Source organism: Coregonus clupeaformis, chromosome 7, assembly GCF_020615455.1.
Source record: "Coregonus clupeaformis isolate EN_2021a chromosome 7, ASM2061545v1, whole genome shotgun sequence".
Classification (NCBI taxonomy): Eukaryota; Metazoa; Chordata; class Actinopteri; order Salmoniformes; family Salmonidae; genus Coregonus; species Coregonus clupeaformis.
In genome coordinates, this window is record NC_059198.1 from 10,316,884 (window position 1) to 10,377,831 (window position 60,948).

Below are 60,948 nucleotides of genomic sequence, written 5' to 3' on the forward strand. Positions count from 1 at the left end.
TTTACAAAATAGCTTCCAACACTCAACTCAGCAAATTGGATGTAGTCTATCACAGTGCCATCCATTTTGTCACCAAAGCCCCATTTACTACCCACTATTGTGACCTGTAAGCTCTCGTTGGCTGGCCTCACTACATATTCGTCGCCAAACCCACTGGCTCCAGGTCATCTATAAATCACTTCTAGGCAAATCCCCGCCTTATCTTAGCTTATTGGTCACCATAGCAACACCCACCCGTAGTATGTGCTCCAGCAGGTATATCTCACTGGTCATCCCCAAAGCCAACACCTCCTTTGGCCGCCATTCCTTCCAGTTCTCTGCTGCAAATGATTGGAACAAACTGCAAAAATCTCTGAAGCTGGAGACACTTATCTCCTTCATTAACTTTAAGCATCAGTTGTCAGAGCAGCTTACCGATCATTGCACCTGTACACAGCCCATCTGAAATTAGCCCACCCAACTACCTCATCCCCATATTGTTACTTACATTGTTATTTATTTTGCTCATTTGTACCCCAGTATCTCTATTTGCACATCATCTTCTGCACATCTATCACTCCAGTGTTAATACTAAATTTTAATTATTTTGCACTATGGCCTATTTATTGCCTTACCTCCATAACTTACTACATTTGCACACACTGTATATACATGTTCTATTTTCTATTGTGTTATTGACTGTACGTTTTTGTTTATTCCATATGTAACTGTGTTGTTGTTGTTTTTAATCGCACTGCTTTGCTTTATCTTGGCCAGGTCGCAGTTGTAAATGAGAACTTGTTCTCAACTGGCTTACCTGGTTAAATAACGGTCAAATTTAAAAAATAAAATTAAAAAAGACGACCCCGACATCATCTGGGATGCCTTTAAGGTGTACATTAGGGGAATGAAAATCTCATACTTGGCAAAAGCTAAATCTGATTTTAGAAATTAAAATTTAAGAAAAATACATCACTATTTTAGAAAAATAACTTAAGCAGGAATACAATATTTTACATTTGAAGCGAGCCAACAATTACAGGTTAAACTTAAATAAAGCATATTACTTCATGGCAAATAAATTACCTAATGGCAAATCAAACTGGTAAATATCTCGTAGCTCTCACAAAACGAATACATGCTAAACCAGTTATAATTTGAAAAGATAAAGATACAAATGCAGTAATTACAAATAACAACGTGATTAATTACAATTTTAAGCTTCTATGAAAATGTGTGTATATAGAGTGGGGAGAACAAGTATTTGATACACTGCCGATTTTGCAGGTTTTCCTACTTACAAAGCATGTAGAGGTCTGTAATTTTTATCATAGGTACCACTTCAACTGTGAGAGACGGAATCTAAAACAAAAATCCAGAAAATCACATTGTATGATTTTTAAGTAATTAATTTGCATTTTATTGCATGACATAAGTATTTGATACATCAGAAAAGCAGAACTTAATATTTGGTACAGAAACCTTTGTTTGCAATTACAGAGATCATACGTTTCCTGTAGGTCTTGACCAGGTTTGCACACACTGCAGCAGGGATTTTGGCCCACTCCTCCATACAGACCTTCTCCAGATCCTTCAGGTTTCGGGGCTGTCGCTGGGCAATACGGACTTTCAGCTCCATCCAAAGATTTTCTATTGGGTTCAGGTCTGGAGACTGGCTAGGCCACTCCAGGACCTTAATGTGCTTCTTCTTGAGCCAATCCTTTGTTGCCTTGGCCGTGTGTTTTGGGTCATTGTCATGCTGGAATACCCATCCACGACCCATTTTCAATGCCCTGGCTGAGGGAAGGAGGTTCTCACCCAAGATTTGACGGTACATGGCCCCGTCCATCGTCCCTTTGAGGCGGTGAAGTTGTCCTGTCCCCTTAGCAGAAAAACACCCCCAAAGCATAATGTTTCCACCTCCATGTTTGATGGTGGGGATGTTGTTCTTGGGGTCATAGGCAGCATTCCTCCTCCTCCAAACACGGCGAGTTGAGTTGATGCCAAAGAGCTCGATTTTGGTCTCATCTGACCACAACACTTTCACCCAGTTCTCCTCTGAATTCAGATGTTCATTGGCAAACTTCAGACGGGCATGTATATGTGCTTTCTTGAGCAGGGGGACCTTGCGGGCGCTGCGGGATTTCAGTCCTTCACGGCGTAGTGTGTTACCAATTGTTTTCTTGGTGACTATGGTCCCAGCTGCCTTGAGATCATTGACAAGATCCTCCCGTGTAGTTCTGGGCTGATTCCTCACCGTTCTCATGATCATTGCAACTCCACGAGGTGAGTTCTTGCATGGAGCCCCAGGCCGAGGGAGATTGACAGTTCTTTTGTGTTTCTTCCATTTGCGAATAATCGCACCAACTGTTGTCACCTTCTCACCAAGCTGCTTGGCGATGGTCTTGTAGCCCATTCCAGCCTTGTGTAGGTCTACAATCTTGTCCCTGACATCCTTGGAGAGCTCTTTGGTCTTGGCCATGGTGGAGAGTTTGGAATCTGATTGATTGATTGCTTCTGTGGACAGGTGTCTTTTATACAGGTAACAATCTGAGATTAGGAGCACTCCCTTTAAGAGTGTGCTCCTAATCTCAGCTCGTTACCTGTATAAAAGACACCTGGAAGCCAGAAATCTTTCTGATTGAGAGGGGGTCAAATACTTATTTCCCTCATTAAAATGCAAATCAATTTATAACATTTTTGACATGCGTTTTTCTGTATTCTTTTGTTGTTATTCTGTCTCTCACTGTTCAAATAAACCTACCATTAAAATTATAGACTGATAATTTCTTTGTCAGTGGGCAAACGTACAAAATCAGCAGGGGATCAAATACTTTTTTCCCCTCACTGTATATGTATGTTTGTATCTGGTGTGGGATTTTTTTGTATTTGTTTTAATTAAAATGTAAATATATGTTCTGCGTTTTTGATACAATACAACTGTACTAGTTGTTCAGGCTCTGGTCTTGTCCCATCTTGATTACTGTCCGGTAATAGGGTCAAGTGCAGCAAAAAAAGATCTAGCAAAGCTGTAGCTGGCTCAAAACAGAGCAGCACACCTTGCCCTTAACTGCACATACAGAACTAACATCAACAACATGCATGCCAGTCTTTCCTGGTTGAGGGTTGACGAGAGGGTTAACTGCTTCTCTTCTAGTTACAGTTCCTTCAGAAAGTATTCACACCCCTTTACTTTTTCCTCATTTTGTTATGTTACAGCCTGAATTTAAATTGGATTCAATTGAGATTTGTTGTCACTAGCCTACACACAATACCCCATGATGTAAAGTGGAATTATGTTTTTCGAAAGTTTTACAAATTAATAAAAAATGAAGAGCTGAAATGTCTTGAGTCAATAAGTATTCAACTCCTTTGTTATTGCAAGCCTAAATAAGTTCAGGAGTAAAAATGTGCTTAACAATTCACGTAATAAGTTGCATCGACTCACTCTGTGTGCAATAAGTGTTCAACATGATTTTTGAATTACTACCTCATCTCTGTACCCCACACATACAATTATATGTAAGGTCCCTCAGTCAAGCAGTGAATTTCAAACACAGATTCAACCACAAAGACCAGGGAGGTTTTCCAATGCCTCACAAAGAAGGGCATCTATTGGTAGAGTTTTTTTTTTTTTTTTTAAGCAGACAATGAATATCCCTTTGAGCACAGTGAAATTATTTATTTCACTTTGGATGGTGTATCAATACAACCAGTCACTACAAATATACAGGCATCCTTCCTAATTCAGTTGCCGGAGAGGAAGGAAACCGCTCAGGTATTTCACCATGAGGCCAATAGTGACTTTAAAACAGTTAGAGTTTAATAGCTGTGATAGGAAAAAACTGAGGATGAATCAATAACATTGTAGTTACTCCACAACACTAACCTAATTGACAGAGTGTAAAGAAGGAAGCCTGTACAAAATACAAAATAATTCCAAAACATGCATCCTGTTTGCAACAAGACATTAAAATAATACTGCAGAAAATTTGGCAAAGCAAATAACTTGAATGCAAAGTGTTATGTTTGGGGCAAATCCAACACAACACATTACTACTTACCACTCTCCATATTTCCAAGCATAGTGGTGGCTGTATCATGTTATGGGTATGCTAGTAATCCTTAAGGACTGGGGAGTTTTTTGGGATAAAACATTTACGGAATGGAGCTAAGCACAGGCAAAATCCTAGAGGAAATCCTGGTTCAGTCTGCTTTCCACCAGTTACTGGGAGATTAATTCACCTTTCAGCAGGACAATAACATAAAACACAAGACCAAATCTACACTGGAGTTGCTCACCAAGAAGACAGTGAATATTCCTGAGGGGCCGTGTTACAGTTTTTACTCAAATCTGCTTGAAAATCTATGGCCAGACTTGAAAATGGTTGTCTAGCAATAATCAACAACCAGTTTGACAGAGCTTTAATAATTTTTAAAAGAATTATGGGCAAATATTGTACAATCTAGGTGTGCAAAGCTCATCGAGACTTACCCAGAAAGACTCACAGCTGTAATCACTGCCATAGGTGATTAAAATCACTTAGTCATTATGGGGTATTGTGTGTAGATGGGTGAGCAGAAAAATCTATTTAATCCATTTTGAATTCAGGCTGTAACACAACTAAATGGAATAAGTCAAGGGGTTTCAATACTTTCTGAAGGTACAGTATTATGAGAAATATTACTGTGTGGTGGAAAAAACACTCAAGGCATAAGGCAGTCCAATCTCAATATACAAAAGCTTTATTTGAACATGCATGGGAAAATCTATTCAATTCCCTATTTGTTCTCACAGACAGACATCTTATATAGACTGAGGATGGATGGGGTGTTTCACATGCCCTTCAAATGAGTCCAGTACTTCTGTTTATCACCACAGATAGTAGAGAAAGAGAAATACAAATTATATCAAGGACACGTCCACTCTCCCACACATCCTGGGATAACTGTAACCATGAAACAGTTATAAAAAGGACTTCAAAAACTTAAAGGGCAAGTTGAAACCGTGCGATTTAGCAATCTTACAGAAACTAAGAGGAACAGGATGACCTGCACCTTCTTCAGGCCATATAAGATAACAAAATAAATGTTCCTCTTCCACAACCGTGATGAAAATTCCGTATTGTCTTCATAATCAAATAACATACAGCTCAGACACCCGTACATACCCCACAAGACATGCCACCAGGGGTCTCTCCACAGTCCCCAAGTCCAAAACTAATTCACGGCAATAGCTGCTGCTTTGGCAAAAGCTTAATGGGGATCCAAATAAACCAATAAGCACCATAAAAGGGGCCATTGATTACTAGGTATACCATCCCATTCACGAAAATGGTTTGCTCCTACAGACAGTGGCCGTGGCTTGCTTTACAAAGCAGGCAGATGGGCATCGAGGCATTCGGCGACTGTTCAATTAAATGTTAGAATGGGTTAAAACGACTGACCTAAGCGACTTTGAGTATGGTATGATCGTAGATGCAAGGCGCACTGGTTCCAGTATCTCTGAAACTGCCGGCCTCCTGAGCTTTTCACGCACAACAGTGTCTAGGGCAGTGGTCACCCACCGGTCGATCATGATCAACTGGTCGATCTCCAAGGCATTCCTAGTCGATCACCAAACTTTTCTGTAAAAAAAACAACGATAAAGCCTTGCTTTCCTATTTTTTCATTTTCATTTCGCGCTGTTGGAGGTAGCTGCACATGATTCAGCAGCCCTAGTGCCGGGAACGCAAAGTGTTACCATTTTGAACCATTTCTTGTGTCTGAAGATAGAACTCCGCCTACCCGGCATGATCAGAGAGCAAATCAAGTGCACCATATATATATATAGAGAGAGAGAGAAAGAGAGGAGGGACAGTGAGTCGGGTGAGAGGCAGCCATAGCCGCGGGAAGTAGGGGTGCTGAGCGTGCTGCAGCACCCCTGAAAAAAAGAGAAATACTTTTTTTCACAAAAGTAGTGCACTGGGCCTTTACTAGTATTAGCAGACCCGTCTTTAGCGCAGGCAAAAAAATAATAATTCAGCATCTCTGTTTGGCAGAAAAGGTAGTTGTTTAATTAAGAACAGTATCTTGCAGGATTCAATAGTTGGAATTGTAAGAGTTGTTGCCCTGTCCCTTTCTCTGCGATTGTCATGCTAATGGCATCCAGAAAGAACAAAACCCTGTCCTCAAACATGTACAGTGCCTTGCAAAAGTATTCATCCCCCTTGGCGTTTTTTCCTATTTTGTTGCATTACAACCTGTAATTTAAATGGATTTTAATTTGGATTTCATGTAATGGACATACACAAAATAGTCCAAATTGGTGAAGTGAAATGAAAAAAATTACTTATTTTTAAAAGAAAATACTAAAAAAAAGAACAGAAAAGTGATGTGTGCATATGTATTCACCCCCTTTGCTATGAAGCCCCTAAATAAGATCTGGTGCAACCAATTACCTTCAGAAGTCACATAATTAGTTAAATAAAGTCCACCTGTGTGCAATTTAACCTGCCAAGAGAGGGCCACCCACCAAAACTCACGGACCAGGCAAGGAGGGCATTAATCAGAGAGGCAACAAAGAGACCAAAGATAACCCTGAAGGAGCTGCAAAGCTCCACAGCAGAGATTGGAGTATCTGTCCATAGGACCACTTTAAGCCGTACACTCCACAAGCTGGGCTTTACAGAAGAGTGGCCAGAAAAAAGCCATTGCTTAAAGAAAAAAATAAGCAAACACGTTTGGTGTTCGCCAGAAGCCATGTGGGAGACTCCCCAAACACATGGAAGAAGGTACTCTGGTCAGATGAGACTAAAATTGAGCTTTTTGGCCATCAATGAAAATGCTATGTCTGGCGCAAACCCAACACCTCTCATCACCCCGAGAACACCATCCCCACAGTGAAGCATGGTGGTGGCAGCATCATGCTGTGGGGATGTTTTTCATCGGTAGGGACTGGGAAACTGGTCAGAATTGAAGGAATGATGGATGGCGCTAAATACAGGGAAAGTCTTGAGGGAAACTTGTTTCAGTCTTCCAGAGATTTGAGACTGGAACAGAGGTTCACCTTCCAGCAGGACAATGACCCTAAGCATACTGCTAAAGCAACACTTGAGTGGTTTAAGGGGAAACATTGAAATGTCTTGGAATGGCCTAGTCAAAGCCCAGACCTCAATCCAATTGAGAATCTGTGGTATGACTTAAAGATTGCTGTACACCAGCGGAACCCATCCAACTTGAAGGAGCTGGAGCAGTTTTGCCCGAAGAATGGGCAAAAATCCCAGTGGTTAGATGTGCCAAGCTTATAGAGACATACCCCAAGAGACTTGCAGCTGTAATTGCTGCAAAAGGTGGCTCTACAAAGTATTGACTTTGGGGGGGTGAATAGTTATGTACGCTCAAGTTGTATGTTTTTTTTGTCTTATTTCTTGTTTGTTTCACAATAAAAAATATTTTGCGTCTTCAAAGTGGTAGGCATGTTGTGTAAATCAATTGATACAAACCTATTTTAATTCCAGATTGTAAGGCAACAAAATAGGACAAATGCCAAGGGGGGTGAATACTTTCGCAAGCCACTGTACAGCAAACGTTATGGGCAAAGACTGAAAAAATCCACATCAAATGTAATATTTTTCTTGATAAAATAACATGAAAAACAACCACTTTTTGTGCAGTGTTAATTTACCATCCTTACAAACCACTTAATGTAAATGTACATTATTGTATTGTACATAGGCTGGTCATCTAGGTTTGGTACCTGTAGACTTTCCATCACCATGAAGAAAAACAATGTACAATACAGTAATTGAGTACATTGAGACATCAAGTGGTTTGTGATGATGTGGCTCAGTTGGTAGAGCATGGTGCTTGTGTAGTGTCCGAGACAACGATGCTGATTATGCTGTGAGAACAAGGAATCCGCTGACGCTGTACTTTGATTATAAAGGTTTATTATATCAAAAGATTTCAGCGTCAATTTACAGACTTCTGCAGACATCTGGAGAACAACGGCCCAATCTCTTAATAAATATGTTGTTCCTCCGTCCTTTGTTCAAACATGGTATTTATCCTATGTAACATAAGATGGGTGGTTTTAGATAGACCAATCCCTGGCCTCCACATATCTCCAAATGTCCTCTATTCCAAGAAGCCTATGTAGCAATGCTTTCCAGATGCTTCAGCAAAGCAGAGTAAAGTTCATCTATTACACCATTTGCAAACGTCAGCAAAATTATAGACATTCAGACACTACACTTGCAACACTAGAGTTGTGGGTTTGATTCCCACGGGGGACCAGTAGGAAAAGTAGGAAAATGTAAGTTGCTCTGGATTAGAGTGTCTAGTAAAAGGAATGAATAGACCATTTCAGTTACCACGTAGACATAAGTTGCATTTGTAAAGTATTTCAAGAAATTGGAAAACATACAGTATATCAAGCAAGCTTTTTATATTCAACAAGCAGACCCGTCGCCAGACCTCAGTCTTAAGGGGGGCATATGAAATGCATGGGAGGGCACAATTATTATTAGCCTACAGTAGGTATATTTATAATAATCATGTACTCTATTTGCGCAGCACGTAATCATCACATTAAACATAACCAACAGCAATATGACCAGGTAGCCTATAGCCTACACCACATTACATAGAAGCAATGTTATGAATATCCATAAAACACTTGACTATACAACATATTAGATGTAACACCAGAAGCATCTCTCAAACATTGCATTTTGAAGCAGTCAACAGGGGGATATGCATTGCCATGAGACACACACACACGCATATACACACACACACACAGAGACTTTGAACCTACCGGTACTTTGAGTGGAGGCAGCGCTGTCCTCTCTCCAGTCCCTCCTGCGGGAGGCGGTGTTTCTCCGAGCAGAACCTCCTCATCAAAGTATCCTTCCACTCGGACTTAAACTTGTGAGTGAGGTCCTTTTCAAAAGCAAGCTGAATCAGCTGGGCTTTGCGTCTGTGCAGCATACTGCGCCCATGCTCTGAGAAGACGCTTTTGAGCTTGGAAAATTAGTTTTCACACATTGCTGTGGAAGCTCCTAAAGTTAGGGTAAGTGTGTAGGCTGTGAGAACAGTCGGCATTGCCTGGAGTGCACCGTTGAATGTGCTGAGGATGTTGGCTATTGTCAATTTTCCATCTTCGGGGGGAACCGGGGTGTCAGTCATTTTCTTCACCAGGAACTCACGAGCCACAGTATATTCAGATTCAACCACATCAGTTCCAGCTAATACCAGGAGAGGGGTTACCTTTGATGGGTCCAGGAAATTATCCTCGGCCTCTGGGTTCAAAGCAGCCAGTGCGCCAATGAGCTCGCTACTGCGCTCTCCAAAACGCGCATTCATCTCTCCTTGCACAGCATCGATAACACTGTAAAACAATCTCATGAACTCAGTCTTTTCATCTATGTCACTTTGTGGCTGACCAACTGTTTCTTCAACTGCAAATCCGCGGAGGTTCTTATTAATTGTGCGTCTTCTCTTGCTTGGACCAGGGTTTGGCCACCGGCACAGCCTCGGTGGCCGATGCTGGAGGAGCGCAGAGATCCCACAGTGTAGAAAACTCGTTTTCTGTGCGCAGTGTCTTCACGCAGTCAGAAGGGCTGTTCACAAGTGTCACCGCAGTGAACAAGTCCATATCTTCGACCTGTAGTAGTCTGTTAGGCGGCTCGAAAAGTGACAACGGTTTCATAACAAGGTGCGCAATGAAAAGAAAACTGTGCTGCGTAATGGCACGAAGCAGCCCCGTAGCCTCGACGCGCACCTCCGCTCCAAGGCCTGGTGTGTTTTCCACCTCGGTCAGTAATGTGGATATGACTTTGACCGTTGCCAAGTGGCCAGTCCATCTCTGGTCCAAGATACGTTTCAGGGTATCGCCTTTGTACAGAATAGCCACGATTGGCTTCCCGATGAAGTTGTACAGCATGTTACATACTCCAAAAAAATCATCGACAGCTGCTTCACTGGACATGGCATTTTAATGCAAAAGACACACCAGAATGGCTTTCAAAAGTGGTTGATTGTTCCTGACGGGTACAGTCTCAGTCCTGACTTGTCTACGTTTTTTTTTTTTTTTTTAAGCAGATTGAAGATTTTAAATATTGCTGTCCATCAATGATTCACAACCAAATTTACTGAGCTTGAGAAATGTTGATTAAAAACGATGGATATACAGTATGTTGCCTTAAGAGTTGTGCAAAGTTGGTAGAATCTTAATGAAAATGATTCACAGCTGTAATGGTTGCCAAAGATGCTTCCACCAAGTATTAACTCTGGGGTGTGAAGACACGCAATCAAGACATCTTGTATTTGTTGATTAATTTGGAAAATGTTCTATAACTTTCTTTCACTTTGAAATTGTGCAGTACTGTAGGTTGTGTAATTGAATCCCTTTTAGATTTTATTTTAAGGCATCAAAATGTGAAGATCGTGCAAGGGGTGTTTAGACTTTCACTAGGCACTTCATATTTATTTAGTAAATGTATCATATCTATTTGCAAGTGTAATTTCTGTATAAATTAACCTTCAAGATGGCAACGTTAGTGTCATTGTTATGCATGCCTTATACATGCTTTTTATGTTAATTCTGCCCAACTACCTCTGTCTGCTCACCTCCACTCGGCAACACTTGGCTCTCTACGACATCTACCATGGGAAAGGGCAGCGTGACACAGAGGAGATGGCGGGAATTGTGGGGCTCAGGCTGCCCACCCAGCCTGGAGGGAAGGGCTGGGAGAAGTGAGAGAAGGGAAGGGAGAAGAGGCTCCTACCACACCAGAGGGTTGTAATCATCACGCTGGACCTAATGCTATTTTACAAAACAGAGGAAGAGATGAAGGCTGTGATGAACAAGGACTGTGAATTGTGATTATACAAGGGAGGATCAAAGCTATTAGAAACATGAGATTCCCAGCTCTCCCTACCACTCCTCACTTTCTATGTCTGTCTGGAGACAATGGCTGTAATTAAAATATTTGTAAATACAATGGGACAGATTTTGCCAATTAAAGTATTAATCACTGTTTTATCGGGTCACCATGACATCTCACTTTTCTTGCAATCCATATGCTGCTAGTGCCTGTTAATAATCTACTAATAAACCAGAACCAATTCAATATAACGCCATACAAAATTAAATAATGATATCCCTTTCGACCTCTAAATTCAGTAAGGTTTCCTTGGAGCAAGGTATGATGTTCAGTTAAAGCACTCATACTTGGCAGATACAACCGATGAGAACTATTTCAGTCATATGTATATTTTTGAGGATATCAGGTAATTAAAATTCCTGCTTAATTAAAATATCAAGCATTACAAAGAGGGTATGTTATGTCAGATGGATGTGAACTCATTGCGTGGCCTTTGATCTTTTACATTTTATGTTCTTCACTTCCTTTGGCCAGTGGATTAAACAGAATGCAAAGACCAGCCACCAGCGAAATAAAGGAAAGGTCTTAGATAATGCTAGGGCATGCAACATACATAAGGGAAGTATAACAAGATGCTTTATTTTGTCTCGTAGGTAGGCGTTTATAAGAGTAGAGTATTACCAGCACAATGGAAAACCGCAGATAGGAGTTTTGTTGCTTTGTACTAGCCGATTAATTTGTTTCATTATTGTGTCAATGGCAAACTGGCATTTCTACCAAAACCTCCACTAAATGTCTCTATATTTTTTTGATATGAGTAACATGTATTACCTTCTGGGAAATGTTTTTTCGTTCTTTGCCCTTTGCTGCTATGTTTTCATCCTTGATTATCGTACAAAAAGAAAGCCTCCGTCATCATTAACTGTGCCCCTATTGGACTATTTATTATCTTCTATTCATCCCCTTTTCTTAGTTAAATCTGTGTAGCTGCGTCACACTCCCCCATTCCATTTGTTACACGGTGACTAAGATTGTCTTCTGTGTGGGTTTAAATAGATTGACCATAAGGCAACGCAACACACTGTGACACATAGGGACAAGACATGCATGCACATCCGCGGCAGCACCCACAGTCCACACGCATACAGTGGAAATGTAATGCATAGTGGAACACCAACAGAAAGCGTCAAATTATATTGTTATAAAGTCGCAAAATAACACGCTTCTCTACACCCCACTCCTCCATGCATACCAAGACATCTCTACACCCCACTCCTCCATGCATACCAAGACATTTAATTACTTTAACACACAGCTGGAGATAGATAACATAATGTTGCACAAGCATGTCACTGCTATGTGAATGTTTTGAGATGGTATGTGAACATCGAATGACAGGTTCTCATTTCAATCACGATTCTGTATCACTACTTACAGTAGGCTACACCGCTACATTAAGTATTCAGTGTATGAATGTTTAATGCCAGTATAACCTTACGCAGTGGAGATCTAAACACAAATTAAATAAACTAGGCCATGCTACTGCCTGCAATAATGTGCACGACAATCGGTGGGAATCACTAACGTTAAGTGAATGAAAAGTAGGTTAGATATTAAGTGGAAAGGGTAGAAAACCAAGAGTCGAAGCGGGGAAGGGAGGGCGGAGACAGTTGTTTATATTCGTGTGGCTGTAATTCGTCAACTCATCTAGTGAGCTTGGAGGAAGATTCACTATTTCAACCTAGTTGGACGACTAGGTAACAACATCTATATAAATAGCGGAAAATAATGGATTTTTGAATAGATATAGGATTTGATTTGCCCAATAAGTCCATGGATCAAGGAAAGTAGTGTACAACATAGTTGAATAGAATCTCCTTATGTATGTGATTTTAAAAGGAGGCGAAAAATAAGAAGGTAGCCTAGATTATGAAATAAGAACGTTATTTCACAAAGGAAGCAAAAGCTACAGAAACACAGGCGGCAACATAAGATAGGATAAAGGGACAACAGGCGCAGCAGAGTGGTGACCTGGCCAGTGCGCGATGTTTGGAATGATAAAGAATACAATTTTCGGGAACACCGAAGAAACGGACTACAAATTGCTCAGCAGCGAGACCAAGGTAGGATACACCTTGACCTGTCAGTTTCAACTTGACATAAATTAAGTGTGTGTGTCTGTCAGTCAAGCATTGCATCACTTGATCTCGCGCACCACTGTACACCTCCGTCTTGTTTGGTGCATAAAACAACTGTCTGGTCATTACAGAGAGATCTCTTCAGTATCTCGCTCATATTTTTTTATTCTAAGAAATGTTTAATTTGTTAGTCACTGATTGCAGTGAAACTAGCCTACTGGCCCCAAACCTTCCATAGCCCCAGCCTACCATGATCTCAAGAAAAATCAATTTTGATTATCAGTAGGCCTATGTATTATGCATTTAAAGGGTTCTGTAATACCAATACCTTTAAAGTGTTTGATCTTTTGAAACCAACCATTATTAATTACACCTTATCTCCTGGCACCTGTGAGCTCATAGTAGGGGGTAGGGGCAGATCTCTGTGTGTGTGTGTGTGTTCCCCATTACCTCAGTAGTGGCACCACTGTGTATACTGCTACACTTGAAGGCAAGGTTGTGTTCTCTGAGAGAGACAGACAGATAGCGACAGATAATTTTTGAGGTTGGTTGGTTGGGAAAGGGTTTGGTGAAACTAGTGATGTACGAGCTTCCATATAATTTACTTGTGCACCCTGACAGAGTTCTTAATCAAATACTACCTTAGAGACAAGACAAAGCCAGACAGATGAAAGCAAAGAGGACTGCCAGATCAATTGACTGAGAGAGCGTGGAATCAAGTGACACTGACAGACACATTTACAGACATTGGCCTGACAAAGAAAATCCCAGTCATTCGCATGAGGAAGAGACGGAGATATCGTGGACGTAGGTCGGGGTGCCTTGTTAGGATCCGACGGCGAGCGAGTAAACTGCCGCTCCCATCAATCCTATTAGCCAATCTTCAATCATTGGAGAACAAATTGGATGACCTAAGATTACGGTTATCCTACCAACGGGACATTAAAAACGGTAATATCTTATGTTTTACCGAGTCGTGGCTGAACGACGACATGGATAACATACAGTGGGGGAAAAAAGTATTTAGTCAGCCACCAATTGTGCAAGTTCTCCCACTTAAAAAGATGAGAGAGGCCTGTAATTTTCATCATAGGTACACGTCAACTATGACAGACAAATTGAGATTTTTTTTTCCTGAAAATCACATTGTAGGATTTTTAATGGATTTATTTGCAAATTATGGTGGAAAATAAGTATTTGGTCACCTACAAACAAGCAAGATTTCTGGCTCTCACAGACCTGTAACTTCTTCTTTAAGAGGCTCCTCTGTCCTCCACTCGTTACCTGTATTAATGGCACCTGTTTGAACTTGTTATCAGTATAAAAGACACCTGTCCACAACCTCAAACAGTCACACTCCAAACTCCACTATGGCCAAGACCAAAGAGCTGTCAAAGGACACCAGAAACAAAATTGTAGACCTGCACCAGGCTGGGAAGACAATCTGCAATAGGTAAGCAGCTTGGTTTGAAGAAATCAACTGTGGGAGCAATTATTAGGAAATGGAAGACATACAAGACCACTGATAATCTCCCTCGATCTGGGGCTCCACGCAAGATCTCACCCCGTGGGGTCAAAATGATCACAAGAACGGTGAGCAAAAATCCCAGAACCACACGGGGGACCTAGTGAATGACCTGCAGAGAGCTGGGACCAAAGTAACAAAGCCTACCATCAGTAACACACTACGCCGCCAGGGACTCAAATCCTGCAGTGCAGACGTGTCCCCCCTGCTTAAGCCAGTACATGTCCAGGCCCGTCTGAAGTTTGCTAGAGTGCATTTGGATGATCCAGAAGAGGATTGGGAGAATGTCATATGGTCAGATGAAACCAAAATAGAACTTTTTGGTAAAAACTCAACTCGTCGTGTTTGGAGGACAAAGAATGCTGAGTTGCATCCAAAGAACACCATACCTACTGTGAAGCATGGGGGTGGAAATATCATGCTTTGGGGTTTTTCTGCAAAGGGACCAGGACGACTGATCCGTGTAAAGGAAAGAATGAATGGGGCCATGTATCGTGAGATTTTGAGTGAAAACCTTCCATCAGCAAGGGCATTGAAGATGAAACGTGGCTGGGTCTTTCAGCATGACAATGATCCCAAACACACCGCCCGGGCAACGAAGGAGTGGCTTCGTAAGAAGCATTTCAAGGTCCTAGAGTGGCCTAGCCAGTCTCCAGATCTCAACCCCATAGAAAATCTTTGGAGGGAGTTGAAAGTCTGTGTTGCCCAGCGACAGCCCCAAAACATCACTGCTCTAGAGGAGATCTGTATGAAGGAATGGGCCAAAATACCAGCAACAGTGTGTGAAAACCTTGTGAAGACTTACAGAAAACGTTTGACCTGTGTCATTGCCAACAAAGGGTATATAACAAAGTATTGAGAAACTTTTGTTATTGACCAAATACTTATTTTCCACCATAATTTGCAAATAAATTCATTAAAAATCCTACAATGTGATTTTCAGGATTTTTTTTCTCATTTTGTCTGTCATAGTTGACGTGTACCTATGATGAAAATTACAGGCCTCTCTCATCTTTTTAAGTGGGAGAACATGCACAATTGGTGGCTGACTAAATACTTTCTTTCCCCACTGTACAGCTAGCGGGCTATACGCTACATCGGCAGGATAGAACGGCTGAATCCGGTAAGACAAGGGGTGGCGGTCTGTGTATATTTGTAAACAACAGCTGGTGCACAAAATCAAATACTAAGGAAGTCTCGAGGTTTTGCTCGCCTGAGGTAGAGTATCTTATGATAAGCTGTAGACCACACTATTTACCAAGAGAGTTTTCATCTATATTTTTCATAGCTGTCTATTTACCACCACAAACCAATGCTGGCATTAAGATTGCACTGAATGAGCTGTATAAGGCCATAAATCAACAGGAAAACGCTCATCCAGATGCAGCGCTCCTAGTGGCCGGGGACTTTAATGCAGGGAAACTTAAATCCGTTCTACCTAATTTCTACCAGCATGTTAAATGTGCAACCAGAGGGAAAAAAACTCTAGACCACCTTTACTCCACACACAGAGACGCATACAAAGCTCTCCCTCGCCCTCCATTTGGCAAATCTGACCATAACTCTATCCTCCTGATTCCTGCTTATAAGCTAAAACTAAAGCAGGAAGCACCAGTGACTCGGTTAATAAAAAAGTGGTCAGATGACGCAGATGCTAAGCTACAGGACTGTTTTGCTAGCACAGACTGGAACATGTTCCGGGGATTCTTCAGATAGCATTGAGGAGTACACCACATCAGTCACTGGCTTCATCAATAAGTGCATCGATGATGTCGTCCCCACAGTGACCGTACGTACATACCCCAACCAGAAGCCATGGATTACAGGAAACATCCGCACTGAGCTAAAGGGTAGAGCTGCCGCTTTCAAGGAGCGGGACTCTAACCCGGACGCTTATAAGAAATCCCGCTATGCCCTCCGACGAACCATCAAACAGGCAAAGAGTCAATACAGGAGAAAGATTGAATCGTACTACACTGGCTCTGACGCTCGTCGGATGTGGCAGGGCTTGAAAACTATTACAAACTACAAAGGGAAGCACAGCCGCGAGCTGCCCAGTGACACAAGACTTACAGACGAGCTAAACCACTTCTATGCTCGCTTCGAGGCAAGCAACACTGAAGCATGCATGAGAGCACCAGCTGTTCCGGATGACTATGTGATCACGCTCTCCGTAGCCGATGTGAGTAAGACTTTTAAGCAGGTCAACATTCACAAGGCCGCAGGGCCAGACGGATTACCAGGACGTGTACCCCGAGCATGTGCTGACCAACTGGCAAGTGTCTTCACTGACATTTTCAACATGTCCCTGACTGAGTCTGTAATACCAACATGTTTCAAGCAGACCACCATAGTCCCCGTGCCCAAGGACTCTAAGATAACCTGCCTAAATGACTATCGACCCGTAGCACTGACGTCTGTAGCCATGAAGTGCTTTGAAAGGCTGGTCATGGCTCACATCAACAGCATTATCCCAGAAACCCTAGACCCTCTCCAATTTGCATACCACCCCAACAGATCCACAGATGATGCAATCTCTATTGCACTCCACACTGCCCTTTCCCACCTGGACAAGAGGAACACCTACGTGAGAATGCTATTCATTGACTACAGCTCAGCATTCAACACCATAGTGCCCTCAAAGCTCATCACTAAGCTAAGGATCCTGGGACTAAACACCTCCCTCTGCAACTGGATCCTGGACTTCCTGACGGGCCGCCCCCAGGTGGTAAGGGTAGGTAACAACACATCTGCCACACTGATCCTCAACACGGGGGCCCCTCAGGGGTGCGTGCTCAGTCCCCTCCTGTACTCCCTGTTCAGAGCCAAAACCATCAACACCATCATTAAGTTTGCCAACGACACAACAGTGGTAGGCCTGATCACCGACAACGATGAGACAGCCTATAGGGAGGAGGTCAGAGACCTGGCCGTGTGGTGCCAGGATAACAACCTCTCCCTCAACGTGACCAAGACAAAGGAGATGATTGTGGGAAAAAAAGAGGACTGAGCACGCCCCCATTCTCATCGACGGGGCTGTAGTGGAACAGGTTGAGAGCTTCAAGTTCCTTGGTGTCCACATCACCAACGAACTATCATGGTCCAAACACACCAAGACAGTCATGAAGAGGGCACGACAAAGCCTATTCCCCCTCAGGAGACTGAAAAGATTTGGCATGGGTCCTCAGATCCTAAAAAAATTATACAGCTGCACCATCGAGAGCATCCTGACTGGTTGCATCACCGCCTGGTATGGCAACTGCTTGGCCTCCGACCGCAAGGCACTACAGAGGGTAGTGCGTACGGCCCAGTACATCACTGGGGCCAAGCTTCCTGCCATCCAGGACCTCTATACCAGGCGGTGTCAGAGGAAGGCCCTCAAAATTGTCAAAGACTCCAGCCACCCTAGTCATAGACTGTTCTCTCTGCTACCGCACGGCAAGCGGTACCGGAGTGCCAAGTCTAGGTCCAAAAGACTTCTCAACAGCTTCTACCCCCAAGCCATAAGACTCCTGAACAGCTAATCATGGCTACCCGGACTATTTGCACTGCCCCCCCACCCCATCCTTTTACTCTACCCACATGTACATATTACTTCAACTACCTCAACTAGCCGGTGCCCCCGCACATTGACTCTGCACCGGTACCCCCCTGTATATATAGCCTCCCTACTGTTATTTTATTTTACTTCTGCTCTTTTTTTCTCAACACTTTTTTTGTTGTTGTTTTATTTTTACTTTTTTGTTAAAAATAAATGCACTGTTGGTTAAGGGCTGTAAGTAAGCATTTCACTGTAATGTCTGCACCTGTTGTATTCGGCGCATGTGGCCAATAAAATTTGATTTGATTTGATTTGATCATGAATCTGGAACTACTTCAATCGATAACAGGCAACCAGAAGACCAAAAACACTGTATGAAGAAAATGAAAAAGAGAGACTTTGTATCAATAGGCACATGAGTGGCCATTAAATAGGCGATAGACAGGCTATTGACAGTTTTGAAGTCAGTCAGTGCTAAATCTGTTAACTTCTCACACGGACACCCAATCAGAGTTGAACTTGAGTCTGACACCGTACCTGTTATATCTAGCCTAGTTGTAAAAGAACGGACATCTGCACAGTTTCACATTGAACATCACTCTGTCGTTTAATGACATGTGCCACGCATTCTGACAACCCATTCATCCGTAACGCAGCACACTGTCGTAAACCATAACAACGTACAGTACGACGTACAGCACGTCGTACCATACATAACATTTCCCCCCCCTTTCCAAAACCAGGGACTGGTACCATATATAAAATGTCCATAGGGCAAGAACCTAGAGTGATACCTGTAAGAAATAAACATTAACCCTTAAACGGATGGACTCTCCAAACTAGCCAGTTCAGTCCATTAACCTGGAGGTTGACTAAGACACCTAACGGAGCCTAAGAATGAAAAGAGGTTAAGTAGTCCCCCAGATAAGCAGGGCGAGTTCGTGCCCGCATAGGCCTTTCTTCCACCGTCACCGCTTGTGGCTCTGGCCCTTGGGGAACCCACAGAGGCTGGGGCTCAGGTGGTAGTGGTGGAGGAGGTCCATCCGGTGGCGTCTCTGGCCTGCATGTCTGTTTTGTGTGCCTTCGTGTTCCTTGAGGGGCAGGGACTTTCCTGAGGCGACTGGCGTGCCAGCGTGATCCATTGCTCATCATGAATGTGGCGGGCCCCAGTTGTCGACTGACCTGCAAGGGGTCCGACCAGAATGAGGCCATTTTGTTGCACCGCTGAGGCCGTCGGGCTCGGACCCAGTCTGACACTTGAATGATCGACTTCTTCACCCTGTGTGCCTTGTCAAAACGCTGTTTCATTGCTCTTTGGTGCCCGGTCACTGCCTGCTGTTCTTGGGTGCGCCTAGTCGCCGGTTCTGCTACTCTCTGTGTTCTGAGTCTGTCCAGTGGCAGTTCCATCTCACGACCTAGCATGAGGGATGCCGGGGAGACCTGTGTTGTTGTGTGTTTGCTTGCTCTGTAGTGCATTAGCGTTTGATTCAAAGCAGTTTGGAACGTGCACCCCTGGACCAGGTGCGCTCTGATGCCGTTCTTCAGCGTTTGGTTGAAGCGTTCCACCCCTCCGTTAGCTTGTGGGTTGTAGTAGGCCGTGCGGATGTGTTTGATTCCCTTGTTGCTGAGATATGAGGAGAACTCGGCAGAGGTTAGCTGGGGCCCATTGTCCGTGGTAAGGGTGAGGGGTAGGCCCCACCTTGTGAACAGGCTGTCTAGGATGTCCACGATGGCCTGTGCTGTGACAGTTCCGACAGGAACCACTTCTGGCCACTTAGAGTGGAGGTCATACACCACCACCAGGAAGCGCTGATGGTGAGGGACTGCGTGTCCATGGATCTCGCCACAGATGTCCAGTTGGATGTGCTCCCAGGGGTGGGACGGCCATGCGAGAGGCTGCAGGGGGGTGGGGCGGACTGTCCTGTTTTCCCACTGAGGAGGCATGCAGCACAATCCCTGACCAGGGCTTCAATGTCGTGGTCGATGCCTGGCCACCACACAAGGTCTCGACATCGCTGTTTGACCTTGACTATGCCCAAGTGACCCTCAGTGCGCCATGGATAGAACACGCGCACGCAGGCCACTCGGGACCACAGTGCAAAACCCTCGAGAGACACAGACTTCTTCCCAGCAAGAAAGTTCGTGCTTCACTCTGGCGAAAGTCGCCAGCTCTTCCGGCACATGTGCTGGCCATCCAGTGCGTATGTAGGTGCGCAGGGTAGACAGTGTGGGATCCTGTTCCGATGCTTGCTTCAGCTCCTCCAGTGAGACGACTGACTGAAGAGGAGCGTAGAGCATTTGTACAAGCTCTGTTTCGTTGTCGTCTGGCAAGACGGTTGGAGTAGGAGCGTCAAAGGAGCGTGAGAGGAGGTCTGCCACCACGTTATCCCTCCCCGGAGTGAACTTCAGCTGATAGTCATACTGTCTGAGGCGGTCGGCCCATCTGTGCAGCCGAAGTGGCTTGTGGCCAGTTCCTGATGCTGACAGTAGCGTTGTGAGGGACTGGTGGTCGGTTCGGAGTGTGAACAGACGGCCATATAGGTAGAGGTGCCACCTTTCGCACGCCCAGACACAGGCCAGTGCTTCTCGTTCGCCCACAGAGTACCGTTGTTCTGTGGGGCTCAGGGCCCCTTGAGGCGAAGGCGACGGGCCTCTCAATGCCATTCTGCAGCTGTGAGAGGACAGCTCCTAGTGCTCCAGCTGAGGCGTCACATGTGACAATGGTGTGGCAGACGGGGTCAAAGTGAGCCAAGACTGGGGCTGTGGTGAGCTGGCTCTTCAGTGAGCGGACCGCGTCTGAGCAGGCTGCCGTCCAGGCCCATGGCTCATCCTTCTTGAGGAGCTGGCGAAGGGCGCTGTGGTCTGAGAGTAGTGGGGCAGAAACCGGAGGTAGTAAGCTGTCATGCCCAAGAATGAGGCCACCTGAGAGGCTGAGGTCGGTTCGGGATCCGGTGGACGGCTTCAATGTTCGACATGAGTGGGGCAATGCCTTTGGCCGACAGGCGGAAGCCCACAAACTCGACGGCTGGAGCTGCAAAGGTGCACTTTCCACCGTTCAGGGTCAGGTTGTTCCGCAGTAGAGCACTGAATACTCTGTGGAGTCGATAATCATGGATGTGGAGGTCAGGGCCGTGGACCACGATGTCATCCAGATAGACCGCCACCCCAGGTATTCCAGCGAGGATGGTGCTCATCACCTTCTGGAAGCAGCTGGGGGGCGGAGCTAAGTCCAAAAGGCATGCGTGTATATCTGAACACGCCAGCGTGTGTGACAAAGGCCGTGAGGTCTCTGCTAGCTGCATGGAGGGGTACCTGAAGATAACCCTGACGAAGGTCAAGCTTCGTGAAGATCGTGGAGCCATGGAATTGTGCGGTCAGCTCCTCAGCTGTAGGCAAGGGGTACTTATCCGGGACAACGGCCTTGTTCACAGCACGGAGATCCACACAGGTCCGGATTCCACCGGACTTTTTGGTTGCAATGACCAAGTTTGAAATCCAGGGGGCAGCGTTGACTGGCTCAATGATGCCTGCATCCAACTGTGACTGGAGATCTTTTGTGACATCATCACGCAGTGCAAAGGGAATGCGCCGCAGGGGCTGCATGACTGGGGTCACTTCCGGATTCACTAGGGGCCTGTGAGTAAAGGCTGTGAGGCAGCCCAGTCCATCAAACAGAGTCGGCCAGTTCTGTTGCCATGTGCAGGTAACCTGGTAGATAGCTGACCCACTGTCATCTCTCAGTGTGAATCCCAAGCCTGTGAAGAGGTCGAGGCCCAGGAGGTTGGCACCCCGCTTTGCAACATGAAATGTGAATGATGGCAGATGTTTGGTGCCGTAGTGTACTGGGACCTGGAGGGTGCCTACAATGTCTATCTTAGATCTACCGTACCCACACAGGGCAGTGGAGGGCTGTTGGAGTGGTAGGTGACTGAAAAACTTGTAGTAAGTGGCAAGGTTGAGCAACGACACCGCAGCGCCAGTATCCAGCAGCAAAGGCAAACCCACCTCACCCAGCTGCACAGTGCATGTCCTGAATGACACATGGTTGGTGGAGACGGTTCGGATTTCCGTGTGTTCATGTTGAGAGTGAGATGAAACGAAGGGCCTGTTCTGGGTGGAGCTAGTAGCAGGGGCAGAACGACACACTTTCGCAAAGTGATTGTATTTTGAACAGTTCTTGCATATTTTCCCACGGGCTGGGCAGTTTGAAGCCCTTGAATTGTGAGAGCTAGCCCCACAGTTGCCACAGCTAGTTCTGTTTGTTTGTCTGTGTGCCTGCTGCACGGGCATGTCGGTGTCTGTGTCCATGCAGCTATCGACGCGGGAGGGCGTGCGCAGCGCGTGATCGTTGTAGTGCGCCTGCTCGGGCTGAAGCTGCTGTGTGAGAATGGCTGGGGGCCGAGTGTATGCTGCAGAGCTGTCTGTTAGCATAGAAGAGCATTCCAACGCCGCTTCAACCTGGAGTGCTATTTTAATAGCTCCATCTAGTTGTAAATTATCCGATTCCAAAAGCAGTTTCTCCCTTGTCTTTTCACATAACGTCCCCTCTATCAACTGATCCCTGATGATCTCGTCCTGAAGTGTCCCGTAGTTACAAGAGCTAGCCAAATCCCTCAGATTAGCCACGTAGCTTTGAATGGACTCACCCGGCCGTTGGTGTCTCTTCCGTAGCCGGTAGCGTCGGAGGAGCACTCGCTCTTTCCCGGCGAAGTGGTTCCGTAAGAGGCTGACTGCAGCAGTGAATGTAGGAGCCGATCCAAGCGCTCTGAAAATCCTCTGTCCCTCTGTACCAAGGCAGTGACGGAGCAGTGCTGTCCTCCGCTTGTCGGAGATTGTAGAAAAGTCCATAGCTTCTAAATAAGTGTTAAAACTATCAAGCCAGTTATTCCACGGGACTGGAGGTTCGCCAGGCACGGCGAGGAATGGTGCTGGCGGTGGTAAACTGAATTCAGCCATCTTCGTCGCCAATGTTATATCTAGCCTAGTTGTAAAAGAACGGACATCTGCACAGTTTCACATTGAACATCACTCTGTCGTTTAATGACATGTGCCACGCATTCTGACAACCCATTCATCCGTAACGCAGCACACTGTCGTAAACCATAACAACGTACAGTACGACGTACAGCACGTCGTACCATACATAACAGTACCCTCTTAATTAAAACTGACATTGAATACAGGAGAACTGTCTGTCTGCACATGCTCAGAAGCATGCACACACACACACACACACACCTTGTTGGGCCCTCATATTTCAGGGCTTACAAATGGAAGGAGATGGCTTTAAAGCTAGAATCCTTAGTTGCTATATCCATTTTTGGATATATACCCATTGATTCTTGAAGAATATAACATAAATGCCTCATGAGCTTAGTTCAACTGTCGTACCCTCAACTGTCCTAGCCCATCACCACAATGTTTGTAAACAACATAAATGTAAACAAACACTGTATAGCCTAAAAACATGGTTAAAACTATCATTTTGATATCATGGATGGTCAGTCCTTGCATCCATATCTCTGTCTATGACTTTGAGAGAGGTTACATTTCTCCAGGCCCATCCCTTAGCTTTTTACCAAAACAGAGGCGGGTGACCTCTATGTTATTGTTTCAACTAAGGATTCTAACTTTAAACGCTATTCTTTTTAATTTCATGTTTTTTGTTCTCCACACAGTATTGATATTACGCAATGTTTTAATTCCTCTGAAATTATCTTACTTGGCACGATGCATTGTTTAGTAATGACAGACATTTGATTAGATGGACAAGTTGACATCACAGTATGCTTATTATATAATGACAGCACATTATCCATTTCTTGATACACAAGACAGGCTCACACTCCAAGCCAACTGAATGGTTTTAGAGGATATAGTTGTCATGTAAGATTCAAATGTCAACTTCTCTCTGTAAGAGGTTTACAAACTTCACATGACATTGAGTGGTGACATTCAAACTAATTAAAACCATTTGTTTAAAAGTTAGAGAAAGAAAGAGAGTGGGTTGAATATGAAATGAATCGCTAATATTCGCACATCCACAATAATTATGGCCCACGTCTACCCAGCTGAGACACAGAGTAATTATATACAGAGGTTGCAGGATTCCAGCTAAGCACACACACTAATTGCACCTTTAGACTGAACTCAGGAACAAAGTGTTCAATTATTGCTGTTGGAACATGTCATCTACATGTATTGTTAATGTTGGTCACAGTGACATACACAGTGAGCTCCAAAAGTATTGGGACAGTGAATGTTGTTGTAGTTTTGGCTCTGTACTCCAGCACTTTGGATTTGAAATGATAGAATGACTATTAGGGTAAAGTGCAGACTGTGAGCTTTAATTTGAGGGTATTTTCATCCATATCGGGTGAACCGTTTAGAAATTACAGCACTTATTGTACATAGTCCCCCCATTTTAGGAGACTTTTATTGTAAATAAGAATAGAATGTTTCTAAACACTTTTATATTTTCTCGCTCATCATTATTCACGATTCATTCAGGATTATCCGTAATCATGGTAGCATCCACATTAATGTAGAAGTGTAGAAACATTTTCTATGCTTATTTACAATAAAAGTGACTCCAAAATGACACAATACATTATTTACCATTCATTTCTATTGGGCACAAAATAATCTAAAACACAACCAAAACAAGCAACAAATGCATCTAACAAATTTGTAGTCACAAGCTTGATGTAGTCATTGCGTGCTATGAATATGGGACCAAATACTTAACTTTTTACTACTTTAATACACATATAAGTGAATTTGTCCAAATACTTTTGGTCCCCTAAAATCGGCCTACTATGTACAAAAAGTGCTGTATCTAAATGGTTCACCCAATAAGGATGAAAATACCCTCAAGCTGACAGTCTGCACTTTAACCTCATAGTCATTGTATCATTTCAAATCCAAAGTGCTGGAGTACGGTACAGAGCCAAAACAAAACAAAATGTGTCACTGTCCCAATACTTTTGGAGCTCACTGTCAGAAGCACTATGAACAAGTTCTTGACATCGCAATTAGACCAGCTGGAGTAAAATAAACCTTTTAGCTACAAACCTTTTAGTTAATCAGCAATACAGTTCAATCCCTGTATCAGTTAATACAATTAATCCCATATCAATATTGTTGCTAGGGCCAAGACGATACCAGAGATGCCTGTTCAGTGATACTTGTTAGTGACGCGGCAAGGCAAGGCAACAAAACACGAAGCAGATATAACTTCTTTATGAAAACAGCCCTAATGTTGGAAACAAACATCATTATGTTGTCATCCAGTCACATTTATTTATTTTCCAAACTATAGCACACAATATGTTAAATACAGCAGGTTTTTAAAGAACCAAAGAGTTTAGTCTGCTTTGTGTTTATATTTTTGCCATGGAAAAAATATTGCTATACTGGTATCATCACAGCCCTAATTGTTGCCTTCTATGTATGTACAGCCCTAGTTTTAAATAGAGTTTAATGCATAATCTAGTATTTCCATTGCATTATACAGTGGGGAAAAAAAGTATTTAGTCAGCCACCAATTGTGCAAGTTCTCCCACTTAAAAAGATGAGAGAGGCCTGTAATTTTCATCATAGGTACATGTCAACTATGACAGACAAATTGAGAAAAACAAATCCAGAAAATCACATTGTAGGATTTTTAATGAATTTATTTGCAAATTATGGTGGAAAGTAAGTATTTGGTCAATAACAAAAGTTTCTCAATACTTTGTTATATACCCTTTGTTGGCAATGACACAGGTCAAACGTTTTCTGTAAGTCTTCACAAGGTTTTCACACACTGTTGCTGGTATTTTGGCCCATTCCTCCATGCAGATCTCCTCTAGAGCAGTGATGTTTTGGGGCTGTCGCTGGGCAACACGGACTTTCAACTCCCTCCAAAGATTTTCTATGGGGTTGAGATCTGGAGACTGGCTAGGCCACTCCAGGACCTTGAAATGTTTCTTACGAAGCCACTCCTTCGTTGCCCGGGCGGTGTGTTTGGGATCATTGTCATGCTGAAAGACCCAGCCACGTTTCATCTTCAATGCCCTTGCTGATGGAAGGAGGTTTTCACTCAAAATCTCACGATACATGGCCCCATTCATTCTTTCCTTTACACGGATCAGTCGTCCTGGTCCCTTTGCAGAAAAGCAGCCCCAAAGCATGATGTTTCCTCCCCCATGCTTCACAGTAGGTATGGTGTTCTTTGGATGCAACTCAGCATTCTTTGTCCTCCAAACACGACGAGTTGAGTTTTTACCAAAAAGTTCTATTTTGGTTTCATCTGACCATATGACATTCTCCCAATCCCCTTCTGGATCATCCAAATGCACTCTAGCAAACTTCAAACGGGCCTGGACATGTACTGGCTTAAGCAGGGGGACACGTCTGGCACTGCAGGATTTGAGTCCCTGGCGGCGTAGTGTGTTACTGATGGTAGGCTTTGTTACTTTGGTCCCAGCTCTCTGCAGGTCATTCACTAGGTCCCCCCGTGTGGTTCTGGGATTTTTGCTCACCGTTCTTGTGATCATTTTGACCCCACGGGGTGAGCCCCAGATCGAGGGAGATTATCAGTGGTCTTGTATGTCTTCCATTTCCTAATAATTGCTCCCACAGTTGATTTCTTCAAACCAAGCTACTTACCTATTGCAGATTCAGTCTTCCCAGCCTGGTGCAGGTCTACAATTTTGTTTCTGGTGTCCTATGACAGCTCTTTGGTCTTGGCCATAGTGGAGTTTGGAGTGTGACTGTTTGAGGTTGTGGACAGGTGTCTTTTATACTGATAACAAGTTCAAACAGGTGCCATTAAAACAGGTAACGAGTGGAGGACAGAGGAACCTCTTAAAGAAGAAGTTACAGGTCTGTGAGAGCCAGAAATCTTGCTTGTTTGTAGGTGACCAAATACTTATTTTCCACCATAATTTGCAAATAAATTCATTAAAAATCCTACAATGTGATTTTCTGGGGGAAAAAATCTCAATTTGTCTGTCATAGTTGACGTGTACCTATGATGAAAATTACAGGCCTCTCTCATTTGTTTAAGTGGGAGAACTTGCACAATTGGTGGCTGACTAAATACTTTTTTTCCCCACTGTAAGTAGTCATGTAGCAGGCATTCCTATTCAGCGTGATTGATTTACAACACAAGGGATAACTTAGTGTATTCGATCTAAATACAAAATTATTTGGTTTAAAAAATGTGACCATTGAGGTCCCTTTCAGTGGAACAGATTTACTCAAGACTGGTTATGGAGTGTGTGAAATGTAACGTTCCTCTGTTATTTAATAGTTGATGTTTCTCAGCATAAGCCTAACTCTCAGGTCAAGTACACCATAACATGTATAAGAACAGGCAGCAAGTCAGTGAGTGTGTGTACACTCCACATTAACCCCACTCTGCCGTGTGCGTTCGTGCGTGCCCCTATGGTCTGGCCTTATGTAAGAACAGGCATCTCTGTCCCATTATTCTCTCTAGGCTTCATTAAACCCTATGGGGCCCTGAGAGCAGAGCAGGAAAGAACTGGAATCAAATCAGCGTAATATGTTTGATCTAGATCCTTTTCTGGGGGCATTTGGCTGTCCTCTGTTCGTTTCCACTCCAAGTGTTACACCGGCATCAGTGAGCACAGATTCTGCTCATTGCATATCGCCAATCACAGCCCCACCTCCCTCTAACCCCCCAGTAGTGTGTGGCTTCCTTCCCTCTGAACAGTTTGTCAACATGTGTGTCATTGGTGAATCACGTTTGGCCTCCCGCTCTCTTCCCCAGGAGGGGGTCAGCTACGAAGTGCGGAGGTACGATGGTGCAAAGTATGCCTCAGTGAGCTCAGAGGGGCGGACCTTTGACCAGGTGACGGGGGAGCTAGTGAGGAAGCTGCTCGTGTACATTGGGGGAAGCAACGACCAAGGTGAGCCAATCAGAGAGCAGGGCCTGTCCTGTCAGTCAGTGGCCCTAAACTCAGAAAGGTCTAGGGGCTCGGCTCAATCTGTATTGCTGATGTTCAGCACTATAGAGCAATTGAAATTTGAAGGTAATTTCCAAATGAGCCGACATATACAGCGTTTACTATGACTGCAGTCTCCGCGAACGCGGAAACATTGCCTTTAAATTTCTATCGCGCTGTAGCACAGCTCTTCAGCGCTACGGATTGAATCGAGCCACAGATATAATGTGCATATCTGAAAGTATTGATGTAAGCAAGCAATATGGGGAAAACTCTTCCTAGTCTACCAGAGGGTTAGATAGTGTTTCAGATCATCAAGGGTGACTGAAGAAGTGTCTACTCTGTTTGATGCTAGAGGTCAGTATGAAACTGGGCCTAAGAGGCAATGAACTCGATCAAATCAAATTTTATTTGCCACATTTGCCGAATACAACAGGTAGACCTTACAGTGAAATTCTTACTTACAAGCCCTTAACCAATAATGCAGTTTTAAGAAAATAAAATAAAAATAAAAGTGTTAAGTAAAAAATAGATAAGTATTAAAGTGACGATGCATAAATAATAAACAGAGTAGCAGCAGCATAAAAGAGGGGTGGGGTGGGTTGTGGGGCAATGCAAATAGTCCGGGTAGCCATGATTAGCTGTTCAGGAGTCTTATGGCTTGTGGGTAGAAGCTGTTAAGAAGCCTTTTGGACCTAGACTTGGCGCTCCGGTACACATAATAACACTGTTGCAGTAAGTTGTCTGCCATCCCATCTATCTGTCCTCTGTATCTTTCTTTCCAAGGGGAGGCAATGGGGACGACAGCACCGGTTATCATCACAGTGTATCCCAGGGACGATGGTGTGATGTCACGCCGTTTGGTGGTTAGCCTCAGGATTCCCACCAACTACCAAGTCAGTCCCCCTGTGCCCACCGACAGTGCCATCAGGATCGAGGATCGACCCGGCATGACCGTCTACTCACTGTGGGTGTCTCCATGCAGTCTTCACCTTCCCTGACAAGCACATGCCATCATTTCATATGCAAATTTTGGAATCCATGGGAATAAAAACAAAAAGAAACTTTGTTTTTTAATTCTTTACGATACAAAATGTACTTTAATATTCATAATTTATTTGATTACATATCCTCTTTCTCTCTCCTTTCCAACCCACCTCACCTTTCTTTTCACAGGCAGTTTGGAGGCTTTGCAGGGGAGACTGAGTATCGAGCAGAGGCCTCTCGCCTAACCAAAACTCTGGGTGAGACTGCCCCTTTTCAGAGGAAACAGTACTTCTGCTGCACATACAACCCGCCAATGAAACCCTACGGCCGACGCAACGAGGTGTGGTTCCTACAGGAGGAGCCATAAGGGCAGCATTATTAAGACTGACTCTTAATAATAGTCTATAGTCGCTTCCTCTCATCATCTCCTCTCCTTCGTCTTCACTGATTACTCAACATCTTGATCTTCATCCCAAAAAAATAGGATGTGTGAAAATAATATGGGATTTGTTTTCAAATCAGTGCAAATGAAGGAGAGGTGATGCAAAGAATACTATTAGACTATTGAAAGGTCATAAGGGGAGGGATGGGCAGCGGGCTATATAGTTACTGGCCCAAAGTAGTGCAATAGTACAGTACCATTACCAGTAACTGGATATTAAGTGGCCTAGTAGTAGGAGCCACTAACCACAAAGTACTGCTGTGTGTTATAGGTGGTACAGATGGTACATCATTAACTCAAGTTCAAATTTTGTACACCCAGGGGTTGACACTCCGCTTAAAATATGCTTCATAGTGCTTGGAAGAAAAGCACATTAAATCAGGCTGTACACATATCACTATTCAGCAGTCTAATTAAATTATGCTTCACGTCACACACCATAAAAACAAAATTACAGTTAAGTATTCAATAAGTCATTAAATTAAGTTTTAAAAAGCACCCTTTTCCCAGGGGAGGGAATTGGAAATAAATTAGGAATTGAGCCATAGAGTAGTGATAGTCAAATGTTTTCCTTAGTATGAATTAGTTGGTGGGGAGGATATGAAGGAGAAATATATTAGTCATTCCTTAAATGTTATCTTTCGAGATGTCTAATCCTTCTGTGATGATCACATTAACATTATTCAAGACAGCAGTTGTGTGTAGTGAATGTTTTGGTGTGCTTGTATTTGAAGTCTTGGAATTGTAATGTTATTTATTATGATTCTTGAAACTATTTAAAAATACCTCTGTGTAGTGTGTGATTTTCTGTGAAAATATGGATTGACGATATCGTCATGGTTTGATAGTGTTTCATATCATATTAATTATGTTATTCAAGATACTACTAATAAGATTTTTTGTGCAATACTGACGTTTATTTTTATTTTTTAGTTCTATACACACAAAAAATAATACTTAAAATACTGGTACACCACTGTTTTGGATAGGTTTTACATAAACATCTATTTATTATTCATTATTAGATTTTGAATCAATATAAAGAACTCCAAATAAGGAATGGGGTTTACAAACAAGATATTTCACAGACATTTGATTAATTTAAGCAGATAATAATTATAACCAACCAAACCTCTAACCTAAAACTAGTACAAAATGTCCTCTCTATGCACTCTGAGAAAAGTCACTACAACCCAGTTTAATCAGGAATAAATTAGTGGTTTTCACAGGTTAATTCGTCACAACTGCAAGAAAGCACTGTGTAGCGGGCTAACGGCTAAATAAATACACGGCCTAGTAACCCCACACTTGTGTAATTACACAGAGAGTAGGGTTTTGGTTTCAGCCGGGCTTTGCATTCATCAATACAATATACAGGGTTTGACTGGGGCATGGGTTATTCATGTGACCAGTTACAACATCATCTCTAGGCTCAATACAAGTTATTTGCGAGATCTAGGAACATCGCACATTACCAATAATCTCACATATGTAGCGGTACATGTCAGTACTCCATCCAATTCCCATATTCAAACAACATGCACTTCCTTCCTTCAATAAAAAGCCAGAAATAATCTAGAAAGGTGTGGTGTGCATTGAGAGTACTGGGACGTTCAGCTTTCATTCAATGCTCTCTGGAACAAACTTAAACCACGCACAAACACAATGGAAACACTTACTCTGAAAGTGAATGTAAAAATACTTTACAATACTAGTAGGAATAGAAATTGTCGTTTTGTTAATAAGCTTCATAATTTTAATCGAAAATGTATCAAATGTATTTTGGTAACAAACCTCTGGATTAAAAAAATTCTGTAAATATTTAATGCCTATACATTCCCCATACTGCCCATCACATGTAGTTCAACTCAACAGGGCAGTTAGATACCCTTTCCCAAGAACCAGACAGTTCCACATTCTAACATACTGAAGGAGAGAGAGCCCACCATGATAACTGGAAAGATTGAATACTTATCTGTTAAGTGAATAACCATTTAGTTGGCAAGTTACCATATAAAATAAACTGAGTGGGAGGGGGGTGAAATAACGCTTTACTCATGATTAAAAAGGAAACATTCATCATTTGAAAATGTCTATAAGAAAATGTACCAACATTGTTGTGCCCCAAAATTACTTAAAGATTACTTAAGATTAAAAATAATCTTGCCTTTTTGTCAATATAGTACTTTATACTTTCCTTTACAGTCTAATAATTATCATCTCCTTAATCATTTGCTGTTGTGTTTATTAGGGGAAGGGAGGTACTCAACATGATGGTTATTGAGCTTTAGTTGTTCTTCTTCTCTGGATAGCCTGGGTAAGGAGCAGGAGGGGCAGAAGGCGCATAGGGAGGAGGCTGTTCCTATGTGAGAATAAACAGTGATAGAATATCTTTAAAATACTGAACTGAAAACATCAACACAGCACAAAGTGCATGCACTGAATGGACATGGAGAGAATAACAGGTCCCTTACCATCGGCATGTAGACATTGTGGGGGTTGTTGGGGTTGTAATAGGCGCTGCCTGCTGCCTCTGCTGCCTTGGCATTACCTGAGGATCAGGGAGAGAGAGAAATTACGGGCGATTAATGCACAGAAGCACATGCTACTGTAACTGTGGAGTAGGAGAGACAATGGAGCACACTCAGCACAGTATATTGCAGCAGGACACTCGTGACAAGACATCTTCCAGACAGAATGATTCACAGAGGCACACTTCCAACTCTCTTTCAATTTTCCAAAACCCACAAATAGACACACAACTGACATCTAAATGAGGCGTACTGAGTTTAGGCCAACTGGGTTGTTTCATGGGGTAAGGGAGACTAGGGGTGAGAGTTATTTTGTTTGTTTCTCCTTTTTAATATGATGTGTACCGGTTACGACATCAGCACTCCTTTCTCAGTGCCATGCGTCATGTGCGTCATATTGAAGCAGACTGATGGGATCAGACAGATGCAGCGATGCAGACATACAGAAAGAGACAGAGAGACAGACCTGCAGGGGGAGCAGCCCAGTTTTGGGGGGGCCCAGGATACGGGGGAGGTGGGGCCATGTAGGCAGGGGCAGATGGGTACATTCCTGCAACACGAGAGAGAATACCCAAAATACTCATAACAGCCTTGGGGACACATCTTTACTTCAAGTAGTTATACATATTGACACCAATCAATCAAATTCATACACTCATAAGAATGGAGGCATTATCCAAAATATTTCCATATTTAAGTGCTATGCAATCTCTGATGTAAATGTCAATCTGCTAGCATTACAGCATTTGATTCTCAATTATTATGACCCAAGCCTGCATAACATAGTTTTATAGTGATGATAAAGTTCTTTAAAAACAGACCTGCGGCTGCCAAAGGGTAGGGATAGCCCATGTCGCCTGGGGGAGCCTGGTAGAAACCATTCTGCTGGGGTGGGGGTGCATATGGGTAGTTCTGAGGAACAGGTGGCGGGCCATAGCCATTCATCACTCCAGGTGAGGGGTAGCCATAGGAGGCACCTCCGCTTTGAGCAGGAGGGGCACGAGATGCTAAAACAAAGTTGAAGGTTAAACCTAAATACAGACTGGACTTGACAAAAAGAGTAACATGTATAACAAATATGTAGCCTAACAAATATAACAAACTTTGACTGCATTACTAGGAAGTGCTTTCATGATGTACATGTTTAATGAATTCTTTAATTGTACGATATAAACTGAGTAAAGCAGATATGTTGAATGACAAATAGGCCCTGTACTGACAAACATGACAGTCATAAAATTACTTACCATTTGTTGCCAGTTTGAAGAGGTGCTGACCTAACTCGATGGCTCCCCCACTAGAAAAAGACATCTTGAAGCTAGCCTGTCCTTCCCAGCCTCCTGAAACCAAAGAAATGACTGTTAATACATTGATGAGCACTGTGTACTTGTCTTTGCATTAAATTGGAAGTCTGATATTGAATTATAATCAGTGCCTTGGAGATGTCACACTTCAATTTCTACTACTGCTGCTAAAAACTTTGACACAGACAGACATTGTAAAGTAAAATGAGATTGTGGTTTACAGACTGATGTCAGCCTCTGAAAATATCTGGCCTTGGCAAATCACCCTTGCGTCACTGATTCACTTCTGCATGTATTCCTAGGATACATCAGGCCATACCTGGGGCTGGAGGCCATACACACTTTGCATGCTCTACAGTTCTTTCCTCATTATGGTGTTGAATGCTACGGGAGGACAACAAACTGCTGCCTACCTCCAGCCTCAGCAGAAACTGTGCCCCTGATGTAATTGGCGGCAAAGACTGGTTGCTCGATGCTGCAGCCCTTCATCAGGTAGTATGGGAACATCACAGACCCCAGGCTGTCCTTGGCATTACTGGACACAAACACCAACTGAAACGAGGACAAACAGAGAGAAAGAGGGCAATAAAATGGACGCAGAGCAATGGATTGTCTTCCAGTTTGTGATGCTTGTCGTTTGATGCGACGCAGACAGGGTAGCCTGAGTTGTGAAACAGAAGAGTTGTTGTCTGTCCTTTTTCGTGATATCCAATGGTAGTTACAGTCTTGTCCCATCGCTGCAACTCCCCTACGGACTTGGGAGAGGCGAAGGTCGAGAGCCATGCGTCCTCCGAAACACGACCCTGCCAAGCCGCACTGCTTCTTGACACACTGCTCGCTTAACCCGGAAGCCAGCCGTACCAATGTGTTGGAGGAAACACCGTCCAGCTGGCGACTGAAGTCAGCTTACAGGCGCCCGGCCCGCCACAAGGGGTCGCTAGAGCGCGATGGGACAAGGACATCCCGGACAGCCAAACCTTCCCCTAACCCGGACGACGCTGGGCCAATTGTGCGCCACCTCATTGGTCTCCCAGTCGCGGCCAGCTACAACACAGCCCGGGATCGAACCCAGGTCTGTAGTGACGCCTCTAGCACTGCAATGCAGTGCCTTAGACCGCTGCGCCACTCGGGAGGCCCCCTTTTGAGTTTTGATGTTGAGTCTTTGCCCAACAAAGTGATGTTAGGATATACAAGTTAGCCCGTACAAGCTTTTGTGCCAAATACATTACGCTGTTACAGGTGTCAAGCTTATGGGCATGTGGCAGCAGTGTGTAGGAGGGAGGTTCCTAGGTGTGAGAAGTGTGCAGAAGGGCATGAGACAAAGGAATGTGTAGCATTGGGGAAAGTAGTGGTATGTGTTAATTGTAGGGGTAACCATGGGGCTGGTTATCAGAAATGTCCAGCGCGAGAGAGGCAGGTTGAGGTTTCCACGGTTTGAGTAGTGCAGAAGTTGTCGTATGCTGAGGCAGTGAAGAAAGTAGAAGAATATGGATCAAGGGGCGGGATCCTGAGAGGAGTGGTGTGAGTAGTAGAACTGTACCAGTACAGAGGGATAGGCCAAAAAGTGATATAGGTTTCAGTAAGATTGGATTTTCAGCATTTATAGCAATGGTTATCAACTGTACTGCAGGGATGGAACGTAAGTCACAGAAAATGTTGGTTGTGGTGGCAGCTGCAGAGAGGTATTTGGTTGTGCGAGACTTGACGTCAGAAGAGTTACAGGGTGTGTTAAGTGGTGGTTGCCCATATTTTCAGGCTGTTGGCTTGAGGTAGGACTAAATAGATTTAAATAGTGGAGTAGGGTGGTGGGTTTTTAGTGAGTGCAGGGTTAGATGGTAGGGTATTTGTTGATTTTGTTATTTACATTTTTTTCAAGCAAAGTATAAGGGAGTTATACTCCAGTCTAGTAGGTGGCGGTAATGCAACATTTATTGGATGCCAACCGCCGTTAAACCTCATCGAAGAAGAAGGATTGTCTTCCAACATCCTAACAGGCACACAGGACCAGCATGGTCAGATGGGGAGGTCTTGACCGACTGAGGGGTGGAGCATGGCGTCTTCACTGAAAAGACGAGCAGTTGGAAAGGGAGTAAGTCCCAATGATAGTGAGGATAACAGCTCGGATGAGGGATCGGAAGACGATGGTGATTCAGGAGAGGAGGACAGCGGATCAGAAGAGGAGAGCAATGAAGAGGTCAAGGCCGAGGATAGAATAGACACCGGAAGGGAAAGGAGGGGGAAAATGGAGTCCTTAGAGAAGGCAAGAAACAGATATAGGTTTGGAGAAATGCAGTATTATCATAAGGAGACTTATATTTGGATGAATGAGGAGGAATGGAGGGAAAAAGAGAGGCAGAGGAGGTCTAAGAGAGAGATGGAGGAAGATTGTGAGTTTGAGTCAGTTAAAAATGGCAGGAAAAAGGGAGAAGGTTTGTTAAAGAAGAGTGGTAGGAAATGTAAGCAAAGTGAGCTGAAGACAGGAGTAGAAATGGAAGTGAATGAGGGTGATGTGTCGGAGGTGGAAGGTGTGGTGAAGTACTCGGAGCCCGAGGATTGCACAGCGGGTCAGGATAAAGATGAGTCTGTGACAGTAGGAGTGAAGTTTGTGGAAAAAATTGATCCTTGCCTTTTGGCTGATCCAATTGTGGTTTCAAGATGGGTGAAAAGAGCGTTGGGTAAAGTGGAATCGGTGAGGGTAAACAGAAGTGGTCTAGTGATAATTGTTTGTGTTTCTGTTGGGCAGAGGGAGAAGGCGCTCAGAGTTAAACAAATGGGGGAAAGAATTGTGAATTGTTTCGCTCTTAAGAAAAGGGTGCCATTGAGAGGAGTGATTACTGGGGCAGCAGTGAATGTAAAAGTTGACCAACTGAAGGAGATGATTCCCGGTGTGTGTGATGCTCATCGTTTGGTGCGACGTAAACAGGGTGGCGAGAGTGGGGAAACAGAAGAGTCATTTTCTGTTCTTTTGAGTTTTGAAGTTGAGTCTTTTCCTGAGAAAGTGAGGTTAGGATATATAAGTTATCCAGTGTGAGCATATGTGCCGAATACCTTAAGATGTTACAGGTGTCAAACTTATGGGCATGTGGCAGCAGTGTGTAGGAGGGAGATTCCAAGGTGTGAGAAGTGTGCAGAAGGGCATGAGACAAAGGAGTGTGAAGCAGTGGGGGAAGTGGTGGTGTGTGCTAATTGTAGGGGTGGCCATGGGGCTGGGGATCAGACATGTCCAGTGCGAGAGAAGCAGGTTGAGGTATCCAGGGTAAGAGTAGAGAAGAAGTTGTCATATGCAGAGGCAGTGAAGAAAGTAGATGGTAGGTTATTTCTTTGCTTTGGTATATTTTATTTATCAAGGAAAGATAAGGTAGTTGAACTCCAGTCTAGTAGGTGGCGGTAATGCAACAAATTGGATGCCAACCGCTGTTAAACCTCATTGAAGAAGAAGAAGCATGGTCAGATAATAAACATACCCTGTATGGAGTGAGGTAAACAGTCCCCTTCTTGGTCCCCCTCAGCAGGTCTGTCTTGCTGGTGACATCGCTGAAGGACAGCTCCACATTTTTGCATTCCCTTAACACACTAGTGGTGGATACATGTTCAGTTTAGGCATGTCTAGTGAATTCACAGACAAATAGGTATAGTATGTATGATAGGTCCTCCATAGGACAAATACTGTAGTAGAATCCTAGCAGAACCGAGTGTTAAGGGACATAGTGGGATTCTGTATGGTCTACATCATTTCACATAGGCCTATTATTGGCATTTCACATACTGGCTGGTTGGTTAAATCTGACAAAATTCTAACTATTATGAAAAGTTGCCTTTCTTCGTATATTTCCTAAGTTCCTGTTACTTTATCAACTTCCTAACCCTCTGTCAAAACGTTTACTTTAGACTCAGGTGGTACGTTAGTAGGGGCGGCTCGCTCTTTGTTGACTTTGCTGTCAGTCTACCTCCCTGGAAAACACACTTATTTAGCTAGCTAGCTAACACTTATAACCAGTTTATTACTTTTACATCTAACGTTAGTTTGACTAAAGTAAGCAAATGTATCTAGCTAACGTTAGCTTTAATACGTTTCAAAGGAGTAATGATGACTGACTTGGAACTTAGCTAGCTTTTCCTGCCAGCAAGGCCAACAACGACGTTGCTGACTGATAGCTAGCTACTGACGTTAGCACTATAAAATAGCGCTTGCTATATGAAAAAAGTTGCTAACTGACGTTGGCCAGATATAATTAACACTAAGTACGGAGCTGGCTGGCAAGCTAGCTAGCTAGCTATCTTGCTAACATTAGCATAACAGCTAACGTTAACTAAGCTACCGAAAGTAAGCTTCGTGGCGATTAATGATTCACTAACCTCTCGCCGTTGTTGATCAAAACTCCTCCATTTTGAGAATGATTTCGATTTAAAGCCATGTTCAGATAGTCTAGTGTACCTTCGTCAGGTACAGCGACACACTGGAAATGAGAGGAATGCCCAAAACGTCAAAGTGTTACGTCACATGATCAGCTGTTTCATGTGTGACCGCAATGTTCTGTTAGGCAACATTGTTTCCCATATGTCAACAAGCCTTTGAATTGAGATTGTCATATAATTCTAGTGTGTTGAGGTGAGGTGGGATATTTGAGATTGGTTTGGATGAAATAATACAGCATTGTGGTTGTGAAGAGAGCTGAGTAGGCCTAAGGAGAGTAAAGGCTTTTCATATATGATAGATTTTTGCTTATTTTATGTTTTTAGAGAATGTGCTTTGAGTTTGCCTCTCAGTCGTAGTCCAACACTACAACATCTAATGGGTGCCTATATATTCCAAATTGGGTTATATAATTCTGCTTGTACAACCAACACGTGTAAAGGAAAAGTTAGTAGGCCAATTGTGTAATCAGTTTATGACTCATGAGTCATGACTTAGGTATGGTCCAAAAAAAGGATGGAATACAGGAAAATAAACTAAATATAAAATGCATTTTTTTTAAATCATCACTTAGTTTCAATATGTGTATATCATGTCCATTTCACTTTTAACTGACATGAGGCTTGTCTCAGTGGGACAACATTTAAGTTAGCTGCAATTATGTAGATCACATGAATTTACAAGTAATCTTGCTCTATGATTTTCCTCAAATTGCTATATGCAAAAATTAGGCTTCCAAATGTTTTCCTATATATCTATTTGCATCCTGTTCTGTGTCTGCATTACATGGGGGACAATGCCGTGCGTGGCGACAGTGACAGTAGGCCTACTGCACACAGTGTTTCCAGCATAAAGATACAATGTTCTATTTAATTTTGTGGCTTCCAACATGTAGCAAGAAGATGGGCCTGGTTATGTAATAAGATAAGATAGTTCTTTATTAATCCCCAAAAGGGCACGTTTGATTGAACCAGTCAATACATAACAACAACAATAAATACACAATAAAACACAACAAAGGATACACAGACACGAAAAGCAGCATGTTACGGAGTCTAGTTGATAGGTAATCGACTAGTTGGACTGTTCCCCAGACTCCACGCGTAGGGATTTGTACAAGGCTTAACAAGGCTATTGAACTGAACATTGGTGTCTGTCTTTATTCCTTAATCCAACATATCATACAGAAACATGGTATCAGAAGTGGCTCGGAAAACACACGTTTGTTATTTGTGTAGCTAAGTACAGTATAGGCGCAGTTACGTTCCATATGCGAACACAAGCCGTTTCCTACTCACAACACTGATCAACTCGTGTTAGCTGGCTAGCTAGCATCACTACCTACCTCCATGACTGAAGACAAAGAAATCTCCTATTCCATTGCTATGGCAGCGAACATTCCGCCACCAAATCACATGGTTCTCACAGGGGACTGGAATACTAATTGGGACAACTTCAGGGATGAATTCGAGGACTATGCGCTGGCGACCGGTCTACATGAGAAACCCAACGAGGTACAAGCGGCAACTCTGAGGAGTTTAATGGGCAGCGAATGCAGGCATATCTACCGGCACAATCTCACCCTCACGGCACGACAACAGTGTGATGCAAAGGCTATATTGGATGCATTGGGGAATTACTTCAAACCCGCCAGAAACGTAATTTACGAGCGGTTCGTTTTCGGAAGCTGCAAACAGGAAGAGGGTGAGTCAGTACACAACTTTGTAACCCGTTTGAGAGAGAAATCCGCCACTTGTGAATACGGGGGATTGAAAGATGAACTGATTCGTGACAAAATAGTACTGGGAATTGCAAATGAGAATACGCGCCGGCGTCTACTGAGAGAGAGAGAGGCTTAACATTAGTAACTGCCATCGAAATGTGCCGCACTGCTGAAGTCACTGACATGAGAATGAGAGCAATGGAAACGGAAACCCCACGCTCCGACGTTGATACTGTTCACGCTGTTGCTAGGCAGACATTCAGACAAAACCAATCGAGGCAGAGTAATTCACCACGAACGGTGAACACAGAGAGCCCCGTAGCATGTAAATACTGTGGGAATACACACACACGTGGCAAAGAGCACTGCCCGGCCTATGGAAAACCATGCAGAGCTTGTGGAACTAATAATCACTTTGCAAAAGTGTGTCTCAAAAGCAAAAGAAGGGTGAGTGAGGGCAAGATTCACTGTGTTGATGATGTTACTCAATGTTCAGAGCTGAACAGTGAAAGTGACATTTACATGCATGAATCCATTGGGGCTGTACACTCAAGAGGGAAGAAATGGTTTGTGACACTACGATTACACAACAAGCAACAACAATGTCAACTGGATTCGGGCGCTACATGCAACGTAATGAGCTACAAAGACAAAATCAATCTGGCACCTGACACACATCTATTTCCCAGCGATACTAGACTAAAGCTGTACTCAGGAGAACTAATGAGCTCTATGGGCACCTTTGAGACCGAATGTGTTATTCGGGGACGCAAACACAAGCTGGAGTTCGAGATTGTGAAAACCAGTCAAAATCCTCTCCTCTCAGGCTCTACATGCGAACGCCTGGGACTGATGCAGTTCACTGTACCAAATGACCTGCACATTGTGGATCATGTCCAGCATGGACCCCTGTCCAAAGAACAACTACTCAGCAGATATGACGATGTATTCAACATGCCCGTTGAATCAGTGCCTGGGGAGGTACACTTTGAAGTGGATGAGAGCATTACTCCAGTCCAGTGTGCTCCTCGCAATGTGCCCATTGCAATGAAAGTGGCTGTGAAGGCCCAGCTGGACAAGTACGAGGCCGATGGCCACATGACATCTGTGACTGAACCAACTGACTGGATCAGCAATATGGTCATAGTGAAAAAACCAGAGAAGCTGAGGGTCTGCATCGACCCAAAGCATCTGAACCAAGCACTGAAACGATCCCACTACATCATGCCGACACTAGAGGATGTCCTCTATAAGCTTCCCAAGGCCAGGATTTTCACCTTGGTGGATGCCCGAGATGCATTCCTTCAATGCAAGCTGGACGAAGAAAGCAGCTTCATGACTACCTTCTGGACCCCCTGGGGTCGGAAACGCTGGCTCAAGCTCCCGTTTGGTGTCTCAGTGGCGCCTGAGGTATACCAACGCAAGCAGCACGAGTTACTGGCTGGGCTCAAGGGCATTGAACCCATCGCCGATGATATCCTGATCGTAGGCTGTGGTGAAACAGACGAAGAAGCAGAACGCGACCACGATGTGAAGCTCCTGGCACTGATGGAGCGCTGCCGATCAGTTAAGCTTCGTCTTGGCCTGAAGAAGCTGCAGTTCAAGGTGAAAGACGTCCACTTCCATGGCCACATTCTCTCGGCAAAAGGCCTGAAGCCGGACCCAGACAAGGTCCAAGCGATCCTCGACATGCCAAACCCGTCTGATGCAAAAGGAGTACAGCGTCTCATCGGCTTTGCAAACTATCTTGCAAAGTTCATGCCACACCTATCAGCAGTCTGTGAGCCTCTGCGCCGGTTGCTGGACAAAGACACACCATGGCACTGGCTACCCAAGCACGAGGCCGCAGTGCAGGAGATGAAATCTCTGGCTTCATCCATGCCAGTGTTGCGCTACTACGACGTCACGAAGCCTGTCACAATCCAGAGCGACTCTAGCCAAAGGGGACTTGGATGCTGCCTTATGCAGGAAGGCCAGCCCGTTGCGTTTGCCTCGAGAGCGCTCACCCCCACCGAACAAAACTATGCACAAATTGAGAAAGAGTGCCTCAGCATTGTCTTCTCCTGCCAGCGATTCCATCACTACTTATATGGTCGAGAGCTGGTCACCGCTGAAACTGACCACAAACCACTCATTGCCATATTCAGTAAACCTCTCCTCAACGCGCCCAAGAGGCTTCAAAGTATGCTCCTGACTCTGCAAAACTACAGCCTGAAGGTCATTTACAAGCCAGGACCTGAGATGTACATCAGCGACACACTGAGCAGGGCAACAGCACAATGTACAGGTAGAGGCACTGCCTATCAGCGGCAGGCCATCTGCTCGCTACAGCAGGAACAACAAGATGTTCAACAGATCAATCAGGCAGACTACTTAAACGTGACAGATCACTGCCTAGCCCAGATCAGGCAACATACTGACAAGGACGAACACCTACAGTCACTGAAGTCCATGGCTCTAGCAGGTTGGCCATATCTGAAAGAGGAGACACCTTTCACAGTGAGAGAATACTGGACCTTTCGAGATGAGATCAGTGTGCAAAATGGCGTCTTGTTCAGAGGTCAGAAGGTCATTATTCCCAAATCACTACGTCCAGAGATGCTTACCCGCATACACTCCAGTCACGTCGGAGGTGACGCATGCTACCGTCAGGCTCGTGAAACATTATACTGGCCAAACATGCAAGCAGAAATTAAAGACTTTGTCAGCAACTGTACCACATGCAACGAGTACGCTCATGAACAGCAAAAGGAAACCATGATGTCACACGAACTGCCCACAAGGGCCTGGCAAATCATCAGCATGGACTTATTCAGCCACAGACAAAAGGACTATCTTCTCCTCGTTGATCATTACTCTGACTTTTGGGAAATTGAACTGCTCCCTGACTTGTCCGCAGAGACGGTCATAAAGCGCTGCAAGGCGCAGTTTGCAAGGCAAGGTCAGCCTGACAAGGTAATCACGGACAATGGCCCCACAATTCACTGCACAGTTCAAGCGTTTCGCCTCAGAATGGGAGTTTGACCACGTGACCTCCTCTCCAAGACACCCAAAAGCAAATGGCAAGGCAGAATCAGCTGTCAAGATTGCAAAAACCTGTTAAGCAGGGCCTTGCGCGACAGCAACGACCCATGGAAAGCGATCTTACAGTGGAGGAACACACCCACCGAAAACATGGACAGCAGCCCAGCACAACGCCTTCTGTCCAGACGTCTGAAGACTACTATCCCCGTAGCTAACAAGCTACTTGAGCCCTGCGTCATGGTTGGCGTCACGGACAAACTGCGTCACAGAAAGCAGCTCGCTAAGTGCTTCTACGACCGGACTGCTCGAGACCTACCAGAGCTGGAGGTGGGTGAAACTATAAGGATGAAACCGCTGCCGGGAGACCACACAGGACTTTGGAGGCTGGGCACATGCCTACAGAGAGTTGCACCACGTTCTTACCTGGTGGATGTTGGTGGCTCCCTCTATCGTCGCAATCGGGTGGATCTGCGCGTAGCAGAGCAGACAAACCAGAACATGCCATACACTCACTTAGATGAGCTGGATCACAGTCCAGGCCTAAGGGTAAGGGGTGCAGAATTGAGACATGAGCCAACTGAAGGTGAAGCTTCTACCCCACCAAACTCTCCAGCTCGTGGCCCTAATCCTACCCCTGTCAGAGCCAATACTTACTCACGGGTGGGTCGGCTGTGCAAGCCACCGGACAGGCTTACTCTGTAAGCAAGAGACTTAACTTGTTGTCTGTTAATTTAAAAAAGGAAGATGACAGCTGAAGTAAAAAGAAAATGTCATGCTTTTCAATTGTTATGACTTGACTGTTAAGAACGCAATGTTATGCCGTTATGTTTGCACTTTCTATTGAAAAGGATGATGTTACGGAGTCTAGTTGATAGGTAATCGACTAGTTGGACTGTTCCCCAGACTCCACGCGTAGGGATTTGTACAAGGCTTAACAAGGCTATTGAACTGAACATTGGTGTCTGTCTTTATTCCTTAATCCAACATATCATACAGAAACACAGCACATCATCAATGAATATAAAAAACGAAGTGCTCATGTTAAAAAGCCTCATAGCATAGAATGGGTGGGTACAAGCATTGCCATAGGGACTGAGCAATGAGCATGATGACGATGAGAAAAGAGAAGGGGATTGAGGTTGTTATGTAATAATTGCATTTACTGACTCTGTGGGGAAAATGTATTGCCTAGTATTGTATGCACAGTGCAAATGTGCCATACATTACCTTCACTTTACTTTTACCTTTTAATCAAGGGTGTTATGTCCTAATTTCCCTTTGGACTCAACATAGAATTATAATGAAAGTCCACAATATCGCAAAACTTTTCCCCACAGTAGGCTATTAAAGAAAATAATGGGATAAAAGTTGGAAGGATCCCTTAATAATAAATAAAATTAATTCATCAAATGAAATGTTATCATTCATTCAGTCACGAATTTATCACATGCTGCAGGCCTATATTCAGTCTGACTGTGATCATTGCCTTAATCAGCGGTAGGCTAACAAAGCCTTGCCTCAAGGTCCTCTGATCACTCCAATTACTGGTCTTGAAGGACACGTTTCTTCACTACACAAAGAAACCACTCAAATACCGCGCAAAATATGACGTTTGTCACGTAATTATATTGTTCAATCGTGAATCATTCAACTAATTAAAACACAGCACAACCTGTAGCCTAACAATGCTACTTATGATTTGTGTAATTTTTGCATTCTTTGCGCCACATTACCGATGCCTTTCAACTCTTGTGCGGCATGAAACCGCTCAAACTAGAGCACAAGAGGTTCTGCCTCGAGTCACCTGTACCGTCCGACGAATACGCGCAGTTTTCGGTCAAGCGGTTCTTCACAACATGCGCGTAAAAGGTAAATAACCATTATATTTTAGCCCTCTATCTGTAGATTTCGTTTGTTTACTTAGAATGTCTGGTATGCTGGTTGATCTCACTTTTCCCAGACAGGTCTGGAGTCAGTGTGCCTGTGCCAAAAGCCAAAGAACATTGTGGAGTGAGAAGGGGAGAGAAGAATGGTACCCTTCCTTTCCAGAGTCGATATGACAGTTGCTACACACAGGTTGAGGTATGGTAATCTCTCTTTTTGATGTTCATTGCATTGCGAGGTCTTGGTCTGTGTGTAAACCTACTGATTGCCATATCAAACCACTTTGTTTGATCTTTAGGGTGACAGAGTCCTTGTATCTTTGGGAGTCCAGCTGGTTGCAGGGGATCAATGGTACAGGGTCAATATTAGCTGCCCCCTGCTCAAGAAGATGGCCCAGAAACCCATCATCAATCGCACCTGTGAGTTCATATCATTTCATAGGGAGAGAATTTTAGATGATTTAGCACAAAAATAGTGATTACACTGCCATTTAGTACCACCTCTGTAAAAGCCATTCTTCCAACTTACTTTCCTTCAGCACGATCAGGAAAATGCAGCATCCATAGAGCTTTGCATGTGGACTGTGGGCCCCAGAATGTCTCCAGTGATGGCTGTCTGAAACTGGGATGCTGCTATGATGATCATGACTCAACATGCTATTACAGAATGAACAGTAATGGAATTTGTTTTGTGTGTATTATGTACAATGTAGAACATGCTTCTGAAAGAAAGTATCAGCAGAGGGATAGTGACTGTCATGGTGAGATTGGCGCATAGTGAGATCAGAGATTACATTTCAAGAATAACTCCTTTGTTCGTTACATCATGATGTTTCTGTCTCCTCCTCTTGCTCTCAGCCTGTTCTCTGGATGGCCATTTTGTGTTCTCTGTGAAGGCGACAGACACTGACCCCCCACTCAACCCCAGCAACCTTGTCGTCAAGGATCAGCCGCAGTGTTCTCCTGTAGCTACCTCTGCAGATACAGCCGTCTTTAAAATCGGGGTGATGGAGTGTGGCACAAAGATGATGGTGAGTCAGTAGGTCTATTACCTTCTGCCCTAATCTACAGCAGTATACTTCTGTCCTGAATGCCTCTGGTATAATGCTGCTTTTTCTTGTAGTGTTGAATACTCTTAGGTATGCTAAAATACCTCCTTCCCCTCTCGTTCCCCCTCTTGTATTTACAGGTGAATGGGGATGTTGTAAACTATGAGGTGGAGGTAGAGGAACTGCATCCAGAGATTGCAGGCAAACGTTCTCCCTTCAGGTAGCTGCTTATTTCTCTTCCTACCTGTGGACAGTGCACTACAATTTGGACTACATTACCATATTGTGGCTTTAGCCAGAACCTAATTGCTTGAAACTATTATGGAGTAAATGTTTTGAATGAGACTTGGTTTGAAGTCTGCAGGTCCGGTGTCAATATGATGGGTCAGCTCTCCTCCACACTGATCTGCGGTCCTTAAACCCAACTAACCCTCCACCTGTGACTGCACTGGGGACTGTCCGAGTGCAGATGAGAATAGCCACAGGTATTATAGTAAAACAATATGGTTTCCACAGACCAAGCAAGGGATGCCAAATTCAAACCCTGCAAGTATATGGCATCAAGTTGTCACTTCACACAGTTACACTGGTAGACCTCCATCATCCTGGCCCTTTTCTTTTTTCCAGATGAGTCGTTCACCTCTTTCTTCCCCGGGGAACAGCTGCCCTTGACCATCTCTCTGCGTAAGCCTGTGTATGTGGAGGTGTCAATCGCTCCACCCTCCCCTGACCCCAGTCTCTCCCTGCGTGTGTGTGACTGCTTCGCCTACCCTGCCTCCAGACACTCTGTATGGACACTGCTCTATGATGGGTGAGAGGCAAAAGTTTTCCTATACTGACTCAAGATTAATCACTGGGAATATGAAGACTGTGAATATGCATTGGTTTAGTAGTCTAACTCCCTTCCTTCTCCCTGACAGCTGTCCTAACCCTCTGGACAACATGAGGAGGTCCGTCCCAGTGGACAGTCAGGGGAAGACACCCTCTCACTCCCAGGTCAGGAGGTTTAATGTCAAGACTTTTTCCTTCTTGGACCCTGAGACTGGCAATCCCAGTGTGGAGGAGGTAAGGTCTATCCTATTTATCTGAAGAATGGGAAGGTTTTGCTAATATATACTGAACAAAAATATAAACGCAACATGTAAAGTGTTGGTCCCACGTTTCATGAGATGAAATAAAATATCCCAGAAATTTTCCATACACACAAAAGGCTTATTTCTCTCAAATTTTGTGCACAAATTCGTTTACATCCCTGTTAGTGAGCATTTGTCCTTTGCCAAGATAATCCATCCACCTGAAAGGTGTGGCATATCAAGAAACGGATTAAAATGCATAATCATTACACACGTGCACCTTGTTCTGGGGACAATATAAGGCCACTCTAAAATGTGCAGTTTTGTCACACAACACAATGCCACAGATGTCTCAAGTTTTGAGGGAGCGTGCAATTGACGTGCTGACTGCAGGAATGTCCACCAGAGTTGTTGCCAGGGAATTTAATGTTAATTTCTCCACCATAAGCTGCCTCCAACGTCGTTATAGAGAATTTGGCAGGACGTCCAACCAGTCTCACAACCGCAGACCACGTGTAACCACGCCAGCCCAGGACCTTCACATCCGGCTTCTTCACCTGCGGGATTGTCTGTGACCAGCCACCCGGACAACTGATGAAACGGAGGAGTATTTCTGTCTGTAATAAAGCTCATTTTGATTGGCTGGGCCTGGCTCCCCAGTGGGTGGGCCTATGCTCTCCCAGGCCCACCCATGGCTGCGCCCCTGCCCAGTCATAAGAAATCCATAGATTAGGGCCTAATTTATTTATTTCAATTGACTGATTTCCTAATGTGAACTGTAACTCAGTAGAATCATTGAAATTGTTGCATTTAGTTTTTTGTTCAGTATAAATTCTCAAAACAAAGATCTCTTGGTGCTCCATCTACTGCAGTGTTTCCCAACCCTGGTCCTCAAGTACCCCCAACAGTACACTTTTTTTTAAAAATTGTAACCCTGGACAAGCACACCTGATTCAACTAATCATCAAGCACTCAATGAGTTGAATGAGGTGTTTGTCCAGGGCTACAACGGAAATGTGTACTTTTGGGGGTACTGGAGGACCAGGGTTGGGAAACACTGATCTACTGAATCTTGTCTCTCAGGTGTACTTACATTTACATTTTAGTCATTTAGCAGACGCTCTTATCCAGAGCGACTTACAGGAGCAATTAGGGTTAAGTGCCTTGCTCAAGGGCACATCGACATATTTTTCACCTAGTCGGCTCGGGGATTAGAACCAGCGACCTTTTGGTTACTGGCACAACGCTCTTAACCACTAAGCTACCTGCCGCCCTTCTACTGCTGGGTGGAAATCTGCACAGAGGAGGCAGAGTGTAAACAACGCTGCTCCATCACCTGTGAGTGTTTCAGGTCCCTATGTTTTACATTCACCTTAACGCTGTGAATTGGGTAATTTCATCCAATAGTCATGCTGTCTCATCCTCCTCCATCCAGCACCTGATGGTGAGAGGGCGAGGAGGGAGTCTGGGTCAGATCGAGTCTCCCAGTTAGTCTCATTTGGTCCTGTGCTGTTGGGTCAGAACAGTTCTGGACAGGAACAGGAAGGGAATCATAGTGATCATCTGAATATAGGTAAGCACATTCCAAATAGGGGAGAGTGGGGTAAGTTGAGCCTTCTTTTACATTCAACATCACTCTGTCAAGGGAAATGTATTATTTCTAACAAAGATATCTACATATTTCAGGATGTTGTGTATTCCTGGAAATAATCAGAATTAATTTAAGCATGACAGTTTTTAAAACATAGCTTGACCCGCCTACAAATTTCTGTACTGAATGAAATATTACCACTATCTTTTTAAAACCATGTCTATCTTTATTTCACAAACACAATCGCTTTTTTGTCTTTTAATCAATTCAAGCATATTTCACAGGCTTAACACCTAACAAACTTTGTACTTTTTTACACTTTTAACATATACCAGCAATAATGCCTTGCATTATGCCTGGGATTAAAACTCTTACATTTGCTCACTTGCCATTGCCACTTACCCCAAGGCAAACATTTTTACTATATTAACCCACACAGCTACAAGGATGCACTTTCATGCTAGGTTTAGGACCACATATGGAAGCTTATAGACTCTTTTAAAATTATCTACTTTGGTTTAGATACAAGGATCATGAAACCTCTAACACATTAATTTGACTTTTGTTGTACCTAACTTGCTTACCTCTTTTTCCATGTGGCTTCTTCCTTCAGACTCCATGAAATTACCTCTTCCTAAATATTTGGTCAAATTATACATTTTGGGTATGGTTTCCTAGAAACAAGGGTGGCTCAACTTACCCCACAGCTACTGTATGAGTGGAATGAAACTAATGACACTAACATTTTCTCTTGCTGGCCCTCAGCATTTCAGGTGTCAATGTACTCTGTACCTCCATCCTGTTCTCTTCATGGTCGATGAGTTGTCAAGTGGAAGAAAATGACGTGGAAATGGAAACCAGAAACAAGGAGACTGGCCTACAGGTTGAACAAGCCCAATAAAGCACTTCTATGCACACTAAATTGCAAATTGTCTTTATTTCAACTGCCATTAAATACCTTCACTGGCCATGTGTATTCCAATGCATCACAAATGTACTTCACATGTATTAAGCAGCCAGTTTGCCTTTGACACTTTGGTAAAGGTCACGTAAACTGAGTACATAGCGCTGCACCTGAAAAGAAAATCAGATATTAAAGCCTCCTATCCTACTGCCCCAGAAAAAACAGAATACGAGGGCGTCTGCTGGTAAAACCTGAAGTGATCCTAAGGTGTTGATTCACAACTACAACCTGTATCGCTATGCACTTTACACTGTGAATTGAATACCAATCAAACTTAAGACTCCATAAATTACTGTATCAGTGACAAACAAGAAAACTTTACAAATATAATAAATTGATATTTATTGACATCAATGGTTGGGTGGTTTAAAAAACAGGAAGGTGGGGAGAATCTCAGAATAAATTATTGATTCAGTAAGGTCGGAACTTCCTCTGTGCTCTTAGCAAAGCAATTCGCTGTTTGTCCTCCTCAAACTTTTTCCTCAGTTCAGCGATGTCTGAAAGAGAGAAGATAACCCTTCAAATTGCAGAGTGACTGAGTAATATGATGGACAAAGTTAGCAATGAAGCCAGAATGACTGAACAAAAAAGTTAACTTTTTGCACTAAATAATGAAATTATTTCACCACGTGCGTCTACTGTTGTGATCAAATGACGAACCATAACAACTTACGTTCTTTCTGTGTGTTTCTGTGCTGCCAGGTGTAGAAGTTCATGAGCTCTTTCCGCTTCCTCTTTCTGCTCTCCTTCTGCAGAGCTTTCTGATTGGATACCTCACTTTGGGGGCGGGCCTTGGTCCCAATTTTACCCCTGGTAACTTTTACCCAGCCCTCCTCATCCTCCAGCTGCTCCTCAGCAGCCTCCTTTTGTCGCTCGGCCTCCTGGGTAAGGAAAAAAAAAAGTCTTAACAAAACAGAAATACTAAAATATGTTTGAAAATTTTTTTGGAGATGAGATTGAGATACAGGGGGAGAATCTGACCTCTTCTTTTCTCTTATCGTAATCCTGCATGAAGGTGTCAACTGCCTCCTGTAGTTTGTCTGGCTGAGCAAATGACTGCTTGTACTGATTAATCCATTCTAAAGACAAAGAAACAAAGCGAGACAGACATATAGAGAAGTGAAAGGCATTCTTTCCAATTTCATACATTCTGCCTATATTTAGAAAAGAAAGACCATGCATCGTGAACAGCACTTTAAAGCTCACTCACTCTGTAGACCTGTCCACACAGGTCGCTGCTCTGTGGAAACAACCAATGGGACGTCATGGGGATGGGACTTCACTGCTGTAATACTGATGGCCTTCTGAAACACGATGTAACCCACTCTGAACCCCTGTAGGGAATGGAAATAGAAAAGGCTCAATACTGAAAAGGTGTCCATAGGCACTTCAATAATCAATCTGATCTAAACATAGAGCTTCGTTGTCCGGATTCAGGGCAAACCTGTTTTTGTGCTGGTGTGAAATACTTGGCCAGCTTGGGTCCTGAATGCTCAAAGGACCCTGGCTTCTCCCTCAGCTCCACTGACTGAACAGGACCAAACTGAGAGAAGAGCTCCTTTATGACACCCTGAAAGACAGCAGAAAGAGATTAGTACTTTTATACTGTATATGGCCACAGACAACTGTAGCACAAATATTGCATTTTCTGTAGAGACTTGCTAATAGTACAACAATCACATGCACACTGGCTGGTAATTGACAGTATTTACAACATAAACATACCTCAGAGCAATATGGGGGAATGTTAAGGACAAACAGTGTTCTGTCGAGGGGTCTTTGTGTGGTTTTCTCTGCTCGCACCCGGTGCTCTTTTACACACATTTTGTGCTGGGCAACACTGTCAGTACTGAACTGAAGAGAAAGCACTGAGATGAAGAAAGAGTGGTTCAGTCAAAATACACAGTCAAAACAGACAAACACCTCTCTAGGCAGGTCCTAATACATTGTCTACAACTCCAGGGAGACCCAGAGGGTACTAATGGCTTTAGCCTGAGTAAAAAATAGTAGACAATCTTTGCTTTAGCTACATGACGTAGTCTTAGGGAATGCAGTCCAAATAAAATACAGACCTCAAGTTGACCTATTTTAATCGTTAAACACTATAAGGCATCAACAACCTCAAGCTTTGTCTTGAAGCAAGCTTAATTTAAGTGTTCGACATAAATTATGGAGTTAGATAACTAACGTTAGCTAGAAGCAAGCTAGTGGTTGCAATTGAAACAGAATAAGATCATGTTCGAACTAACAAACCCCAAATTATGCTTTTATATCACACAAAGTTATTGTATTTATCACATTCTCCCTTTGAATGTGTGTTATTTTAGCAATGGTTACCCGTAAATCCTCCTGGAATAACACAAGCCTGGTTGGCATGTTTCGTCTTGGACGGCGCCATCTTCTTTGCAACCTTTCACGCAGGAAGTAGAAAGGGATTGGTTGTAGTCCTTTTTGGGGGGTGGTAGTCTAAATATGCTTAATAAACATTTCATTTTTAAAAATGAATATTACTAACAGATTATACGACTTTTGGCCAAGGGATCAGTCAAATAAGTTTAAAGTGTGTAATGTAATATTATTAATCTACAATTTATGTTCTTAACCCTGGGCAACATGTGCCTAGGGCGGCTCACAGGGATATTGGTATTCACAGTACTCCACCAATTATCAATTTTTTAACTCAATGCTATTCCCTAATTATAATTTTCCCCTAATTATATATATATTTTTTACATAAATGCCATGTAATTTAAGCTTTAAAACAGCAAAGTTTGCTCTCTGCCTCATGGCAAAATGTGTAAAATTGCAGGAAATTAGCTTTAAAGCTGCAAGAACAAAACATGTCTGCCCCATGACAAAATGTGTAAAATTGCAGGAAATTAGTTTGAAAACTGCAAACTTTTCTCTCAGATGCCAAGAGCTGGGTCTTTAAAATGCTCCTTCCCAGGGCCCTAGACTTGGTTCGTCCAACCACGCACTGCAGACGTCATTGTAAAACTCCTTGTAGGCTATTTTTAATCACACTCGAGTTGTGTAATGCTTAATTTACATTTACATTTTTAGTCATTTAGCAGACGCTTATAGTTAGTGAGTGCATACATTACTTTGTCATACTGGACCCCCGTGGGAAACGAACGCACAACCCTGGCGTTGCAAACGCCATGCTCTACCAACTGAGCTACATCCCTGCGGTCCATTCTCTCCCCTACCCTGGGCCAATTGTTCGCCGCCCCATGGGTCTCCCGGTCGCGGCCGGCTACGACAGAGCCTGGATTCGAACCAGGATCTCTAGTGGCACAGCTAGCACTGCGCCTTAGACCACTGCGCCACTCGGGATATTATGAGGGGGTTCCTGATAAATTTGCTATCACAAAAGGCATCTCCGGCCCCAAAAAGTTTGAGAACCCCTGGTCTAGCAAACACACCTAAAAGACACTGATGCAAAATGATACAACATTATATCGAGGAGAAATAAGGATATGAACCAATGATTTATATATACACACCATTGATATGAACACATCTTTATAAAGCAACATATTTATTGGCAGAAATTAACTTGTACAGAGACCTGACCTCACTACCATATCTTTATGACTGACATAAGAGGCAGCTGTACAAAGAGTCATTTATAGACAGTTGAACATAAATTTAGTAAATTAGCATGACTTATCTAAGCTGCTCAAAAACCAATAAAACAGTAAAATAACAGCCACAAATAAGCACAGAACCTGAATGCCACAAAAAGGAGAAGAACGGCAAGCCAAATACCACAATGGAATACGAGCATGTGTACAAGTCATTATGCTGAAATCAAAGTTTTTATTATGTCCAGTACAAGAATCACTGTTGCCTGTGGTTCATGGGTTTGTGCATCAGATCAGTGAGACCATCGGTTTGCAAAGGGGGGGACGACTCCAACTAGCACAAAATACCTCATGATTCCAAGAGGGATGGCGTTCAATGTGAACTATTTGAACAGTTGTAAAAGTTAACAATGTGATACAAAAAATATCCACAACTGTCCTGTTTATCCCCTCTACCAAATTTGATTAAAACAATAAATGAACAAATCAGACTGCCATACATTGGTCCGTTCTGAGACATGCATCTATGTAATATGCCACGGATACACATTTTGTTTTTCTTTCCTAAAAATCTGGATGATGGCATCAGTGTGTTAACTTTTTATGTTACAACCTGCCAATGATCTGTCAAATTTATACAAATACAGTATCATGTTATTTGAGCATGTCAGTAGATGGCTCTGTCAAACAGGAGGGTGGATGTATTATGTGTTGTGTGACATGTATGTGTGTGGATGTACTATAAAGTTATATCTTGATGCGGAAGGCTGTGCACTGTGAACCGGGAGACTCTGTGGTAGAGGGATTCTGGACAGTAGATTTGAACAGGGCCTTGAGGATGGTCTGGGGATCCACCTCAGGTGTGGGCTGAGAGGAGGCCGGACGACCCCCGGGGCGAGACAAAGAGAGGGGCAGACCCTCTTTCCTTCCACTGCCACTGCCTGGAGTGTCACTGAGCCTCCTGTGAGAGAGAAAAAGAGAAGGCGATCCACATAAAGTTTTATGTGATGCTGAAAGACAACCGGCATTGCAATTTGCAATTGGAAAGGAAGAAAATAACACATGCACATCATGGACTACAATTTGATTTGCATGCAACGCAACTAAGGGAGCAGTGAGAAATATGAATATACCAGAGACAGACAGAGACTTACAAAAGAATGGGCTGGTCTGAAGTGATAACATTCCCCTGCATGTGAAGATTGCACTTCATGGGCTGGCCTTTGGAAGAGAATAAATAAAGATTTAAGAAAGTAAAACCGATGCCTTTTCAGAGAACTAGTCATCACCTGCATCATTACCAGAGGCTGGTGCCCAAAAAACTCAATCAACCGTAAAATGTATTTTGCCCTTGCTGCAGGCCCTTACCGTCCAGACAGCGGTTGTTGTATTTCCTGTAGGCGCTCACAGCGTCCTCCTTCCTCACAAACACCACTTCAGCAACCCCCACCTTCAACAGCCTTGCTCGCTTCAAGGCACCGCACACACAGAACAGCTCCTGTGGACGGTCATAAAAACACAGAAAAAGGTCAGTTGAATGTGCTGAATGAGTCATGGCTGCATCATAAGCAGGTCTGCAATTTACACACAGCCACAGAGAGAATCTAAAACAGCTGAGAACTGAGCAGCGTGAGGCACTTACCACTATGTCCTCTTCAGTGACACGGGGGTGCAGATTATTCACTGTTATCTTAGTCCCCTCTAGAGGACTGAAGGAAGGCTGGAAGGGGTGCACCAAAACATTTTACAATCAAATACATTTACAGCACACACCAACACAACAAGCCTCAACATGTCAATGGTTAAGTTTTAACTTTAATCTATCATCAACTAGAGAGAGAAGTAGGTTGATTACTGACCCCGAGGCTTGCTATGCTGCCAACTAGGGATGTTAAAAGGCCCAGCGCAGTCAAAAACGTGATTTTCCTGTGGTTTATATAAATTTCCAAACTATGAAGTTGGAATAATACTGTGAAAATTATAATGCCCTTTTAGTGTAGGAGCCGTTTGAAAAGACCGCCTGAAATTTCAGCCTGTTGAGGTGGGACAGAGTTTTGGCCTGCCTGCTGACATCACTATGCGGTAAATTAGTCAATAGACAAAGAGTTCCAAACCTCTCTGCCAATAACAGCTAGTTTTTGGTTTTCCCCTTCTCACTCAGAGCACTCCCAGATAGTCCTAGCAAAATTCTTGCTTGAGAAATTGCTCTTTGCTAAGAATAAATGTGTTTGTTTTCAATTAAAATTGTAAAAAAACAAATCACTTAATCGTTAACCAGAAATTATTTGATATTGAGATAAAAATGGCTGGAATTGACCTTTAACGGTTAACCGTTAGTCGGTTAGCCGCCATCAATATATTTGACCGGTCATGCTTATCAGTCTATAGGTTAATTTGCATAACTTAGTGGAATTAAATTGGCGTGTTTTCGTTAGTTCCTCATGTATCTTATTTATCAAACGCGCACCGCATACAGAGCCTAGTTCGAGGAGAATATCACCTGTCGAGCATTGAGCTGGTCGCTGCCTGCTTGGAGTGAGGCATGTTCTTATAAGCCCAGTCATTGCGCAACAATTCTAAATTCAATCGCATGCCTATTCAAAAGAAGAGGATCCCAGCTTTCCATTACTACTATTTGTATTTCTTAACTCCTAATATTAAGCAAATTGCACTGCTTTACAACCAGAGTAGCCGATCTGGCATGGTTAAAAAAGCAAGTGCACGTCCTCTCTATTCACCCACCACCTTGCAATCTGAGCTGGTGGAAGTCTACATGTTGAAAGCATATACTTAAATATTTTTCAAACCTGGACGCTTTCCTTCATATGAAAAATGTAAGTTCCTTTTACACATGCAAAGCATTTTCCGTTGGTCACATAATTTTACTGTTTAGAACTAATTGAACCGCTTGTTAACCGGTTAAAGGGATACTTCGGGATTTTGACAATGAGGCCCTTTATCTACTTCCTCAGAGTCAGATGAACTTGTGGATACCATTTTTATGTCTCTGTGTCCAGTATGAAAGAAGTTAGAGGTAGTCTTGCGAGCCAATTATAACTAGCATTAGCACAAGGACTGGAAATATATGGGTATCTGCTAGCATCCCTAGCAACACATTCCTATAGAGATTACCTTATGTAATCCAGTAGCTGGGTGAAGGGACATATGGAGACTGACCTGTGGGGGTGGAAGAGGCTGGGAGCTGGGCTCAGCTGTGGGCCCTGCCTGCTGGAGGGTCCTGGAGATGGGCTGTAAGGCGGAAGCAGAGGAGCGGGAGGCCCCCACACTAGGGCTGGGCCTTGTGGGTGCAACAGGCACTGGGGGACGGGGAGCTGTGTACGCATCATTTTTCACTACTTTAGTGATGGGGGCTGACATGGAGAAAGGGGAGCCCAGGGTGCCAGGCTGTTGGAGAAAGAGAGAGAGCATTGAAACTTTTCAGTGAATGACTGGAAAGTGTTGAGAGTGAGACACCAATACAGCCAGTGTGGTGGTATTAAAGGGATATTCGATTTATATTGAATAATAAAGAATTACAGATACAGATAATTTAGGGAAAAGCAACAGAAAGAGAGAAAAGTTAAGAAAGTCTAGCATAGTCTTCCCACCCGTGACTGCAGCATATGGTTGCCAGTAGTGGTCTTCATCTGTTTGCTAGGGATATCATCATCATCATCACCTGAGAAAGACTGAGGGAGATATGGTACATTACTCACTCATATATGCATTGCAGTGGGGCATGACCAGCAGAAAACAACCAAATTCAGTTGATAGATAAAGTACAAGACAACTTGAATCAATTCTGGCATCTAAATTCTGATTCCTATCTTCTCCAAAAATGTTCCTTACCAGGGAACCCCTGCTTGGCATGTTCATACGGATCCCACTTGACATCCCTACCGGCCTTTGCTGTTAAAAAAAGTTACATAAAATCATTATTCAGAAGAAGGTGAATAAATACATTTGACTCTAAAAGCATGCTACCAATCAATAAATAGCATACAGGAACCGTAGAACCAAATAAGCCTATTTGAATTTTAAACTCATTTCCCATTAACTTTAGCTAGCAACTATGTTTGGAGTGAGGCTATGCTCTACCACTATAAACAATGTAAGAATTTGCATTTTCTCTTATCCATGCCCATCCTGAGTGACAAGCGGGTCAATTTTGTCTAGTTGCTAGGCCTGGATAATATTAGAGCAGATCCTGGACCTGTGGTTACTATCACTTTGGCGCCAACTGTCAGCCTGATCCCTTACCTGGATGGTTTTGGTGATCTTCATGGGTGCCGCCATTCCTTGGCTTGGTGGAGCTCCAATGCTCCTCTTGAGGCTCAGCCTATCACGAGCATCCATCATCCTCTTAGGTGCACCCCCCAGCTGTGGCGTAACCTCAGCTCTAATGTTCATTCCTTGTAGGTTGGGGGTAAACTGCCTGGCATTCGCACTGGCAATGTCGTTGGTAGTGTGTATCTGTATCTGCTGCTGCACGTGTGTCTGTAGCTGTGCTGCTGGTATCTGCTGTAAGCTCTGTGGGGTAACATTAAATGTATTCTGTCCTCCTTTCCGTGAGTTGATCATCTGTCGGGCATCCTGGACCCCACCTGCTCCTCCTCCACCACGGATTCGGAAGCGGGCATCTTTCTGGACAAGTTTCTCTCTGGCATCCTTCACTTGAAAAGCTGGAGGAAGCGAGATTAGGACAAGAGTGAGCAGAAGGCAAGAAACAATTCCAATGTCTGATCTGACTTGTAAGAATGCTTAACAGAACGTAATGTAGTCCAACAGTAAAATGTGTAGTTTGAAACAGATTATTTTGTAAATGACTAAAATGTAATGGGGCTTAGGTAAGAGAGACATCCAAATATGGCATACACATAGAGCTCGAAGTCTCAATAAGCATTTTTCATGTCCACTTGACACAAAATCAATCCGTCAAATGGAATACATCACTCTACTTCTCAATCGTGCAACAGGCAGGTTCTCACACAAAATACCTGCTTCAACTCTGGCAAAGGCTGGGGCATCTATAGGGCGGCAGGTAACTTAGTGGTTAAGAGTGTTGTGGCAGTAACTGAAAGGTCGCTGGTTCTAATCCCTGAGCAGACTAGGTGAAAAATCTGCCGATGTGCCCTTGAGCAAGGCACTTAACCCTAATTGCTCCTGTAAGTCGCTCTGGATAAGAGCGTCTGCTAAATGACTCAAATGTAAAATGTATTATTACCTTGAGCATTGCTCCAAAAGCTGTTCAGAATTAAATAATTGTTTGAGTTGCAACAATGTCATTCCCTTGAATATTTAATACTACTGAAAATCAGTTTTTTGGTTACCGGTTCCTCCTCCTCCAAGTCTCTGTCTGACATCAGTCATCCCAATTTTCTGTCGGGCATCAAAGGTCCTCCCGACCCCTCCTGCACCCCTGCCGAACATAGGCCTGAAAGACAAGAGGAAGAGAAGAGGTCGACATTGGTAGTCAACTAGTTGTAGCTTAATCCTCCATTACCTAATATCCACATTTAGCAAAACACACATGGAGCGCATATAAAACCAGCTATAGTATTTGATTATTTTGTCCTACATTCAGTATGGCTCTCTAGGTATACTCAAAGCGATATACGCTCCTTGTGTGTTTCCCAAAATTTTAACATTAGATAATGGAGGACTAGGCTACAACTAGTTGACTACATATGGCTCTGGGTAGAGGGTACACTAGAGTAGCTCTACAAGACTGCCTCGCGCTCTGTACCTGATCTATGGGTATACTAACTAGCTAGCTATACGTTTTCGCGTTTGTAACCATTGTTAGTTTATAATTAGCTAACATTAGTTAGCTAGCTAACTACCTACCTACATTCCAGCGAACTGTTTACCTTATTCGGTTATTGATTGCTCGATAGCTACCGTTATCAAATGCTGATAAATCTTTTTTATTTTACGTAGTTAGCTAACTAACAAAACGGAGGCCTGATAAATAGCTAGCTGCGCGTATTTGCCTCATTGATATCAAGGGAAATCAGTGTCTGCAGTGTAGCGATAGATAGTAGCTACATGATTGTAATCCAGGGTTCTTCAATTCCGGTCCTGGAGGGCCGAAACACCTCTGTTTTTCATCCTCTCCTTCTAATCAGGGGCTAATTCAGACCTGGGACACCAGGTGAGTGCAATTAACTACCAGGTAGAAATAAAAAAACAGAAGTGTTTCGGCCCTCCAGGACCGGAATTGAAGAACCCTGTTGTAATCCAACCGTGAGTACAGGCGGGCCTTGTCTGAACAGGACGGCTGAGGATTTGAAATAGGCTTTCTGGAAAATGAATTTCTTCATTACGTTGAATGATACAACTCAAGGCATAACGCACCATAACGATAATAAATTGCATTCAAACTCATAAATTGCTAAATTAATACCTTTTAACTGTTTCTTTGTTGTTGAAACCACGTCGACGTATCACTTCGTCCAAAGAAATGTCTTCCATCTTCTTTGACTCAAACGCGTGAGTGACGGAAACTGAACAGAGAAAAATGAGAATAGACTATGGAAGGCAAGTTGGATCAAAAAGGGCGAACTCAATAAATTATTTATTCGAGAGCTTCTTGCCAAACTACATTGTTGACACCATGATAGAATTACGTATACAATTTAAATAGATCTATGTTGTTTGAAATATCAATACAGATATATTTTACTCTTACATTTGTTTAGCAAGATCTAAAAACCAGAGTGTATTATTTTAAGAGAAATGCATATTTTTTTATGGTTTTAAAGGCCTATTAGGTTATGTGAAGTGTCAATGATCACATCAATGCCATTGATCATTATCAATTAACAAAACATGATACTTTTAACATTAAACATAAACAAATATAAATCCATTGCACAGCCTTAGAGACCTCTGGTATCGATTGCTCTTCACGAAGTAAAAAAAATGCGGAAGGGAAAACGTTTTATCTTTCCCATGAACCTTTGCGCTCAAAATCTCTAGTGTAAATAAGTAAAATATATCGTAGAAAAGCTATGTTTTACCTCATCAAATGGAGGAATGAAAACGTCTAATTATGTATCACATAATGCGCTCGGAAAATAAAATGTAACTGTAGGTTTATACTTTTTGAAGTGACCTCCAATGGTAACCACCATGAGTGTAATAGTCTGCATACAGAGCTAAGTAGTGCCCTCGACCATCGATTGATTATGCCTTAAACTGATGAGTAAGGAAAATAACGACGCGGGGTGACGCCCGTGTCCTCGCCTAGATTTGCGAGATAAATTTTTGAACGGGCACAGGTCCGCCTGCTTAGGTGACTCACCTACTTTGTGAGATGCCTTGCGGGACATGGATCTGCCCCGACCTCTCGTGTAAACTATAAGCCACTTTCGGGATACTGACAAAAGGTTACACAGAACCAGAATGGAATTATATTTTCCATGGTTGTGACGTACTATTACATAAAAGACAGAAGGTCAGGCATCTATAATAGTACTTACTGTATCAACCTGTATCAACATAAAGAACATCTCTGCCTTCTATTTCTCTAACCACGTTTCCATCCGCAGTTTTTATGCGAGTAATGTCATACTGTATTTTAAAAAATCAAGACAGAGTAGGCACATTTGCTAATTAACGAAACAGTTTTGTGACAAAATTATCGGTAGAGTTGAAAATGCGATGGAAACACATTGAACTTTAGATTTTTATTTGGTACATGAAAACTTAAGCGAAAAAGTTAATGTTGTGTGCACTACGTCATCACGCACTGATTTTCATCTGCATCTTTTCTTTATGCTGATTTTAGAATATTAGCATGAAAATCTGTTGCCAATTGGATGGAAACCTAGCTTCTAACCACGTTTCCATCCACAGTTTTTATATGAGTAAAGTCATACCCTATAAAAAAATATCCGAAAGCTGTGATGGAAACAGGAAGTTTCGGTACAATTTTATAAATGTAGACAGGTAATTTGTTCATTCTACATGGTGGGATCTTTTTTTGTTGGTAAAAGTAATTATGCAAGAAATGTAGGTGGAAACGCCTTTATGCGCAAATATTGATCTAATAACCATCATATCAAACTTAACTTGGAGTCACAGGAACACAACATGGTGGGTGCTCCTTCACTACGACTCGGGAAACCATGCAGTTTATTAGGCTGCAGATTACAGTTTTTCTCAATTGCTAAAACACTAAACCCTATTGTCTGAACCAAATGCTCAGTTGCCTGAACCCACTGATTGAATCAATCACTCTTTTGGCAAAACCATAAGCACTTTTCACCTGTTTAGACATAACTTGCCAACACATTTTCATTGTGATGCACCCGTGCTGCATAATGGTGAGCACAGGTGACAAAAGTCAAACACAATTAGAGCAC

The 60,948-nt window shown here is 43.3% G+C and overlaps 5 protein-coding genes, 1 long non-coding RNA gene and 1 other non-coding gene across 7 annotated transcripts; 4 read left to right on the top strand and 3 right to left on the bottom strand.

Moving 5' to 3' along the window:
* The first annotated feature begins 12,511 nt into the window (after positions 1-12,511).
* LOC121570406 (heme-binding protein 1-like) lies at positions 12,512-30,987 on the top strand. Its single transcript, XM_045221151.1, has 4 exons — positions 12,512-12,973; positions 27,833-27,971; positions 28,794-28,974; positions 29,184-30,987. The coding sequence occupies exons 1-4, from the start codon at positions 12,896-12,898 to the stop codon at positions 29,359-29,361; spliced, it is 576 nt and encodes a 191-aa protein (XP_045077086.1). The 5' UTR covers positions 12,512-12,895; the 3' UTR covers positions 29,362-30,987.
* On the bottom strand, positions 30,423-37,791 carry LOC121568645 (WW domain-binding protein 2-like). The gene is made up of 8 exons (XM_045221150.1): positions 37,628-37,791; positions 36,736-36,844; positions 33,685-33,823; positions 33,215-33,307; positions 32,789-32,974; positions 32,434-32,517; positions 31,911-31,987; positions 30,423-31,798 (listed from the first exon to the last, which is right to left on the bottom strand). The coding sequence occupies exons 1-8, from the start codon at positions 37,684-37,686 to the stop codon at positions 31,724-31,726; spliced, it is 822 nt and encodes a 273-aa protein (XP_045077085.1). The 5' UTR covers positions 37,687-37,791; the 3' UTR covers positions 30,423-31,723.
* Positions 37,792-44,021: 6,230 nt separating this feature from the next.
* LOC121570407 (zona pellucida sperm-binding protein 4-like) lies at positions 44,022-46,527 on the top strand. Its single transcript, XM_041881868.2, has 8 exons — positions 44,022-44,514; positions 44,615-44,735; positions 44,855-44,989; positions 45,174-45,346; positions 45,505-45,584; positions 45,722-45,849; positions 45,992-46,175; positions 46,285-46,527. Exons 2-8 carry the CDS (start codon positions 44,705-44,707, stop codon positions 46,451-46,453), a joined length of 900 nt encoding a protein of 299 aa, XP_041737802.1. The 5' UTR covers positions 44,022-44,514; positions 44,615-44,704; the 3' UTR covers positions 46,454-46,527.
* A 1,120-nt stretch (positions 46,528-47,647) lies between these two features.
* On the top strand, positions 47,648-48,945 carry LOC121570409. Its single transcript, XR_006001454.1, has 2 exons — positions 47,648-48,010; positions 48,794-48,945. It is a non-coding gene; the product is annotated as an uncharacterized LOC121570409 (long non-coding RNA).
* A 372-nt stretch (positions 48,946-49,317) lies between these two features.
* Positions 49,318-51,415, bottom strand: LOC121570408 (ribosomal RNA-processing protein 7 homolog A-like). The gene is made up of 7 exons (XM_041881870.1): positions 51,330-51,415; positions 50,718-50,860; positions 50,437-50,562; positions 50,203-50,326; positions 49,974-50,071; positions 49,666-49,873; positions 49,318-49,489 (listed from the first exon to the last, which is right to left on the bottom strand). The coding sequence occupies exons 1-7, from the start codon at positions 51,388-51,390 to the stop codon at positions 49,404-49,406; spliced, it is 846 nt and encodes a 281-aa protein (XP_041737804.1). The 5' UTR covers positions 51,391-51,415; the 3' UTR covers positions 49,318-49,403.
* Positions 51,416-52,516: 1,101 nt separating this feature from the next.
* Positions 52,517-59,089, bottom strand: LOC121569002 (polymerase delta-interacting protein 3). The gene is made up of 10 exons (XM_041879577.1): positions 58,986-59,089; positions 57,910-58,013; positions 56,840-57,261; positions 56,429-56,488; positions 56,188-56,268; positions 55,757-55,984; positions 54,222-54,299; positions 53,948-54,077; positions 53,734-53,800; positions 52,517-53,540 (listed from the first exon to the last, which is right to left on the bottom strand). The coding sequence occupies exons 1-10, from the start codon at positions 59,051-59,053 to the stop codon at positions 53,327-53,329; spliced, it is 1,452 nt and encodes a 483-aa protein (XP_041735511.1). The 5' UTR covers positions 59,054-59,089; the 3' UTR covers positions 52,517-53,326.
* Positions 59,090-59,769: 680 nt separating this feature from the next.
* Positions 59,770-59,924, top strand: LOC121570787. Its single transcript, XR_006001528.1, has one exon. It is a non-coding gene; the product is annotated as a U12 minor spliceosomal RNA (small nuclear RNA).
* The last annotated feature ends 1,024 nt before the right edge of the window (positions 59,925-60,948 follow it).

Bases quoted from the DNA above. Each gene is read 5' to 3' on its own strand.
- LOC121570406 (XM_045221151.1), top strand. From the start codon at position 12,896: ATGTTTGGAATGATAAAGAATACAATTTTCGGGAACACCGAAGAAACG. The intron at 27,972-28,793 runs GTGAGCCAATCA...TTTCTTTCCAAG, and splicing joins TGGGGGAAGCAACGACCAAG to GGGAGGCAATGGGGACGACA. The intron at 28,975-29,183 runs GTGGGTGTCTCC...TTCTTTTCACAG, and splicing joins GGCATGACCGTCTACTCACT to GCAGTTTGGAGGCTTTGCAG.
- LOC121570407 (XM_041881868.2), top strand. From the start codon at position 44,705: ATGGCCCAGAAACCCATCATCAATCGCACCT. The intron at 44,990-45,173 runs GTAATGGAATTT...TCTTGCTCTCAG, and splicing joins ATGCTATTACAGAATGAACA to CCTGTTCTCTGGATGGCCAT. The intron at 45,347-45,504 runs GTGAGTCAGTAG...TTGTATTTACAG, and splicing joins AGTGTGGCACAAAGATGATG to GTGAATGGGGATGTTGTAAA.
- LOC121568645 (XM_045221150.1), bottom strand. From the start codon at position 37,686: ATGGCTTTAAATCGAAATCATTCTCAAAATGGAGGAGTTTTGATCAAC. The intron at 33,308-33,684 runs GTAGGCAGCAGT...CTTTGGTTTCAG, and splicing joins AGTTTCTGCTGAGGCTGGAG to GAGGCTGGGAAGGACAGGCT. The intron at 31,799-31,910 runs GTAAGGGACCTG...ATTCTCACATAG, and splicing joins ACAATGTCTACATGCCGATG to GAACAGCCTCCTCCCTATGC.
- LOC121569002 (XM_041879577.1), bottom strand. From the start codon at position 59,053: ATGGAAGACATTTCTTTGGACGAAGTGATACGTCGACGTGGTTTCAAC. The intron at 57,262-57,909 runs GTAACCAAAAAA...CGCTTCCTCCAG, and splicing joins ACTTGGAGGAGGAGGAACCG to CTTTTCAAGTGAAGGATGCC. The intron at 56,489-56,839 runs GTAAGGGATCAG...TTTTTTTAACAG, and splicing joins AGATCACCAAAACCATCCAG to CAAAGGCCGGTAGGGATGTC.
- LOC121570408 (XM_041881870.1), bottom strand. From the start codon at position 51,390: ATGGCGCCGTCCAAGACGAAACATGCCAACCAGGCTTGTGTTATTCCA. The intron at 50,327-50,436 runs GTTTGCCCTGAA...CATTCCCTACAG, and splicing joins TCACACCAGCACAAAAACAG to GGGTTCAGAGTGGGTTACAT. The intron at 50,072-50,202 runs GTGAGTGAGCTT...CTTTGTCTTTAG, and splicing joins TGTGTGGACAGGTCTACAGA to AATGGATTAATCAGTACAAG.